Source organism: Chlorocebus sabaeus, chromosome 4 (assembly GCF_047675955.1).
Source record: "Chlorocebus sabaeus isolate Y175 chromosome 4, mChlSab1.0.hap1, whole genome shotgun sequence".
Lineage (NCBI taxonomy): Eukaryota > Metazoa > Chordata > Mammalia > Primates > Cercopithecidae > Chlorocebus > Chlorocebus sabaeus.
The window spans coordinates 26,417,641-26,489,729 of record NC_132907.1 but is presented as its reverse complement, the minus strand read 5'-3'; positions in this window follow the sequence as shown (position 1 = coordinate 26,489,729).

Sequence of the window (72,089 nt, the reverse complement as noted above, 5' to 3'; positions counted from 1 at the left end):
ACTGGCATTTTTGTTTTCTTTCTCTTCAAAGGTAATACATTAAGGTAAGTATGCATATTAAGACTTTAAGGATAAGTATAATGTTTGCTCTTAAATTTTGGTAGCTATCCTTTATCAAATACTCCCACTTTTTTCTGTTTTGCTAAAAGTTTTTTATTATCAAAATAAGTTAAATTTTTCAAGTGCTTTTTACCCTTCTATTGAGATGATTATGATATTTCTTCCTTCGTTAATATACTTAATTACATTAAAAGAGGCCCACTGTTAAATCATCTTTATATTACTTAATAAGCCCTATTTGGTTTACACAACACACGTGCACACACACACATAATGCTCATAAAGATATAACTGGATTCTGACTTGCAAATATTTGATTTATGATTTTTGGTCCCATGTTCATTACTGATTATTGGTCTGCAAGTTTTCTTTTTTATAGCGACGTTTTCTGTTTCTAGCATCAGGTTTATCTGATTTTTTTATACTAGTCCTATAAAATGCATAGAAGAGCATTCACTCTTTTTACTATTTGGAACATTTGTATGTTTAACAGAATTCATCTGTAAATGAGGAATTTGAGATGTGTATATGTGTGTACATAAATGATATGTATAAATTTTTATAAAATATTGATTATTGTTAGTGATTATAACTACTTATCTATTTCCTCGAGTCAGTTTTGGGATATTTTTATTTGCCTATGAAATTGTCTACTTATTCAAAGTTTTTAAGCTTATTGGTATTTGAGGAGTCATGGTATGCTCTTTTGATTTTTTAATATCTGTTGTATCTTACCAACATTTCCTTATTCATTTCTAAAAAGATTTGTGCTTTGCCTCTTTCCTGCCCAAGTTATAAACAAATTGAGAAAACAAAGGAATGTCTTTATTACTGATAAAGTCTAGGTGGAGGTGTTAGCTTAATATGAGAGACAGAATTAGACTGTTTTGCTGACTGATTAAGGAGGATTCCCCAAAAGGGCTGCTCTGGTAAGATCTATGGCATGGAGGAGCAGAGAAGACTGTCCTGACTCTAGGCAGGTTTCCTCTGGAAAAAGAAAAAGGGCAGGCTGAGTTGAGTAACCTCAATTTATTCTTCTCAGATTTACCAATCAGATGCCTTTCTAGAGACAACATGCATAAAGGAGCACAAGGAGGTCAGTTCTTGGATTTTGGTGAACCTTCCTATTTCTGAGCTTTTTATTTTATTGGTTTATGTTCCCAGCCTCATGATTTTCTTCCTTTTAATTCCTGTGGGTTACTATGTTCTTTTACTAGATCTTTAATTCACAAATTTCTAATTTTCTTCATTTTGAATGGAATGTAATTGATAGCTGTAAAGTCTTTCATTGGAAGAGTTTTCTTCATTCTTTGTCTTTCTCTGCTACACATTTAATTTCTATTCTTTTAGTATTTATCCTTAAAGTCTTAATATGCATACTTACCTTAACTAAGTCTAAAGTTAATCAATATCTCTATCTTCCTCCAAAACAATACAAGAACATAGAATACTTTAAATCCAGCCAGTGCCTGTTTTGCATATTGCCTTCATACAGCTTTTAATTATTCCTTGTCTTTTTACCTCTAAATCATGCCATTGTTGAAATTCTTATTTTATAGAGTCAATTCTAACTTAAATTTATCCCATGCTTACTAATTTATTTGTTCATCATTCCTACTTGTATCTCACTCCAAATTTCTGGACTTAATATGTCAATGTAAAATTCTATATTCAGCCAAATTATCATTTAAGAGTGAAAGTAAAATAAACATTTTATCCTGGCATTTTAAAAATATTCTTCTTTTTATTATTGAAATGTTTGTTGTCAGTTCTTATAAGTAATATACTGTTTCTTTGTTATTGTTTCTGAGATTTCCTCTCTGTCTTTTGAGTTCTGAAATTTCCTTTCAGCAAGCCTACTGGTTTTTTTTCTTTTATTTAATCTACTTGGGATGTGTTGTACTTTCTGAATATGAGGACATAGGCCTACCCTAATTCTGGAAAATATTTAATCATTATCTCTTCAAGTATTACCATTCTCCTACTCTCTTTATTCTTTCCTTCTGGAACTATGATTAACATACATAAGCCTTTCAATTTTATTCTACAATGATTTTTACCCATCTTACATATTTCTCACTTTTATCTCTCAATGTTAGTTTCTGGATAATTATTTTAGATCTACTTTTCAGTTTACTACTACTCATCTCAATTTCATCCAATTACATTCCATTTTAGAAGTTCTATGATGTTTTAGTCACTTTCAAATTTACCTTCTTTTTTTTATAATTGCTTGTTTTTTTCCTCATATTTTAAATTCCCAGTTATATGTCTTTAATCATTTAAAACATTATTGTAATAGCTTCTACACAATGGCCCTAATATCTTAAATTTTTGGCAACTATCTAATTCTAAATTGCTTTTTAATATCTCGTAAAGATAGGGCTCATGTTCAGCAGGTATTTATCTGTGAGAATCCTATGAGACCCAAACTAAGGGTTTATCCCACTATATCAGTTTTATGTTTGTTTCTTCCAAGCACCTTGGAAATAGGTCTTTTTATAAAGATTTCTCATCTTGAGAGCTTCCCAATAATGTAGGCACAATAAAATCAAATGTCAGACACAGGTCCATAGCAGATCTTCTTTCTTGTCTTTCCAGCAGTATCTCACTAACACATAGAAAATAAGTGGATCATAGGAATCTGTTTCCATTTTCATTCACGGTGGATAAATTATCCTCTTTCTTACCCCTTTCCCAATCCTCAGGTGCAGTCAAAATAAGTCCCTAAATAGTGGGTTGGGTGGGGTTTTTTTTTTTCTTCTAGTAATCCTCAGAATGTTTTCCACCAAAGGGAACTGTATTAGTATATTTTCACACTGCTGTAAATAAATACCCAAGACTGGGTAATTTATAAAGGAAAGAGGTTTAATTGACTCACACACAGTTCAGCATGCCTGGAGAGGCTTCAGAAAACTTACAATCATGGTGGAAGGCAAAGGGGAAGCAAGGACCTGCTTCATATGGCAGCAGGAGAGAGAAGTGTAACAGGGAAAATGTTAGTGCTTATAAAACCATCAGATCTCATGAGAACTCACTTACTATTATGAGAACAGCATGGGGGAAACTGTCCCCATGATCCATTCACCTCCCACAAGATCCTACCCTCAACATATGGGGATTATGGGGATTATAATTCGAGATGAGATTTGAATGGGGACACAGCCAAACCATACCAGGAACTAACTGGCTAAGGCAGAGTTTCCAGAAAGAGCAGACCCATAGCCTACTTTAAAAACAAAATGTTTTATCAGCTTCAAGGTTGACATCTACTAGTATATTAAAGAGGAAAGTCAACAGGGAAAGAAAAAAGAGAGGAGGAAAATAGAGGGAATCAGAGAATCTATGTTTCTTGGCCACTGATAATACATCAGTCCTTAAAACGACTTTTGTGGCAGATTTTCCCTCAATGTTAAGATGCTGCACAGCCAGGACTAGGATCTCACCAATGTCTCCCTGAATCCCTTCCTCAGAAGGGAAGTCCATGAGCCAGAAAACAGGACCCATGGTAAACATCAAGAAAACAACCTCAAGTAAAGGACTGCTTAAGGTAGGTAAAAGTCCTATTTCTAAGTAGACCAGAGAGCTTGCTCTTTTTGTAAATCCTGCTTTTGCCCATTAGTTCCTTCTGGACATACTGCCCCATTTCAGTTTTTCATTTCCTATCCTCTCTAACCACACCTTCTCCATCCCCAAGTTTCCTATTGTAATTGTGTTGATTCTCTAGGCCAGAAGGCTAAGACCACAATAAGGAGGGAGCAAATACTGCAGGAAAGGCTCCCAATCTCCCAAAGTCAAAATATCTGCAGCATTCCCCCCTGGAGAAGGCCCTCTTTCCTTGAAGGCCAGATATACCGGTGACATACGACTGCAAGATAATGTGATTCCAGGATTCAGGCCTTCTTGTGCTCCAGGACATTTTTAAAAATCATGTAGTCATCAAAAAGCTCTACTCCCAGCTGTGCAGAAAGTGACTCTGCAGCTCTCACTTAATTTTGGTTGCATTACCTCATTCTATACATCATTCACAACAAGCAAGGAACCACAGGGCTCCCTTTGCTGAATCTTCATGTCCTTGACCCAGCTCTAATTTATTTGTCCATTTACTTCATAAATGTGGTAAATCCTGTAGCTAAAAGAAGTTGTGCACAAGTTTAATGCAGTGGGTTCTCGCCTAGTTGTCACAACAAGCAAAAGAAGCCAAGACAAATAGGAATCCTGACCTACTACCATTTTCTCATCCTTCCCATGTGATTCACATTGCCATCACTCTGGCAGCTAGGATGGAAAGGGTGAGAAGAGAGGAGATTTTTTAAAATTGTCTTTGGATGGGCTATTTATGTCTTCCAACCTGGTACTTTTCCTTGAACTCAAAGAGAGCACCAAGACAGACTGCAGCGTGACTCCTCTACCCCACATAAATGAATATATTTACACTTCATCAGCTGTATTGGGAAGGAACTAGGAGTCTCCATGTGCTTCCTGGTCCCATATAGGTTTCTTGCATGTCAAGGCAGAAGCTTAGGAGCACATGGCCTCAGGCCTGAAAGTGAGGCAGACCCAGTCATTCCCAGGAGAATCGTTCTGTAAGGATTTTATCTGGTTTGTAAACACAGCTCTTCTACCAATCTTCATCATCAGGACTCTATAACTCTCTTACAATGAGATAATATGGAAGCAGAGGATTCACTCTGGACCTGCTAGAAGAGTAGCAGTGTTTAGAACTGGAGTCTGCAGATATCTTGAACTGAACCAGGAACTCCAGTCTGTCTCAGGATTCAGACACAATTAGATAAAGGAAACTTCTCAGCCAAAGCCTAGACCCATTACAACCTTCTGTACCCTTTACCCCTACAATAAAACATTGTTAGAACTGAGGGGCTAAAAGACGCTGAATCATCAGAGCAAGATTAGATCATGATCACGTACTGTGCCGAGACCAAAGAGCTAATGTAGACATTTTAGAAAGGGTTTCAACATCAAGAGTCAAAGCAAAAGGGGTTTTATATTTAACTATGAATTAAGCAAAAATTCTATTTCCCCAGAATCCCAATAACAAAGGTTTTATTTCTGAAGTGTTTGGGTACACTGTATAGTCTTTGCTTGAGAGCTGCCACAGGAGGATAAATGGCAATACACAAAGGCACTAAGATTGACTGGAATTTCTCCCAAATTATGCAATGCTCTTTGAAAACCAAAAGAACAGACTAGCAAAAAGATACATATTACTCTGTTTTAAAAGGACTATTTTTACATTTGTTTAAGGAAAAGGGAGCCAGAAGAGACATTCACTCAACTAGATTATCTCTTGAGTCCTCTTCTCATAGAGGCCAGCGAATCTGGTAAATCAGACTTGCTTTCCACCTACCCATGGGTCCTGCTGAGCTCTTTAATTCTTGTATTATGGAGATTTGAAAACCAATCGTTAAAGAATGTATCAAAGAAAGTCTCAAAGTCAGCTTAAGGTTAATTTCCCTCAAGAAATTCTTGGCTTTTCTTCTTTTGGTGCCTCCCTGTCCCCACTTCTTAATTGCCTCTGTCTTCCTCCAGCCTAACCCCAGCTTGATCTTACCACGGTTTGCCCCAGGACTGGCAGAACAGACAGGATAGCTCTTTAAGAATATAGAGTTGACTATTAATAGCAGTGACACAGGCCATTGAGAGCCAAGGCAGCCAAGCAAGGAAATCTGTCAGCCTGGATTAGCTTTCCAGCACCTGGGAGGTAGGACTAATTTATAAGTAAAAATAGACAGCAAAAATGTCTGGCCCTTCATAGGCCCCTGATGTCTGAGAAGGCTTGCATGGATCCAAGTCCAAGGGCTTTTTCCAGCTGTCCTCCAAACCTAGCAGCAAACTTTTTTTAAAAACCTGGAATTAACAAAAAGAAGGCTTGTTTCAGTCTGAATCAAAATCCATGTCTACATGAACAATGTACCTTTTTCCATGGATTTCTAACCATTTAACCAGATCCTCAATAACCTATAAGAGGAGTCATGTATGCCATAGTATCCTGCAGGATTCACTTATCAAGGTTATTAACGAGTTATTTAGTAGAGTATGGTCTTGCCTTCTTCTTTCCTCTCTCGGCCTCTGTGCATCCCCCGTGGGAGGGCTACACTTCCTGTACATGAGGTCTAAGCCTCTACTTCTCTAAGCCGTGGTAGAGTTCCTTTGCTCATCACCGAATGGACTACAAGAATCAAATCAAAATCTTTTGAAAGAAGTTTATATTTTAGAGGAGCATTTTGAGGTTAGTTTACTAAGTCTCTATTTTCTATAAGCCAAAATTCGGGCTGCCAGGTTTAGAGGTTAGGTCACCTCATATAATTTATTTTGATTCAGTAATGAATTTATAAAATGAAATTATAAAATATTCACATAGGCCCTATTCTTAGGGCCCTATAGATTAGGTCACTTTGTGCTATGATAGTCTCTGTCCCAGAGAAATTTATAGTGCCGTTTTACTGAAAATCTTTTTTCAGATATCTCAAGTAATTGGGTACACACACACACACACACACACACGCACACACACACACCAGATACCCCTGAGAAGTGGCAGTCCTGTTGTGTAAGCTAATATAATTGGCCAGAGCATTTTCTTATGCTATCCAGCCTTTCAATTCCCATCCCTTACCTTCTAATTATACCACCTCCTATTATAAATAAGTCTTTTTTTTTTTTTTTTTTTGTAGGGTGTCAGGAACTGGTAGACTCTTGCCAGCCCCGTTAGCCATCCATATTTAGATGCTCTAATCTTTCCTCTAATCCAATTCCCTAAGTCCCCCTCCCCTTCGACTACCCCCTCTCCTTGTCCTCCTCTAAATTCCTTAAGATTCTATGCCCCTAACTCAAGCTTTATGAAATCAAAGTGATATTCCAGATGCTTGCTCACTGAGGAACCGAGAGACCAGCTGTCACCTCTGCTCTCTGTTACTCTGTGACTAAGGGTATGGTCCTAAAATAGGTCTGGCCTTTCATGCCGCCTTCTCTCATTGCAGTCTGGCTTCACGTTACCTGTCCACCATCACCCCAGTTCCCCTTTGGCATTCCTGCTTTCCAGGTTTCTCTTCCCCATGAAGTGTACACGTTTCAGATTATTTCCATTCAAATGTGAATATGCCACTGGTCAGCACTCTCAGAAAGAATGTGTCTTACTTTCATCCTGGTTTGAAATTAGCCCAAAAGTCTCCATGAACATTTCTACCAAAGGAGCTCTTATTTATAAGGCCTTCCAATCTGGAAGGAAAAAGCAAGAAAAAAATTATGATTTTAGACTCCATTAGTACTTCTACCAATTTTCTGGAGAAAGTAACCTAGCATTCCAGGCAAGATCTGCCTCAGAAAAAAATTTGATGGGCTTATGAAGGGTGGCTGTGTACCACCCTGGAGCTAAGGAGAGGAAGTTTTTCCCTACTAAAGTAATTCCCCCGGCCTTACATGGAATGGCCACGGGCTTCATGGTGCTTTGTTGCTTGGGAACCCTGCTTTCTTCTCTCCTCCTCCCCCAGAATCTGTCCTACTCTCCCTTCTGGGAGCTCAGCTACAGCAGGTGGCAGGAAGGGTGTCCATGGGGACTGAGTAGCTCCACCCTCCTCCAGGAAAGTGCAGGGGCCCACGCTGTGCCCTGGGGAAGTCCAAGAGGCCCTCATCTCAGGAACTCCCAAGCCCACAGCACTAATCCCCACAGCTTCAAGAGGAGAGAACATTCCTATTTTAAGAGCTCCTGGGTAACGTTGTGTTCACCGAGGTCTGAGTCACTGCTCTTCTGTAAAGTTTTTGAAAGAAATCTATTTCACAGCCATTAGCTCCGCATTTTTTTTTATTCTGCCTCAATGATGAATTGGTTTACCACAAAATGTAAAGAGTTAGTGAAGCAATGGTAACCAAGGAAGCTATGGTGTCTAGAAGTGCAATAACAGACAAGGGCAGAGTTAAGACTTAAATGAGTTCTAAAAATAAGTCACTAACCATATCCCACTTCCTATAACATACATACACAGGTACCTAGAAGAGAAAATGACTCACAGTTCAAAAGAACCCATAAAGAACACTGCAATTAAACACAGCCCACCCTGGCTCAAGAAGTATCCCTATCCCCTTAATTAACAATCTTGTAAGCAATGAGGATATTTCATTGTAAGCTTATTTGTCATTATGATGCTTGAGAACATAGAACCACCATATCAGCCATTACAGTAATTATAAGAGAAGGTCATATCACAACCATGGCATTTGCTACCCATTGTATAAACCACTGCAAGGGGAATGTGAGTTCTTCCACAGAGTTTGCCTATAAGAAAACCATGTATTTCTTCCTTATAAGCAAGCTACGGTTTAAACAATTTAATGTTTTCACATTACCATCAATAATAAATGAGCTAATATTTATTGTACCTTTATACAATAACCCAGTATTACCTCATTTAATCATTACAACAACCACAAGCAGCATCCCCTTTTTACAAACAGGAAAACAGAGGCATAAAGAGATAAAGTAACTTGACCAAACCACACCCCATTAATAAGTAAAGTTTAATTTCAGATCTTCCTAGCTAGTCACCTCAAGAAATTAATCACATTTTATACTGTTGTTTACAACTCAAAATTGGAATGCCATGGGTTCCAACTTTATTTTAATGGCCAACTTTATCTTTCCCCCAGCTAGTTAAGCTGATTTTTCACATATGTAAATGACTTCTATTAAAACCCAGTTTGTACTCTTTTCTCAGACTTCTATATTTAATATCACATTTTGGGTGTGGCTCAGCAACAAATGAAAGTAACTGGTTCAGAAAATAAACACCCAGTTTCCTCTCCATTCTTTTTCCTTTGAGAAAAAGAGTAGCTGGATCTAAATAGAATGACCCTGGCCCCAAGTTATAAGTTTCCAATTCCTTGGGACTCCCTTGGTGTCTGCATTAGTTTGCTAGGACTGCCATTAATAAAGTACCACCTACTTGGTGGCTTCAACAACAAAAATTTACTTTCTGACTTCTGGAGGCTTAGAAGTTCGACAGTGTTGGTTATTTCTGAGGCCTCCCTCCTTGGTTTGTAGATGGTTTTCTTCTCCCTGTGTCTTCACATGGTCTTCCGTCTATATGTATCTGTCTTAATTTCCTTTTATTTTGAGGACAACAGTCACATTGAATTAGAGCCCACCCATGTGACCTTATTTAATCTTACTTCCCTCTTTAAAGACCCCATCTCCAAATACAGTCATGTTCTGGGATACTGGAGGTTAAAATTTCAACATGTAAATTAGGGGAAGCAACAATTCATCTTACAGCACTATCCTATCAATTCTCCTTTACAAGGTTGTCTACGTAGCATAACATAAATGTCTTTGACCCTGACAACCAGGAGGTTAAATCACTGCTCTTTCTACATGCTTTTGTGTTACCCCCCGTGATGATACACACAAGTTTTCCATGATCAAACCATAGTTTTTATTCAAATACTGTTATCAGCAATACCAACCATATTATAGTTTTCATCTTAAAAGATACCATTAATCTCATGTGTAAAGAAAATGCATAAAAGATGTATTTACTAATTATGAATTACCAATTGCCAATTAATAAACAAATTCTAGATTTAAAAAAAAAAATTTGAGGTAAATAGCATCTTAAATTGCTATTGTTATACACATGGCACTTAAACCTGTATCACCTCTAGTCAAGACAGTGCCGAGAATAACTTACCCTGGGCCTCAGCATATGTCTCAGTTCCTGGTCATCCCTCATGAAGATTCAGAATGACCTGATAAGAGATGATTCAGATGTGTATGTTACATCGGTGTAGAAGCTACCACTTATGGGGTACCTCCTGCTTTCACATGCTGTGCTAGATGTGTTATGTACATTAAATCATTTATCTTCAAAATCTCTGTGGGAGACATATTATTGTGTCTGCTGTACCAGTGAGTAAACAGAACATTAGAGAGATTAAGGAAATTGGCCAAGGTCACACAGTTGGTCAAGACAGGTCTTAAATGTGAGCCTAGTCCCATCTGACTGCAGAATTTTTTTTTTTTTTTTTTTTTTTTTTTTACCACCACACGTTTCTTCTTTGACTTCTTCAGAGATATAGCGGTGGAGTCTACATGGCTCAGTGACTCAGTGATGCAGAACTTTTCCTAGGCCATAAAAATATCAAATCTAGTTTCACCAACTGTTAGTTTGGATAAATAAACTGACAACAGTATCTTTGTTTCTCTGTTTTAGCTGAAAAATAAATCATGAGGTATTCACCATCAGAAATAAAATCTACATCTGTCTTTGGGAGATGATGAATAAGGTTATGTAAAACAATGGATACATCTATTTTTCTAGAAAAAGTTAATTATATTGAGCAAACCCAATTAGTAATCACAAGCTGCTGTGTGGCATCTCTGGGACTGTGGTATTGCATTCCTACAAAACACTTATTTCATTGTTTAATTTTATCTGTTTTGTGTTCTGGCTTCCTAGTCAAAATATGTTGAGGGCAGGCAGGAGCCCTTTCTTCTTTCTTTCTATTGTCTTGCAATGCTGAGCACTGTGCCTTGCACAGAGCAAGTGCTCATTAACATTTCATTATCAGTTTTGAAGTCTCTACTAAGTGACCATCAAGAGAATCACCTGAGGGCTTGGTGATACACCTCAGTCACACAACAAGGTGTGTAAGAATCCCTAAAACTACTCCCCAAACATTTTATTTATAAACCCACAATGTCTGAGGGATGGCTGATGGTGCTGGTGAAGAGTGCTTTTGTAGTAATTGTGCAATTCTATTTATTTATATAAAGTAGCAGCGTCAGAAATCTTAACAGGTCTTAATTGGGGGCCCTGAAGGCAGTTCCAAATAAAGCAAGATTTTGTGTGGGGTGCTCATTAATGCACCTGAGCGATCCCAATTGAGGAGTGAGTCAGGCCAAGCCTACCGGCAGAACTCAAAGTGCCTTCCTCCTTCCCCTGTTGAGCCTGTGTCTTCTTTCTTAGAGGACCTCTTCATCTTGACCAAAAAGTAGGTTATTGAAGTTATGCAAACAGGCAAAAAAGCGGAGTAATTATTTATAAAGTTTTACTCTAAGAACTACATAACTAGCCACATTATACTTCTTTACCTAGCAGTAAAAATTAACAATAACCCAAAGAAACATATAAGTACGCTGAATACTTAACACTGAGCCACAACAGCCTTTGGCAACTGTCATGGAAACCCTGATGCCAGAGATAAAGAGGGCTGTCTCAAAGGAAAGCATTGTCCTCAAAAGACGAACTAACTGTGAGAACATGATTGGATGGATACCAGTAGATCTCGTCCCCAGGAAAAAAGGCATTCTCAGGAAGCCTGCTATGATGAACAGAACCTTTCTTTAGTCTGGCATTTCCTTTCGATTCAGGATACCTGTCTTCAAGTCTGCCTTAGACCCTTATATTTGTCCCAGAGTGACTCTGGGCACCTCTTCTAGAGCTTTCTATACCTCCAAGAACTAAGAAAACTATAAAATTATTCAGCCTATGGAGAGCAGGCTTTGAGAATGGCGAACTGATGGAGATGAGCTTCTGGATTTACTGATCCTTTAAGAGGGCAGTGATATTTTCATATCCCTGGAATTTGAGGCAATTTGAAGCCAAATATGCTCTAGGGATTGAGGTGGCTCCCCTTAAGATTTTCAGTAGTTTGGGATATCTCAAGACCGGTATGAAGCTCCTACTTCTCTGCCTAGGGAGGCTTTCGCTGCATCACAGCCTCAGGTAGGTTAGAAATGGATTGGCATGTAGCAGCAGGAGCAGAGTTGAAGGGCAATTAGCTATTATACCCCACCAAATAGGTCTTTCTGCTAAAACTCCTCTAAATCTGAGTTATCCTTCCTCAGAAGACACAGATGTGCATAAGACACTGATTTAGATTAGGGAAGGAGGCCATGAGTTTGGATAAGCAAAACAAGCATAAATAAGAAGAAAATGAAATCTGAGGTGCAAAGTGTGATAGAAGAAAAAACCTGGACTACCCAAGCCACCACTAGTAATGCTTGTGAATACATTATCTTTGTGTGGACTTATTCTACAGCCTAGTACCAAGCATTCCTCCTAAACGATTCTAGAAATTGAAAGACGACAGTAGGGCCCCAGAAGTGAGTCACATCAAAGCCATCACTACACAGCTAACCCACCCCTTTCATCAAGCAGAAATGATTCCATATTAGCCACAGCTTCCATGATCTCATTAGCAAAGATATTAAAAATCTGCTATTCCTCCAGGAGGGAAGATTGAAGCATTGCCACAAATTATTTCACCCAGAACATTTTGGCTTGATTGGATGAACGGGGATGGGGAAAAAGTCTCTCTCTGCATGGCAGTTTTCCTTAATCCTTTTGGGAGGGTACTTATGTGATGGAAAATGAGATACCTCCTGATGTGTGTGAGTCCAGGGAAAGGCCTAAACTTAGACTTGGGACACATTCATTGCAAGTAAGCAGTTTGGGCAAAAGGCAATTACGGGCTTACACAGACTAAACTTTACTTACACTGAAGTTCAGGGGTGGATCTGGTTTAGTGCATAAATGAACTCAGGACTCAAATAATACGATTAGGACATGGCTTTTTTTCCCTTCAATTAGTCCTGCCTTCCTTGGTCTCAATTCCCATATGGCTGCATGATGACATTGGCACCATGGACCTCTCGGCCTCTCAGGGTACAGACCCTGCACACAGAAACAAGAGTGCTATTCACAGTAAAAGTGTCAGAGCAGACCAGGCCAGGCGCGGTGGCTCTCGCCTGTAATCCCAGCACTTTGGGAGGCCAGGGTGGGCAGATCACCTGAGGTCAGGAGTTTGAGACCAGCCTGGCAAACATGGCAAAACCTCGTTTCTACTAAAAAATACAAAAATTAGCCAGGCATGGTGGTGGGTGCCTGTAATCCCAGCTGCTTGGGAGGTGAGGCAGGAGAATCGCCTGAAACTAGGAGGTGGAGGTTGCAGTGAGCTGAGATCGCACCACTGCACTCCAGTCTGGGTAACACAGTGACATTCCATCTCAGGGAAAAAAAAAAAAAAAAAAAAAAGTCTCAGAGCATTTGATTGGGTCACATGTTCACCTCCAAACCCAGACTGTGACCTGGGTCATATAGCATCAGGGAATGGAATCAGGTATACCCCAAAGTCACATAAACTGAATTAGAAAAGGGGACATCAGGCTACGGTAATCGTAAAAAGAAAGTAGTGCTGAGAAGAATGTATAATCTGTTGATTTGCATTGGAGAGTTCTGTAGATGTCTATTAGGTCCCCTTGCTCCAGAGCTGAGTTCAAGTTCTAAATATCCTTGTTAATTTTCTGTCTCGTTGATCTAATATTGACAGTGGGTTGTTAAAGTCTCCCACTACTATTGTGTGGGAGTCTACGCCCCTTTGTAGGTCTCTAAGAATGTGCTTTATGAATCTGGGTGCTCCTGTATTAGGTGTATATATTTTGGATAGTTAGCTCTTCTTGTTGCATTGATCCCTTTACCATTAGGTAATGCCCTTCTTTGTCTTTTTTGATCTTTGTGTGGGAGTCTACACCTCTTTGTAGGTCTCTAAGAATGTGCTTTATGAATCTGGGTGCTCCTGTATTAGGTGTATATATTATGGATAGTTAGCTCTTCTTATTGCATTGATCCCTTTACCATTATGTAATACCCTTCTTCGTCTTTTTTGATCTTTGTTGGTTTAAAGTCTGTTTTATCAAAGACAAGGATTGCAACCCCTGCCTTTTTTTTCTCTTTTTTTTTTTTTTTTTTTTTTTTTTTTGCTTTTCATTTGCTTGATAAATCTTCCTGCATCCCTTTATTTTGAGCCTATGTGTGTCTTTCCACATGAGATGTGTCTTCCGAATACAGTACACTAATGGGTCTTGACTCTAACCAATTTGCCAGTCTGTGTCTTTTAATTGAGGCATTTAACCCATTTACATTTAAGGTTAATATTGTTATATGTGAATTTGATCCTGTCATTATGATGCTAGTTGGTTATTTTGCCCGTTAGTTGATGTAATTTCTTCATAATGTCAATAGTCTTTACAATTTGGTATGTTTTTGCAGTGGCTGGTACTGGTTTTTCCTTTCCACACTTAGTGCTTCCTTCAGGAGCTCTTGTAAGGTAGGCCTGATGGTGACAAAATCTCTCAGCATTGCTTGTCTGTAAAGGATTTTATTTCTTCTTCACTTATGCACCTTAATTTGACTGCATATGAAACTCTGGGTTGAAAATGCTTTTCTTTAAGAATGTTGAATATTAGCCCCCACTGTTCTGGCTTGTAGGGTTAATGCAGAGAGATCCATCATTAGTCTGATGGGCTTCCCTTTGTGGATAACCCAAAGAGTTTCTTTCTCTCTGGAAGGACCTCCTCAAGGAGAAATACAAACCACTGCTCAAGGAAATAAGAGAGGACACAAACAAATGGAAAAACATTCCATGCTCATGGATAGGAAGAATACCAGGAAAATGGTCATACTGCCTAAAGTAATTTATAGATACAGTGCTATCCCCATCAAGCTACCATTGACTTTCTTCACAGAATTAGGAAAACCTACTTTATATTTCATATGGAACCAAAAAAGAACCCATATAGTCAAGACAATCCTAAGCAAAAAGAACAAAGCTGGAGGCATCATGCTACCTGACTTCAAACTATACAACAAGGCTACAGTAACCAAAACAGCATGGTACTGGTACCAAAACAGATATATAAACCAATGGAACAGAACACAGGCCTCAGAAATAATGCCACACATCTCTGATCTTCGACAAACCTGACAAAAGCAATGGGGAAAGGATTTCCTATTTAATAAATGGTGTTGGGAAAACTGGCTAGCCATATGTAGAAAACTGAAATTGAACCCCTTCCTTATACAAAAATTAACTCAAGATGGATTAAAGACTTAAACATAAGACCTAAAACCTTAAAAACCATAGAAGAAAATCTAGGCAATACCATTCAGGACATAGGCATGGGCAAAGACTTCATGACTAAAACACCAAAAGCAATGGAAACCAAAGCTAAAATTGACAAATGGGATCTAATAAAACTAAAGAGCTTCTCCACAGTGAAAGAAACTATCATCAGAGTGAACAGGCAACCTGTAGAATGGGAGAAAATTTTTGCAATTTGTTCCATCTGACACAGGGCTAATACCCAGAATCTACAAAGAACTTAAACAATTTTACAAAAAAAAGAAAACCACCAAAAAGTGGGCAAAGGACACGAACAGACACTTCTCACAAAGAAGACATTTATGCAGCCAACAAACATGAAAAAAAGCTCGTCATCACTGGTCATTAGAGAAGTGCAAATCAAAACCACAATGAGATACCATCTCACACCAGTTAGAATGCTGGTCATTAAAAAGTCATGAGACAAGAGATGCTGGAGAGGATGTGGAGAAATAGGAACACTTTTACACATTGGTGGGAGCGTAAATTAGTTCAACCATTGTGGAAGACACTGTGGTGATTCCTCAAGGATCTAGAACTAGAAATAACATTTGACCCAGCAATCCCATTACTGGGTATATACCCAAAGGATTATATATCATTCTACTATAAAGACACATGCACACGTATGTTTATTGCAGCACTATTCACAATAGCAAAGAATTGGAACCAACCCTAATGCCCATGAATGATAGACTGGCTAAAGAAAATGTGGCATATATACACCATGGAATACTATGCAGCCGTAAAAAAGGATGAGTTCATGTCCTTCACAGGGACATGGATAAAGCTGGAAAACATCATTCTCAGCAAACTAACACAGGAACAGAAAACCAAACACCGCATGTTCTCACTTATAAGTGGGAGTTGAACAATGAGAACACACGGACACAGGGAGGGGAACATCACACACCAGGGCCTGTTGGGGAGTGGGGGCTAGGGGAGGGATATCATTAGGAGAAATACCTAATGTAGATGACGGGTTGATGGGTGCAGCAAACCACCATGGCACGTGTACACCTATGTAACAAACCTGCACGTTCTGCACATGTACCCCAGAACTTAAAGTATTAAAAAAAAGAAAGTGAATACTGAGTGCCAGAAACAAAAAATGCCCACTGTAATCAGTGAGTAGCCTTACAGCTGGTGTTGCAGAAACTTTTTGTCTTAGCTTAGGTTTTTTCCTAGAAAATAGGACCTGAGATCAAGGCTTGCATGTGAATCATTTATTTATGGAAATGAACCAGGAAATGGCTGAGAACTGGAAAGAATGAAACAAGAAAGAAGGGAAAATCAAAACAAGGTATACTGTGAACATTTATAAAAGAAATCAGAAAGGGAGCATTCATTGACCAGCTATCACCGTGTGTTAGTCAAAGATTGCCCATGGATGTTAGTTCTCATTTCTAGACTTATGCAAGCATGAGAATGAACTAGAGGATGCCTTCAGGTTTCCTACACCGCAAAGTCAGAAAATCCTGGAGACAGAAAGCAGAAGATAAATGGTGTATCTGATTTCCATGGCAATAACCAGGGTAAAAGGTAAGGCAAGAGGATGTGAGGTGGGCACAAGAACTGTCCCATGTACTCTTCCTCCTGAATACTTCATTGTTTTTGCTTTGTTTATTGTTTCTGGTTAATTTTTAACAAAGAATAACTGTAAAGAGAGAACACCACAGGACTGGATTTGGAATTATATGAGGAACAGTAGGAAAAGACTTGGACTTGAGTCCTTACTCAGCTTCCAGCAGTGTCATTTAGTCATTTAGTCAATTAATCTCTCAACATTAGAACATAGATGCAAAAATTGCCTACATTATGTGATTGTTAGGAGTATTATTAGTAGGTAAAGTCATACTGTCACCTTATTAAAAATATTATTTTCATTGCTGTCATTCTTAATAACAAAGAAGCCTCCATAAATTTTAAATTGTGCATGCAAACGCAACAGACTTTTATAAGTGGCCTTTCTAACCACTTCCACTTCCCCTCAGTTTATGAAGTTTGCAATTCATGGTGTTTAAAACAACATCCAGCTCATTGTAGAACCATCACCAACAGAAAATAAAAGCTGCCAAATGTCATTGAAATTGCTGCAGGATACATCACCAAAATTTCCCCCAAATTCTAATCTTACGAAGAAAATGTATCACCCATCATCTTTTAAAACCCACTTAATGTAACACAAGGGAGGGGTTATTTTATACCCCACCATGTGCTAAGGCAGTTTCCAGGAATTTAGAAAAAAATATATACAATACATTTGCTATCATTGACAGCAGCTCGATGTCCAAGAAATTACTTTCTACATTTTATGAGAAATACGCCGGGAAAAAAAAAAATGCTGAACTCAAACAAAATTCCAGATTATTGGCATCATACTACACTGTAGATATAGCCAGGGCATCTAGCCATGCAGTCCACCCTTCAGTCCCTGAGACAACAGTTCCAGCCCCAAGCCTCTATTTAATCCCACATGGTTTGGTCTCCCTGAATCTCCTCAAAGTCTCCTTTCTGTGAGCTCATGGAAGCCCAGGGACTGAGTATTATTAAATCAGTCATGCTGTCCTTTGACTGTGGAAGAGTCTAGCTGCTTAGGAACCAAATGTAGGAAGCCTCTTCTCTCTCTTTAATTTTATTCTTCTATCTGGCTTTAATCCTAAAGTGATTCAAATGTTTTCAGCAGAAAACCAAACCATCCCTGGTTGAGGGTGGGCAGAGATGGCTCCTACCAGACTCCTGTGACAGAAACACATAAATGCTCAATTCTCCTTTAGTTCCCAAATGACCTCAACCTCTACATCAAATTACAGCATTCAAGACAGCTAGAGCCAATTGCCCAAAAGCAACTTGATTACAAATCAATATCAGCAGGTGTTTAGGAAACGTCTAAAATTCCTATTTGAGCTATCCTCATGCATCCCAAAAAGGTAAATTTCATATTTCATGGATTTCACACAGCCTGTATTTTAAGTCAGACCATCTAAATTTACTCTTCGAAAATGCGATGAAAATCCATCCAGCCATTCCTCCATCATGTACTAGTAGATAAACAGACAATTTTTTTTTATAGATGGGAAAGAAACCAACAGGTAGGTCATAGCTGTAAGAATTTCTCAGTTCAAATTTCAGGAAAAGAGAAATGAGAGGGATGATAAAAGTTTGGGCAAAAGCATAATTGAAGTATTAAGGAGCAAACTCTAATGCATGGAAGAGGAGGAAGGTGATTCTCAGACAAGCCACATACATGAGGACAGGGGGGCACTAGAGAGCACATGTCTTTACAATGAGAGCAGCAACCACGCCATTCCTGCTGCTTCTGGCCATATGCATATACTAACCCAGTGTTGCCAGGTCTGTCTCTACAGTCTCAAGCATGTTTAATTCTGAGTCTGGTAGTTCAAATTCTTGAGAAAAAAATATCACTGATCAGCTCAGCCTAAGTACTTGTTCTCCTGGGGGCAGATGTCTACTCCTGTTCCAGTTAGCTGTGGCTAGGGGACCTGAGCCAGGTCACACAATCTACTGCCTACATTGGAGGAACTTGGGAATGGGGAGTCGATTTATGAGAAAGGGGCTGTGGGAGAAACTGGTACAGCAAAGCCTCCCTTTATAGACCTAAAGGGCAAATGTAGACTTATGATAGCCATGTAATGATTTCTACTGGAGAAGATATTCTTTCCCACAATTCCGCAATACACAAACAAGTACTATATTTGCCTCTCTGATCTTGTGTTGCTTATTTGGGCCAAGGTGGGTGTATTAGGCCATTCTTGCATTGCTATAAAGAAATACCTAGGTAGGGCATGGTAACTCACATCTGTAATCCCAACACTTTGGGAGGCCAAGGTAGGTGTATCTCTTGAGCTCAGGAGTTTGAGACCAGCCTGGGCAACATGGCAAAATCTCCTCTCAAAATAATATAAATAAATAAATAGCTGGGCGTGGTGGCTCATGCCTGTGGTCCCAGCTACTCAAGAGGCTAAGGTGGGAGGATTAAGCCTGGGAGACAGAGGTTACAGCGAGCTGAGATCACACCACTGAACTCCAGCCTGAGCAACAGAGCAAGACTCTGTCCCAAAGAGAGAGACAAGAAAGATAGAAAAAAAAGAGACAGAGAGAGAGACCTGAGACTCGGTAATTTATTAAGAAAAGAGGTTTAATAGGCTCATGATTCTGCAGGCTTTATAGGAAGCATGGTGCAAACATCTGCTCAGCTTCTGGAGAGGCCTCAGGAAACTAACAATCATGGCGAATGCAAAGAGGAAGCAGGCATGTCACATGGCCAGAGCAGAAAGAAGAGAAAGAGTGGGTGGGAGGGGGTGCCACACACTTTTAAATGAACAGATATGAGAATTCACCCACTATAGCGAGGACAGCAAGAAGGGGGTTGTGCTAAACCATGCATGAGAAATCCACCCCCATGATCCAATCACCCCCCACCAGCCCCAACCTCCACTGGGGGTTGCATTTCAACATGAGATATGCATGGGGACTAATACCCAAACTGCATCAGTAGGGATGGGGTGTAAATAGCAAGGCTTCACTCCTTGTTTCTCTACACTGTTATTAAAGGCTAAGCATACTTGGCCAAGGAGGAAGCTGCCTAAGAGGTATGATTGAAGATGGCTCCAAATATGCCTGTCATTGAAACACTATTGCCATCTTCAGAATATGACATTTGCATCAGGAGTAATATATTCTTTGAAATATGGCAGCATATATTTAAGAGTGTTTTGCTGCAAAGAGAAAAATCTCCAAGAAAATAACGAAGCTATATGAATACCTAACCTACTGCAGCTTGGGAAGCTGAGGTGGGTAAATTTTGATCTGCAGAAGGATGGAGAAACCTTTGGTGGTGTGCCTCCCAAGACAGTATAATCAGGATCTCACTTCACAGACAAGAAATTGAAGCCCAGAGGGGTTTAGAGTCTGGTGTCTTCAAATAGAATATGAGCCTTACATCCACTCAGGGGTTTTCAAATGTTTGTAGCAGGCTCTGGGTTTGAGGGGGAAGAACCAGAGAGAATATGACACAACTCTAAAAGCTACATTTTTCTGTAGTAAATACCAAACTAAAGACATTTTTCACTTGTCAAAAGTAGACGGTGTCTTGAAATACAATGATTGAAGGGCAAATGCTCCTTGACTTGACAACAGTCTGTTTATAATTACAGCATTAGGATAGACATACTTTAATTAAAAATCATGAAAATCATGAAAATGACCTTAGCTGTACTGTGAAGCCTCCATTCAAATCCTGGCAGAGGAACCACTTTCTGGCCAAGCTTCTATTTTCAGATACCTGCCCTTTATTAAAGGATTTCCTTTAGTCTAAAATTTCTTAGACTTATTCTTTGACTGTTGATGACTTTTTGGCACTATCCAAAAAAGAAGAAACCAAAAAAGTATGTCCCTCAAACCTGAACAGATAACATTATTCTATCCCTAGTCCAAGCAGCTGTGGTTGGGGGGCAGAGTAGTTGAGTCCCAGGACTACTGTCCACCTTGCGGGAACTTGGCAGGGGTGTATAATAAGTGGTCCTACAGGCCATTCAGCCCAGCTCTCTAATTTTATACATGAAGTAACTGAGGCTCAGGGAGGACAAGTGACTGTCCAGGGCCACCACCCAGTGGTGGGAGACCTGGAACATACCAGTATCCAGTCTAGATTATCACTTTCAGGAAGCTGAGCTGCTCAGTCAACTGAAAGAGATAGAATTCTGAAATTTCAAACACCATCACCTATTACTTCCCAGGCTGCACTCCCCAAAACACCAATCCTCTAGATACTTGGTTTAATAAATAGAAAAATAGATGAAGGAAGGAAAGAAGGCCATCCAGGGCCAATAAACCTGGGACATGTTACATACCATATTTCCTTCTTGAAGATTCACATCACACACTAGGAAACCTGAGAAAGAAGCCCAGCAGAAAAAAAATCTGTTTAACTCAAAACTCTTTTTCCAAGTGACATCTATTAACATCCTGCAGACCTGGTGTTCTAGGAAACATACACTGGGATATGCTGGCTTAGTCAGAAGACAAATGAATTTCAAAATAATTGGGCTGGAAAGTAAAGAAATTGAAACAGTCTGGCTCATGTCAAGCAAGAGTTCAGAAATGCTACCATGTCATCTTTATTTTCTTCCCCTGGGTCTTTTTATCCTGGGAACTTGGAAAGAAATGGAGGATACGGATGCCCTTGAATAGCAAAGATAAAGAGAATAAACTTTTTAGTTTGCCATTAAAGGTATGTGTAAAAAAGTACACACACAGACCCTACCTCTGCCACTCTTCTCCATGGGTATTTAAATTCCTACCAGAAATGTAATGCTTAGAATAGTATTCCCACCTATTTATAACTTCTTTTCGGTGAACTACCATGACTCCATGACTGTTCCTCCTCAAAGCTGGTAAGGTTACATTTCTACCTCAGAAACTGTGAGGAAATCAAATTTGGCCTTTAAATAAACTAATTTGAAGGGTTTGAAAAAATATTAGAGATTTTAAAAAAGGAATAGGGGACTTGAATATCCCAAAGTGTGAAAATGCCACATTTTTATACTCAAATGATTCAAAATAGATGAACAGAATGCTTCCAAACTTTCCAAAAATATGTACCTTCAGGCAATAAAAAAATCAATCTAAAGGGTCATTTATTTCCAGAGCCTAAAAGCCCAATTTAGCACCCCAATGAGCCCCCACAGCTGACTGGATATGGGAGACAGGGCTGAAGGAAGGTCATTCACACTCCTCCCTAACTCCTTAATGATATGTTTAGCCAGGCTAATTTTAGACCTGTCGGAAGCTTTTGATTCAGTTAACCATAAGGTGTTGGTAACAAGACTGTGGTCAACAGCAGGCATGGGCTGCACTCCTTTTGAAGTCAGTGGTGAGTTCATTCCTGGAAGGAGGGTGCCGGTAGGTAGTCACAGAGAACTGCTCATGATCCACATGTATCTCCTGGGTGGTCTTTTCTCCCTGCCCTATTTACCCAGCATGGGCAGAAGACTCTGGGACCCATCTGTGGAAGCAACATCTTCTTGATGGCACCCATCTCGTTATCATCTTTTCTATTGATCAGTTCAAAACTATCTTATCCTTTGACCTGACTCATGGTTATTTTGGTTTAGGCAGGAAGTAGTAGGCTTCAAGTCAACCTGAATAGTCTGAGTTTGTGATCTTCAGTTAGAGGAAATGCTTTAAGGATGTCAGAGGTGGAGTTGCATCATAGCTATTCAGAGATGGAGGCTCACTAACGGGTCTTTTAACAGGAGCTTCAGCATGGACAAGAAAAGCCTTTTTCTTTTTTCTTGAATTCAGAGATGCATGTGCCTACATCAACTTCCAGAAAAGGCTACCCCTCCAGTTCCTATGTTTCACCTAATAATAGCCACCCTTTTCTCTACTTTGCTAGATTTTACAGGGGAGTTTTATTACCCTAATTTCTTTAGCCTTGTTACTTTTTGTACCAATAAATTCATATCCTTTCTACCCTCTCAAGGTTTATCACGAATGGATTTTATTTGGTGGCGTGCAATTTTGTTCTATATATGCTCTGTAAAGGTATCTGTAGCAAAGAAAATGTCAATGTTCTACTCAAAAACTCACCAGCCCAAGTAAGGGAAAAAATGCTTTTAGTACTGTCTCTTACTAGATTTCAACAGATTCTTATGCTATAAGGAAAAGTAGGGTTAATCCATCATCACCCTTTCATTTTATAAAATGAGAAAACAAAACTTAAATTTCCTTAACTCACATAATAATTCAGGAGAACAAAAAAAAATTTCCATGGAGCAAGCAATCTAATACTATCTTTCCAAATTCTGTCAATCACTCATGGCCCTCACTATGGGTCAAAAAGTGTGGAGAACAAGAGGAAGGCAAGAGGGGTGGGAAAGAAACACAAAAAAGGTAAAAAAAAAAAAAAAAAAAAAATGATGAGACAAAGCCAATTAGAAACTGGTTTCCTGTCATCCTTTGTAATCACCCTTTTCTTTCCAACTATAAATTATGTTATTTTTGGCCTCCTCAGATAAACCAGATATCCTTGGTCATCCATATCCAAGGGGTAGAAAGAGGCAGAGACAGGAACATCTAAATGAGCCCCATTTTCCAGCTTTGGGACTATAAATGCTTCCATAGTTAATATTGCAACTGAGGATTTTAATGCTCATTTCATTGATTTGACAATCATCCACCGAACATCTGCCATGTGCTAAGAACTATGCTGTATACTCTAAGGGACATAAATATGAAGGAGACATAGTCTTGCCTCTAGAAATGTACCATTTAATAAGGGAGAAGAAAAATATGCCTCCTGGTTGCAAAATTCTAAGACTGTGACATTGCACATCAACAGCTGTGCCATGGGGAGGAGTCAGCTAGGTGCCTAAAGACAGGCTCAGCCTGAGTATTGTGGGGTCCAGAGAGGGAGTCTGTCACTTCCAGTTGGAAGGATACAAGAAATACTTATCAAAGAGGTGGCTTCTTGAATGGGGACTTGAAGGGTGGAAAGGACTTAAACACAGTAAAAGGTCACGGAAGAGTGGGCTTTCTGGAAAAGGAAATTGAAAAAAAGACATAAAAATAAAAAGTCTGCTTAGGAACTAGCAAGTGGAATGGTTTGGCTAATACGTGGGATAGATAAATGAAAGAAGACATAGTTGGAAGCGTGTTTTGGAAGCCAAGTTGCAGAATATCAAGAAGAAGCCAGAAAGCTTGTGGTAAATTCTTTAAGTGACGGGCAGCCACTGACCATTCTTCAGAGGGCCTGTCTTTAGGCAGATTCATTGAGCCTCGATGAATTAGAGCCCAGAGATGAGAGACACTAGAGGAAGGAATCCGCTTATGATCATCAGAGTGAGAGATAAAGAGCACTCCAGTGAGAACGGAGAGGAGACAGCATCACCAGGCACCACTCATACAGGAAGAGCAGGAATAATCTGGTGTCAAGGCTGGAGGAGCAGTTCCTAGGGTGTTTGTGATGAAAATAAAATTCCACCATGTCAAGAAGACACTTGAAAGTGTGAGATTTTGAACTTACCAATATTGATTGATGAATGATTTTGTTATAGGTTAAGGATGTTTCATTTGCTATGAGTTTTTTAACTGTATTGTCTCTTCCATACATTTTCAGAGGGTGGAAGGATAGAATAAGCAAGTAGACATTAGATATCACAGATATGCTGAAAAAGAGCACAGGAGGTCTCAATCTCTTTTCTGTTGTGTACCCATTTTGCACATAATCATATAGTGGTGGGCCCATAGCTGTTGAATGTAAAAAAGATAATATATTACAAACTGCCCAAATCAATTATTCTGCTATACTATATTCTTTCTGTCTGTCAAATATGTGCTCCTGTCCCCATTCATTTTTATTATGTACTTATTTATTTATTTATTTTGTAGAGATGGGATCTCATTATGTTGCCCAGACTGGACTCAAATTCCTGGGCTCAAGTGATCCTCTTGCCTCAGCCTCCTGAGTATCTGGGACTACATGCATGCACCACTGCACCCAGTTCCCCATTCCTTTTTATATCAGTGATTTTGTTTAAAATTGACATTACTGAATTAGCAAGAACCTATCCATGAATGGTCCTTATTAATAAAGAATTCAATCTTCACGTATCTCTAACACCTATTCACTGAGCAGCCTTAATCACCTAGTCAGATGCTAAAGAATTTGGAAACAAAAAGCAATAGCCCTTTCATCTTATTTAGCTGTGAATGCAGACACATTGTTGATCATCTTCCTCGGGTAGTCTTCTCTGATAAACTAGAAGCAACCTGACTCCATGTCATTCTCACTGAGCTCTCTATTTGATTTAGACTTTATTTCTTTGTGCACTTGTTCTCTGCCTCTTTCTCCCTCTCCTCCTCCTCTAATATTCAGCAAACATTTAGTGAGTACTTGGTACATACCCAACAGGGGCCTAGTGATGCAATACAAAGATAAAAGGCAAAAATCCTTTGCTTTATGCAAATATTAACGTGACAAATTCATTTGCCCCATGGAATACCTGGCTTAAAGACAGGGATCATCTCTACCTAAACCTTGTGGCATCTGAAAACTAGTGCTCCATGGTGGTTATGCCAAGAATGCTAGTGCCAGCTGGGCCACGTACTAGGTGTGCAAACATAACAAGTTATTTAAACCTTCTGAGCCTCAGTTTTCCTCTTCTGTAAAATGGAAAGGATCATACTAGTACCTATCTCAGAGGGTCCTGGTAAAAATTAAATGAGACAATTAATACAAAGACCTTAGGATAACACCTGCTACCCACTAAAAAACACTGGCTAAAAATTATCATCATCGTTAATAGTATTAGTAGTATCAATATTTGACCCATGATTACTCTGCAAATGACCACCAGTGGCTCTGATGGTGACCATCCTTTTAGCGGGTAAGAATAAAAGACTGGCTGGCACTTCACAGAAAGGTCTAGAAAGCAATGCCATTTCAGTTTGCATGTCATAGAAGCAACTTCTCTTCAGCCTGTATGACATGTTTTCTGTTTCATTTCTCTCGTTTTCTTATACCAGAAAATTTTCATCTGCTCCTGATGTTTATCCCCTCTTTAAAGACACAGTAGCAGTTTGTGAAGCCAGCAGTTCTCTGTCAATGCTGTCGCACACACTCCCGCTCCCCCCCGGTCTGTGGCTCTGAAGGCCTGATCTTCAGCAAGCAGTGACACAAAACCACTACTATTCCATCCAGAGGGAGTTGCTGCTATGTAGGGCGTGTTACAGGATCAAGCCCCAAGTGAGGAACATAAGAGAAATCATAGAAGGCAAGTAAAATAGAAATGTGTTCCTCATGCAAACACTCCAAGCAATTAAAAATAAAATGAAAGAAAGCATGAACTAAAATAGAAAGCTGTAGTGAGGATGGAACACTTCTGAAATCAAAGATCGTGCTTCTTTCCTTATTCTCTGGAACTCTAGATCTTTATTTAGGTGAATTTATATCTGTTTTCAACATTTCTGTTAAACAGGACAAAGACCTGGACCCTAGTTGCTGGTTGCCAGGCAAGCTACACCCCAGGAGGTCAGAATGCATAATTAATCCACGGGAGGCTACAGGAGATTTGTTATCTGGGAGCCTTTAGGTTCCCCATGCACAGACTTCTGCATGCCAGAGCAAGTTGCACCTAATAAAGTTTTCAAGGTGATTCTGACTTTCTTCACCACTCCTCACCCCCAGCTTCCTCCTAAGCATTTCCAGCCTACTTATCCCAACATTTCAGGAAAGGCACGATCTCCTTCAAACACCACACCCTCTCCTCAAACATTATCTGCAGAAACAAATTTGAAATTACATTATAAATTACATCACCACTTTGTGCAGATTACAGACCCAGACAACAATTTCCCACATGGGCCAAGGTGATCCAGGGAGCCTGGAGTACCAGCCTGTCCAAACTGGAAGGGGGCAAGGCCTCTTGGTGAGCAGATGCTCTTGCGCCCAGCAAATCTAGGAATTCTGTTTCATTTTTAATTTTTTTGCCTTTAAAAATGCAAATAGGAATATCAGACCTAGAAGTTTTCCGTGCTGCACAATTTATGCTAGCTCATTACCTCCTGCTAGACTCCAAGGCTTTGTAACGGAAATTGGCTCTGATTTCTGAGATGGGCATTACATCATAGTCTTCTTTTAGCACATTATGTCATCCCTGCTGAGACGCATTATCTAGGGTTGGCTCAGCAGTAGCGATTTTTGTGGGCCGACTGCAGTGTTCCCAAAGAACTGCTGGGAACCACAGATTGAAATCTGAAACATTTATCTTCTAAAAAGCTGAAAAGGGGGGAAAGATGTTCACACTGGACCCCATTTATTTTCCTTAACCCTCTCCTGTCTCAGCTCCCTTTATATTACATTGCAGCAAATGCCCATAAACAATATGCTGAGTCTGTGCAGGAATGATCATTTTGAGGTAACCACCATTAAGGATGCCTGAAATATTGCTCCCGGCAAAGGCTGATATACCTGACACTTGCCATGGTTGTATCTTAGGGCATGTAACAAAATGCTTAAAAGAAATCACCTGGCACTCATATTGATAACATAGAACTGCTTAAATCGTGGGTAAAGAAAAGAACTTCTTTTCATGATCAGTCTATAAATGCATGTGAATGAAAACTGTATGTACACATATATACAAGGTTATCCTTCTGACAGTGTTGCAGCGACAAAGACAAACTTCTAGAAGGTTTCTATGAGAAATAATTTTTATGCAGGGAACTGAGATGATATTATCTCTTCTCACTTCAACCATGAAATTAGAAGCCCATTTTGTATCTCTCCATCCTAGGCAGGATTAGAAACCATTGCACCGAGGGAATAGACAGGTGCTTTTAGGATAAAGCAAAGATATTCCCAAACCCCAGAGAATCCCAATACCTCTCTCATCACAAAAGCATAATTATATATTTTTTTAAAAAGTCTCAAAATACCGAAAGAAAATGGGATACATTCAACCATGACTAAAGTACAATTCATCCCTTATGCACCAACTAATGAGATTCATTGGGTGGGGAATAAGTGCTGGGGGAGGGGCTAGAATAAAGAGCATGATATTCCTTTCCTCCACCCATCTATGTGCAACTTTTTCACTCATTTTTAAATACTGAGTATTTTTATGCTCTTTTTGTAGCTCCAGTAGCCACATCCAAGCAAACAACCTCATAAATTAGAGGCAAGTAAAGTTATCATTTGACCCAGCCCAAGAACCTAGCCTTGTTCTTAATCCAATTTAAATGATATTTCATCATGTTGAATTCTAGTGTACCCCTGCCATGGGTCATAAAGCAAGATGGCGGGCTTCATTCTTTTACTCAGTCCATGGCAAGGCCCTGTGAGCAGTCCCTGCATTCAAAAAGGAATTGGGACCACCGGCCCCACGCTCATGGTAAAAAGCTACTTGAGTGACATTTGGCATCCTACTGACTCCCCATCTTCTTTCATATTTCATACCTATAGCCAGCTGCCTTTATTCCTGCAAGGGGACAGTGTGAGGATTGAGGGTACGACCCACAGAGCGCTCCAAGACTTTCAGATGGACAGTGCTGTATAAAATAATGTTAGCAGCTGAGGGTATTTGCAAGGATCCTCTTACCCTTCTTCCTTTCCTTTGTCCCTTCATCTCCACCCCTTCCCCCTGGCTCTAGGAATTTTATGATCTCAAGGCCAAAATGCTTTAAATCTTAATAACTACATGTGCCACTGGGGATAGTGAAAGGACACTATATAGACTCTTTACTTGACTCATTCCAAGCTTTTACAGCAGCCAAAGTAATTGCTCCACCATTTAAAAATTCCACTGAAAAAGCAAGCAGCCTTCAACACGTTAAGCTGATTTTCATGTAAGTTGTAAAATATTAAATGATCAGAACTTCTATCCAATACTAAAATTACCTGACCCAATCACCCCTTTTCCCCTTGTAGGAAGAAAGAAGGTGGATTCACAAGCCCCAAAGGATATACACCTGCCCCTGGATGTTGGCTGCCTGGCCACCAGCTTCTGAAGATGCACTGGGGCAGAGGACTGAGCAACGACTTCATCTTCCTCCAGTGACCTGTGTGTTCCAGTAGGCCATGTCCAATCCTACAAAAAAGGCCTTCAGGATGCCATCAGCCCTCAGTCCACTCCCCAAGTAGGACAACTGTGGAACAGAGCTGCTGTGTTCCTGGACCTGTGAAAAAACAGCTGGCTATGAGAGCCTATGGGAGGAGCTCTTCCTGCCACCCTCCTACAGGGAAGAAGAAACCATGCCCAGTATCTGTACGTACTTTCTAAGAGTAAGTATATAATGGGGGGACTAGACTGTACGGTGAGAAATCAATTATTCCCTGATGGATAGGTGGAGGGCAGGGGCAGCCAAATCAGAATGGAAGATCATGCACCCTACTTACTGGCTCTTGACATTACAATAAAACCAGGGCTTGGAGTGCAGAGGGAATTCTGGGCCTGGCTCCATCCTCCTTCACTAGTTGCCTTAGCACCAGTCACTACACTTACGAGATTGACAAGAGGAGAACAAGACACTGGTCCTTTCAGGCTGTACTGTGCCGAGGGTACATGGAGAATTGGGATAGCCTCCCTTGCCCCACCTTCCTGCCCAGTGTCACTATCAAGACCATCTAATGCATTAAAAAATTGTTCTATCAATGAAGGCCTCTATCCTGTCTACTAGGTAATGCCAGGATACCAGCTGCCCTCACCACTTGTTTCTCTGGGTGTCACCCCAGAGTCTCATTGCCAATCCTCTGGGGACTGTGGCATTTCCTGGGCTACAGAGACATTCCCGCTTCTCGGAGTAAGTCCTCAACAGTGTACTTTCAGGCCTGTCTTCACAAGAGTAACAGAATACTTCTTTTCTACAAACGTAAGCATGTCATGAAGATACAGACCAAAAATACATCAAGGATTGTAAACCAGAACATCAAGGCTTATAGAGAGGTAAGCTTTATCTGGTTTATGGGGGTAAAAAAACAATCACACAGGTTCCCTAACAATGCAAGTCCAGACTGTTTCTGGTCAGCATCCTCTTAACGTCTAGGATGTTTACATTCCCTTTACCTCTATTTCTAGTCCAGGCTTGGTACCCTGCCTTCCCCCTAAGAAGGTTTTGCCTTCTCAGACATCAAGTTCCTACTCCATTTTTCCTCCATGACCTGAGTGGTGGCTCTTTCTATCCCGAACAAAACTACTAGATCCTCACTAGTCCTGAACAGTAGAACTAGGTAGGGTTCATTCATTCATTATCTATTGAGCAGTGGCAACTATGTCACAATATTACAATACGTTTTGTGGGGATGGGTCAGACATGGATTCAGCCTTTCGGGAACAGAAAGGATCTTAGAAAAAGCGACGCAGTCGGCCATTCACATCCATGGGTTCCGCATCTATGACTTCAACCGACCATGGATCAAAAGTTTTTGGGAAAAAAAAATTGCATCTGTCCTGAACACGTACAGACTTTATGTTTCTCACCATTGTTCCCTAAACAACAAAATATAGCACATAGTTTACATTTTATTAGGTATGATAAGCAATCTAGAGCTGATTTAAAGTATTTAGAAGGAGGTGCATAGGTTACATGCAAATACAGTATCATTTTGTATCAGAGACTTGAGCATCTATGGATTTTGGTATCCAAGGGCGGTCCTAGAACCAATTCCCCTTAGATATCAAGAGATGACTGTATCAATAATATGTGGCAGAAACTCCTAGTTTTTCACTCACTTTTTCTTTTCTTTTTTTTTTTCTCAAGATGGAGATTTCCTCTTGGTGCCCAGGCTGGAGTGCAGTGCGTAATCTTGGCTCACTGCAACCTCTACCTCCTGGGTTCAAGGGATTCTCCTGCCTCAGCCTCCATAGTAGCTGGGCTTACAGGCACCCACCACCACACCCAGCTAATTTTTTGTATTTTTTGTAGAGATGGGGTTTCACCATGTTGGCCAGGTTGGCCTCAAACTACTGACCTCAGGTGATCCACCCACCTCAGCTTCCCAAAGTGCTGGGATTACAGGTGTGAGCCACTGTGCCCAGTCCAAATTCTTTTTCTTATTCCTGTGTCTAATACACAGCTAGACACACTTCCCAACTTCCTCTACAGTTAGGCCATGCACCTGAGTCCCACCCAATAAAACTGGATGGAAATGGCACACACCACTTCCCGGCCCAGCCTGTGAGATCCTACATGCACTTTCCCTCTTCAGGCTAGCTGGGACAGGTGTGATCACTGACATTTGGAAGCCACATGTTGAACAGATTAGCCTCAGATGACCTGAGCCCCTGAATACCCACTTGGAGAAAAGCTGCCCTTCTGGCTATGCATGTTCAGGATTGGTACAAGGGCAAGAAATAAACTTCTGTGTGGGTTCATCACAGATTGAGTTTATTTATAATAGCAGCCAGGTTACTCTAATTAATACAAACTATAAGGCAGCTCAAATTGTTGAAATGATTATTTATTAAAATGGAAAGCTATTCACTGAATAGTAGAGAAGAACAGATTGAAAAACTTATAGTGTGATCCTATTTTTTAAAAGAGTATATATGCATATGTATACATACACACAAAGAGAAAGTTCTAGTATAGAACAAAGTATAGGTGTTTATCTCTGGATAGTGGTAATATGGGTAGGGCTTATCTACATTTTCTGATATGTCAAGCATGAATGTATTCTGATATTATAATGAAAAAGTAAAAGCTATGTTTAACATTAAAAAGGAAAAAATATCTTAAAACATATATATATATAAAAGCATAGCATCTCAAAGTGAGTAGATTTCCTGAGGGAAATTAGAAAAGGTTTCTCAAACTAAACATCTATTAAAGACTCTTCCAACACTGAAAATCTGTAAATTAGCTACAGCCTGAAAAATAGATCAGTTCAATTATACAACACACCTGGCTCCCAGCCTTTACATATCAATTCCTCATCAATGGAAATCAATCCACCAGAAAACAATGAGAGAGATACATTTTTCATATTTAAAAAGAAAGTGCCAAGAAGCTAGTCTCAGTAGTTGTTTGCAGTGGAGTTGTTTATAGAAATAAAGAGAAAGGGATGTTTTGGGGGTTGGAGGCAGGAAAAGTAGCACAGTTAGACTCTTTTTTATCTTCTGAATATTGCTATATGCATTTAATGCCTATTCAAAACATTCTTAGTTCTAAAACCTTTGTAAATAATAAGTCAGAGATTCTCGTTGAATCGGTTAAGAGCAGAGACAAATGCAAAGCAAACAATTCATAATTTCCAGGTGGAATTTTACTGACCCGTAAATCTAACTGGTCATTGCAGCAAAGTTTCCCCTTTTCTTTGGGAAGAGCCTAAATCTATTCTTCCCATATACTGAAGGACAAGGGACAATTAGTGAAGACACCTCCACCCTCCTCCACACAATCTTCAAAAGTGTCTGGAGATGGATTTTGTTGTACCATAAGAATCAGAAACTGCAAAACATGGTGTGTCGAAGTCTCAACCCCCGTTCCACTGTCATGAAGGCTTGGAGGAATAGAGTTGACCTGAGAGAGGTGGGACAGGCCTCCAACTCTCTGGATTGAGGAAGAGTGTTGTAGGTTGAGGTTCCTGTGAAACAGACTCTGAGACGGTGATTTGGCTATAGGTGGCTTAATAGGGAGGACTCTTGGGTATAACATAAGCGAGGGAGTAAAGGAAGCAGAATGAGGGAAAAGGAGGAGTTGAGTTGTGAAGCAGTCACGACAAAGGTGTCAGGGGATGCCACAGGGCACACCGGGGCTGGGAGAACCCTTCAGAGTAGTTCCAAGTTGGGGCAAGGGCACCAAGCCTTTACATGCCCTCATGGTCTTGGAAAAGCAGCTCTCTTCAGCCAATTTTCTAAGAGGGACTCAGTTGTGAGACGTCAGGAAGCAATATTCACAGCATCTGAAAGGACAAGTGCCCAGGATTGGGGTCACACCATAGCTCCACTACAGAGCAGCAGGAGGGGCTCACCTCTTCTCCTGATCACTTCATATCCAGTTGTCAAACAGATCACACCAAAATTTACTCCTGCCAGTGCTCTTTGAAATTCCTCAGCAGCTTTCCATTATCCCTGGAAGCAAATAAACCCTCATAAGCCAGCCCATCAGCCCCTCTCAGGCCCAGCGGCCCAGCCTCATGGGGCAGTTCCCCCATGGAGCCGAGACTCCAGCCACACGAGGCTATTCATCAGTCCCAGGAGTTACCATTCTCTTTCATGGCTCTGAGCCTTCATGTATGCTGCTAGAATGCTTTCTCCACTCTTATCTTTCTCGAAAATCCCTAATTATCTGTCAACCCCCACGGTAGTTTCCACTGAGAAACTTCCCTGGCTCTCCTGGACCACTCGGACTCACTCTCCTTCACATTCCCACCCACACTATGTGTGTCTACACTACCACCCACACCAGCCGCTGTAGGACACAGCAATTTTGCATACCCCATCTTCACTGGAACAGGGGTTCTTGAAAAGAGAGCCAGGCCTTTCATCTTGATTCCCCTGATACATAGGAACTGCTGGATTAAATGTGCATTGAATGGATAAACAACTCAATGTGAAAGACATGTTGCTGGCAAGGAAAAGAGGATGAATTCTGATCAACTGGTAGGAGAGGGATAGTAACTAGAAACTGGGGTAGAAGGTGTTTATAATGAGCCATGCGCCAGAAAAATGTGGCCGTTTGCCATCTTTGGTCCTTGATATCTACCACCAAAGCTTCAGTTTCACAGAATGCAGAGTATATCAGGGCCTTTTAGGTGAACAGCAAAATCACTGTAAGGGTGCAAACACCAGAAAGTCTCCCAAAGGTAACCTTAAGAAAGGAGGATTGAGCTGCATAGATCCCTGGCTGAGGCTATTTATAAATGAAATGGTGGGATGAGCAAGCAGCCCCCTCTCTGTGTTCTCTATAGAATCTCTGCCAAGAACAAGAGGATCCACTACACGTGCATAGCACACTACACTCATCACTATTCTATGTGATGCTGACCAGCTATTCCTAACAAGGTAGTGAGCACTGCGGCTGTATGAACCAAGACTGTTTAGGACAAAGATCCCAGGTAACAGAGAGAAGGAAAGAAGGAACTTGGGTCGTCCTGGAGCTCCCTTGGAAGGGGAAAGTGAAAATGCAGGCTCCCATTTTTCTTTGCCTCTTATCTCATACCTATCCTCATCTCATACTTCTATTCTCAGGAGGAACAGAACTAGCCCAAACCTTGATGAAAAGTGATCATATCTCAGTCATATATTAAGCAAGTAACATCGTTTTAGAACCCCTGATGCAAACATTAATACTCTGAGTAATGAATCAAAATTATCCAAGGTCACTGTAAGCAGGCATCAAACCAAGTGTGGCTTCAATTGAGATGAATTTTAGGTATATAGGTTTTTATTTTCAAATCTTACTGTCTCATTATAGAACCGGGGAACTGTCTGGGAGGGAAGAAAAAAAAATCCTATTTCTTCAGAAAATGCCAAGGGGCCACAAGTCTTAATCTGCTGCAGCCAGACTGGAGGCCAGGGACTTATTCAAGCATACAAAGTGTACCTTCTCAAGTTTCCTTCTGCTGACACCCAAGGTCCTCCTTGACCAAAGTTCAGAAGGAGATGTTCCCATATCCAAAAGGAAGACTGCCTGGCCGAGCAACTGCTCCACCCACCTGAAAGCCTGATTATGATTCCATTGGAACGTGGGAGTCAATCTCTAAATATAGCCCCGAGAGCGGCCTCCGCCATCATCCTTGTGCTGTAGCTTCTCTCCTTCCAAAATAATAAAAGGGGGTGGGTGGGCCCCAGGCTTTTTTCCTGGGAGGGCAGCTTGGGGTAAGAAGACAAAGGGACCAGCCCTGTGCTTATGGCAGCCTTCTACCCCAGAGTTGCCCCAAACCCCACCCCTTTCCACTTCCCCACTGGGTCCCTCTCCAAGTAGCTGTACCCTGAGATTGGTCAGCTGCCCCAGGGCACTGATTAACCTCACGTAAATCCTTGGAGGTGTGCCTCCTCCCGTCCCTGGCCCAAGGCCCCTGCTGTAAAATTCTGAATCTCATTACCTTGAGTGCCGCTCCTCCATGCTTCAACACACTCCGTTCCTAGCTATGATCATGCTTATCTCACTGGATGGCATTCTCATAACCAATCAATACCTGCTCCACCATTAGTCTTTCTCACTCACCCTGAGATCCCCGAAGGCAGTACCGCGTCTTTCCTCATCCATGGACCTTCAGCCCCCATCACAGTGCCAGACACATAATAGATGTCCAATAAATGCTGAATGAATGAGGAATCGCCCCAGCATCGCACTTGGTACATACAATGAATGATAGGAACACAGTGCAGGAAGCTTGACTGCAGCTCTGCATTGCAACTCAGGCCATGATACTTGAACCCCACGGGGAGCTCTGGGGGCTCTGAGTCCAGCCCAATGGTGCCACGTCTCCCACACTCTGGGTCATCCTGCCCAAAACTAAATCCAGCTGGGGATGAAGGTAGGCGCTCCCTAGCAGGCCTAGAAAGGAATCCAGTTGGAATCACCTGTGGAACACAGGGACCCTAACAAAACCCCAGGCAGGCTTTCCTTTTCTTCGCCTGCTGCTCCCCTCTGGAGGAGCGAGGGGTGGAGGCACAGTTCCTTCCCTGGTCCCCAGCCTGCTGAGAGCGAGCGGGCAGGAGCTCATGGCAGCCCCTACTGCCTCACCGACAGCTCATCCCAGATATGGCTGAGGCGGGCCTGCAGCCAGGTGCAGCCCATGGGTTGTGAGGGGCTACAAATATCTCCTTGCTGCAGGTGACCTCTCTCCCCCTGGGTGAAGCCTAAAGGGCCATAAGGCTTTGTGTGGATGGTAGTTGGTTTTGTGGCAATGCCATTTCACTGTCTGACTTGTTTCCCAGGAAAGGAGGGCCTTATGATCAAATCAAGACTGCTGAGCTCCTCAAGCGTTGGCAGGTCTGCTGTGACCAGGAAGAAAGAGGCACCAGCACCAGGGTACCCTGAGGTGCAGAGGGATGAAATTAAGCAAAGGAAAAATCAGGCTGGTGCCAACTACTACTCACGGCCAGAAGTCTGCTTTCATTAAGACCCATCTTCTGAGAAGAAAGGGGCCGCCACTTCTTTACCCACCCTGGACCACCCTTCCCACTGAGCCCTCCCTGGCAGGTAAGGATCTAACCAGCCCTACCCATCTAACAGAGAGTGTCTCTGTCCCGCCGCGGTTTCTCTTCTGGCTTCTGCTTGGGGAAATGAACAGTTAAGAGCCTAATAGAAACCAAAGAAACCACCCTTCACAGAGGCTGAGGCCTGAGGCTTCCTGGCAACACCTGCCACTCTGTTTTGCTTTAATGACTAATTTTGATTAAAGCCAAAGCCAGAGGTTTTGGTCTCTTTGTTTTTGAGTCTTTTAATTGACTGTGAGATAAAGAACTACATTTCTATCATGATTTTATAGAAAATTATCCTGGTTCCACATAAGTAGAAAATGTTTCTACAACAGTAAAGTCAAGAAGAGCAGGCTCTTGACATCTTTTGAATAAATCTTAGGTGCCTGCTATAAGGTGTTTCATTTTATTTAATTTCACTTGATCTTCCCAGCAACCGCATGAGGTAAGTATTAACCTTCTTCAATGTATGAGGAAAATACAGTTCATAGAAGCTGACCGACGCACCCACAGCAAACAAGTGGGGAATCTTCCCTTTCTGCTCTGCCTGTGGGTTCCAGCCCTGGACGCAGAATAGAATCCCCTAGGGAGCTTTAAAAACAACAGGTGCCCAAGTCCCATGCCCAGAGCATCTGATTTAATTCATTAGGAATGGGTCCCAAATCTTATTTGTGGGCTACACCATATTCAAACAGAGGGCACCTAGATCCTGGAAGAAAGAAAATACCTTAGAGTTTTCATTTCATCTTTACTCCAACTCTGGGAAGTCAAGCCATGTGACTGTCACTTGGCTATGTAAGTGATGCCAGTAACTCTCAGCTAGGGTGGAAAAATCAGGCTGACAACTGAGCATTTTCATAGCTCATAAGTGCTTTTAGCCTATCTACGAAGTTATACCAAGTCTCCTAGGTAACTGGGACTATTTTCATTAAACTAGGAAATATTGAGCAGAGTGGATGGTGAAACTTGCATTGAGACTTTCATCTCCTGGCAGCTCCTTTGTTGGGGGGTTGGAGGTAACTTACCTCTCTGTGACTCAGCATGCTTCCCCAGTCACCAAAGGAGGAGGAAAGAAGAGAGCACTGAGTGGCCTTACAGGGAAAATTGGGAGGCATTAGTCCATTAGTCCATGTTGATAAAGTACATCGTGCTCCTTGAGTGTCAGGGCCTGATATTATTAGTTTTCATACAAGTCTCAAGATTAATTGCTCCTCTCAACCTCACTCCCCAACTCACGAGTTCTGCTTTGTGTCCATCCTAAGTTACTTTCCTGGCAGAAAGCAACATCGGGGCTGGAACTTTCCCTGTGGAGAGGCGAGAGGGCCTCGTGTATCCTAAAGCAACCCTTCTACTCAAGGTGGACTCCTCTGAGCTGGAATTCACCTGCTGCTAACTCCTTGGCATTTGTTTAACACAGGCCAAGTAACCAGATCAAAAACTGATGCTGCTGTCGGGTCCATGCTGTTTATAACTAGGCAGATTCTTTTTATAAAGCACAAATAATTTCAAAACATTAGGCAATCAAGGCCTCAACTTAACAGGTGGGAAGGGTCTGCACTTTACAACCGCATGCCTCTTTAGTATCATCTTCCCTTGCTCTATTTCAGCACAAAATCAACACAGAATCAGTTGCTTTTCATAAGTGAAGCCATTCCTTTCTTGAAGTGCCATTTCCTGAACAAAGAATGTAGCAATAATCAGCTTCTCACAATCAAGTGAGTCTTGAATATACCTGGCCTTATGACAGATTGCTGTTTTGTTGAGGAAACCATTGTTGAATGTGTTTGACTTTGACAATATATAGTTTTAAATTCAAATCCAGATGATTTATGGGTTTGCCCTTGTTTCTATTATAGAATCTAAGGATATTAAGGTGAGAGGGAAGCTTAGGGACCTAATCAAAGTCCCTCATTTTAAGAGAAAACTGAAATTCAGGAAAACGAAGTGACCCCTCCAAGGTCAGTCTGAGTGTCCTTGGTTCTCCTCTTTTCCTTATTCTACTTTCTCTCTATATAAATTTCATCTGGTCCCAAGTTTAAATGACTCTCACCTATTACTAAGTCCCAGACCTCTCCACGGAACTGTTGGTTTTCTTTCCCAAGCTTTCTCCATCCCAATATTTTGCATCACTACTTCATACTTTCTCAGGTCCAAAGACTTTCCATTATTCTTTAATGTTCCATTTTTCATAAACCCTATATCTAGGTTGGCGTTTGTCCTAAATTAATTTAGGATGTGGGGTGTATGAGGAATGGAACCTCTACTCCCAAAATAAATTACAAATTCAACCCTTTTCTTTATCCCTCTGCTACAACCCTAGTTCATACTACAGTCAGCTCCTGCCTATTTTAATAGTTCTGAAAGGGTCTCCCTCTTTTCACTCTTTCCCTTTCCAGTACATCTACCATGTGGTAATAAGAGTGGTCTTTCTAAAGCATCGATGCATTGTCTCACACCCCTGCTTAAAACCCCTAACACTTCAAATGCAACTTGAACTCCTTTTTTTTTTCTTTCTTTTTTTTTTTTTTTTTTGACTGAAACTTAGTCATGGCAGAAGGCACCCCTTCTCAGGGTGACAGGAGAGAGAATGAGTGTTGAGTAAAGGAGGAAGCCCCTTATAAAACCATCAGATCTCATGAGAACTCACTCACTATCATGAGAACAGCATGGTGGAAATCATCCTCATGATTCAATTATTTCCACCTGGTCCTACCCTTGACACATGGGGATTATTACAATTCAAGGCGAGATTTGGGTGGGGACACAGAACCAAACCACATCACTGGGAGAGACCACAACAAGCAAAAAATGCACTGTAGCATCAGCTGCACACGTGAGTACATCCTATATACAAGGTCCTTTACTGAGGCCCTTCTGTGTGTCAAGCATCATACTAAACATAGTATATTTAAGCCTTGAAAAAACCTGTAAGATGTACATACTCTTATATAGAGTATATAGATGAGGAAACTTCAGGCCAGAGAACTAAACAACTTTCTGAAGATCATACAACCAGGAATTGCCAAACCAGGATTCAAGTTCAGATCTTAAAGTCTCAAAGTCTCCCACAAATCTAGGTCCTGGGGGGACACTGAGCACTCAGAAACTTCCACTGAAGTTAGTGAGATAGGCAGAAATATGCTCATTGACAAGAAGAGGAAAATCAGTAGGGAAGTTGGTTTCGAGGAGGAAGCGTTGTGTTTAGCCCAGCACATGCTGGGTTTGAGGTGAGGATGGAGTGTCCAGGTGGCGATAGCCGTGAACCAGAGAGAAATAAGGATATTTATGATAAAGGGAATAAAGAGGGGGAGGAATTTGCTGAAGAGAGTGCAGTCAGAAAGGTTGACGTAACCAATGCATGCTGGGCTCTTCTTGCTGTGAGTTTGGGGCTGGGAATTCAGGTAGAAGGCATTGAAAGAAGTCTCCATCAGAGATGGCTGTGAGGAAAGTAGAACCATCAGATAAAACCTGGATTTCCATTAGAGCCAGGCAGGGAAAGGAACTTTGTGGAAAGATGAAAGACAGAACAATTGGAAGATACCAATAGTTACACCCACAAGAAGGCCTGGGACTAGACAGGAGCTGGGCTGAGTGGGAAGGAGATTGCAGGAAGGCTTGCTTTTCTAACTAGGGAGAAGGGCGGATCGCAATGGCATGGAGGAAGGAGCCAGGCTTGGACCCTTGGCCTTGAATTTTGTCCCCTTCACTCAATAGCTGCATAATTCTGGGCAAATACTTTCCCCTCTCTGAGATTCAATATCTTCTACTGTAAAACAGAGATAATAATATCCACGACCTTGCAATCCTAGAAATAGGATTGCAATTAGGTCTAGGTAGCAGTTAGTGATAATGTACAAAACAGGCTGTCAATAAAAGGTTTCATTGCTAGGTTATCAAAATTTTTTTTTAACTAATATTGAGAAATTTGTCAGGGGCAACATATAAACATCAGAAGAAATTAACTAGGCAGAATTCTGTTGTTGGAGTTTCAGGCTTCGTGTTTCTGCTTAAATATCACCAGGCTGACTGTGATGGAACCGTGAGGCACCCGGCTGATCATTTCTCAGAAGCTCAGTGTAAGGGCAGATGGCAAGACAGGTCTAACTTTCAATGTCAAATGATCTCATCATTAGAGTTAAACAGTCTGGATATGCTTGGGGAGGTTAACTCCACTTCCTATACTCTGCACACCCTAGAGCTAAGTGCCTAGAGCTGAAAGTGCTACCAGCAAAGTGAAGCTGCTCTCGAGGGGAATACACTTGGCAAAAGGGGCGCTCATCAGGAGCAGGTGGTGAAAACTCCACTAAGTTAGTGAGAACATCTCAGAGCCCAGAATCTAGGCTTTAAATATTAATCTGACTTCAGTAAGAAAGAGCTAGTTTTTACCCATTAGCTGAGAAGCACTTCAGCTCCGACTTGTTATTTTTAAGCAGTAATGTTTTTTTAAAGAGTCCAATTCTGTTCCCCATAAGGGAGAGGACTAGCTTGAGCAAAGCCCAGTGGTCTTTGTTTCTTCAGAGTGTGGTAACAGAGAAGCAGTCGGCTATCATTCAGCTTGTGCCTTCCCGAGGTCACCAAGCCTGACGCTGGTTTAGAGATGAGATTAAGCACAGTTTAAGAACAAACTCTCTCCACAACGCGGGCTGGAATGGCTCCACGAGCCAAACCACTTGACCGAATTTTAAGAAACAGAAATCGATTGCTGTTTCCTTTCTATACTGGAAATATACAAGATATTGAGGCTACTCACCCCACCAGGCCACCAAAAATACGTGTATGTTCTGTGGCCATCTGATGCCATCCTACCCCATATGCACAATGCCAGTGTGGGGGCTACAAAGTACCTCGGTGCCTATTTTAGTCCATTTAGGCCGCTCTAACAAAAATATCATAGACAGGGTGGCTTACAAGCAACAGAAATTTATTTCTCACAGTTCTGGAGACTGGGAAGTCCAAAGTCAAGGCACTAATCTTGGTTTCTGGGGACAGCCCACTTCCTGGTTCATAAGGCAGCAGTCCCTTTGCTATGTTCTCACATGGCAGAATGGGTGAGCGACCTCTCTAGGGGCTCTTTTCTAAGGGCATTAATCTTATTCCTGAGGGCTTCACCCTCATGACCTAATCACCTCCCAAAGGCCCCACCTACAAATACCCTTACATTGAGGATTAGGTTTCAGCATCTGATTTGAAGGAGACATAAACATTCAGTCTATAGCAGTGCCCCAATTCTGAATTTTTTTCCTCTCACTTTCAGAGCAGAACTCATCTGAGTGAGAATGATTACCTTTTCAACTAGATGTTAGTTTCATTCTAATCAGGGCTTTGGAAGAAAATCAGGGAGAGTCTTCTCAGAAAAGGAGTCTGAAGGAAGAAGTTGGCAGAATTCCAGCAAACATAGGAGTTTAAAAAAAATCTAACATCATGAATCTGTTCCCTAGCAGGAAAGAAAATATATTGTATTTTCAAGGCAGGGTAACAATGTTGCATAACTTAGGGTTGGGGGGGTTGCCATTCACTTTACAGTCTATGTGAAGGGTGCCCCCTAGAGTTGTACAGTGCACAGCCTGTGCACCCAAATTTGAAAAGCCCTGGTTCAGGGTATCCAAGTCAGAAAACTACCTACAATCATTCCACACAGGCATGAAAGCTTTAGTCTATGGAAAAATTTAAGTTGTGATAGACTATTCTGTGGAAAATTCTTAATGCACACAGTGGAACCCAAATTTCCCACCAAAGAGTGTCCTAAATTATAACCCTGGGCGGGAGGGCTTGGAGGTCATTTAGACCATCACTTCATTTTGTAGATGAGGCAACTGAAGCCCAGAGACATATGTCTTGCCCAAGGCCAGCAATGCTATGCTAAAAAAGTGAAACAGACTTCCCCTGCTTTCTATAGATGGCAAAATAGGCCACTTTGCTGGAAATGACATTCAGTCACCCAGACCCCAAACTGAGTCTAATTCATCATTATCATCACTCAGCACTTATGGAGCACCTTCTAAATACTAAGCCTTTCTTGAGAATACTCAAAGAGTCTCTCCAAAGGTGCCAGCCCATGAGGCAACAGTAGGGCAGAGCTGTACATCAATCACACATCCTTTGGCCCAGGAAATGAAGACTCTGATAGAAACGTTTCCAGGCACAAAAGTAGTATACCCTTCTTTGAGCCATGAATGGTTATGGTCTGTTGAACAAATCCCTATTTAGGCTTTTCTTTCTGAAGAATGTCCCCGTTGGAGCTGACTGACTTCTTTGAAGCTGCCTTGGTTTATTGGTTAAATATTTACTCATCAATATATTTAAAAGCCATATTATTTACACAATAGATTTGGAACCATTCTGGACTATTGGGTAATTATTACCTATTTAAAATCAGGCTATACAAAGCAAGAAAACCAATGGTCATTTGTAGGGAGAATGGGGAAATTTACAGGTTACTGAGGTTGACCTTTAATTTAAATTTTATTTTTAACCCAGTCTCTATTCTTTCTGGCGGGAGTTTTATGCGTGTTTGAATGTGTGTGGTGAAAGTGAGGTGGGAGGAAAGAGAAGCCCTTTTACCAAAACCCAGCGCAATTAAACTGCTTTATGGACAAGTTCTCTGCCAAATTTCTTGTTGAAATCAAAGACACCTTTGAATTTGTTATCCAAGAGCAGGGCAAAAAGCACCTGCAGTCACGTCTGTTTCTCATTTTGTACTCGTGTAACTCAGATGCCCTGTGGATTAAGTGGAATCTGCTCCTGAGTCGAAATCGTGTACACCACGTGTCAGCTCAGCTTGAATTTGGAAACAGGAGCTCAGAAGGTGCCATTCAAACATGTGGCTCTGGTTTTCCCCGAGTGTAACTTGAACACGGGAGTCATATTATGGGGCCCCTGCCCCCAGCTTCTCTCTAAGTAAGAGATACAGCAGCACCTTGTTTCCATTTGATAGAGCTGCTCCCCACCCCTCACCCCTATATGAGTGCCCATTTACGCTTTCATGAGAGAAGGTGGAACACGAGTGCTGTGAATGTGCGTGTTGACAGTTCATGACCTGTGCATGAATTTACAACCATGTCCTGACACAGAGAAAGGAAGACAACCACAATGCGTGACCAAACGTCCCCAGGTAGCCAACATAGGTCGCTTCTCTGTGCAGATACTGTTTGTGCCCTACTTAAATGTAAAAAGGATTCTCTGGGTCTAGAGAGGTTGTGTTAGGGTATAATAAGTACTCAGCTTTTATGTTAAGACTCCAACCAAATTCTTTCCAGTTTTAACCCAAAGAGGCCTCTTTTAAATATCACACTGATAAGGAATTCTGGATCTTGTCTCTTTGATCACATTTCAAAATATTAGCTTCTTGTCTGCCTCTTCATTCGCTCCATGGATTCGACAAATATTTAATGAGTACCTGCTGTGTGCTGTCGCGTATCAGCAGCTCATAAAACACCAAGGACTTTGCTTTCATGGAGTTTCCTTTCTATCTGGGGAGGGGAAGTATTGGCTTTGAACTAGCTTGGTGAATATGTGTTCCAGTTAAAGTCAAGTCTCCATGTGGCATTCCAGATTTACACAGGATAAATTGGGATGTGATAATTTGCTTCAAAAAAAGATTCAATATTTTACTAAAAAAAAAAAATCACAGAAGGATTCCCTTTAAATCTAAAACTCCTGTAGCGCCCCCTCCCAAGCCAGTCATTTTATTTATTCTGCATTTTTGAGGACTCCGTGTATTATTAAATCGAGTGCCCTGTGCTGTTCTGAAGTACATCCCCTAATCACCACCACAGGTAGACAGTCCCTTCCCCCGGAGGATTTGACTGCATAAAAGAAGTGCCGTATGAAAGCACTACTTATTCCAAAATAAAAACCCAACCTATTCGGCAACAGGCTACCGGCAGGCCCAGAGAGGAAAAACTCTTAGGGACTTCACTGTCGGTGGTTTCCCCAGAGCCTCTGTGCACCCTCAGTATTTAAGAACCGAGTCAAGGGGGAAAAAAAATCTAGAGTCAAGTGGAGGTGTTCCTTTAAGTTTTTCCAGATTTTTCTCATTAACAAAAATGAGGTAAAAGAAAAACAAGCTTAACCAATACAGTTTAAAAAATGAACCCGGCAAGGTGAATACATCACTTTTCTCTCCTGACACTTTCAACCACTTGGATACTTCATTATCTGTCACCAGCATCTCTCCTTGTAAGCACCAGCAATTTGGCCCATTAGCAGTTAGTAAGAACAGTGACTCCACTAAGCTTTTGTGTGAGAAAATAGAGAGCTGCCACACACAAACACACAGACTTAGAAGAAATGAGAAAGTGAAATGAACGCTCCTGATATTACAGTGGTCCCCTGTTATTTTCCCCATGTTGGGATTTTACTGATCAGTGACCACATTGCTCCTCGGGACCATCACACTGCCAGGAAGCTTCCCAGTCCAGCTGCACGGTGGTTAGTTGGCATTTTAAAAATAAAAAATTAAAAATTAAAAAACAGGGTTTTTATTGCTTTTTTTTTTTTTTAGAAAAGTGAATGCCGTATTATAAATTTCAGTCTTATGAGTTGGAAGCCCATCCCACTTAAATCAGGGAAGGAAAGTGAAGCCAACCTTGGGCAGTGGTGATCACCTGTTCAAAAAGGATTCATACTAAAAAGGCATCATATTAATTAGATAAGTTTAGCGGATATGGGTACAAAAAGGTATGCAGAAGTCAAATGAGCCATTCTTCAATTTAAGAGCTTTGCTTTAGAATAATCATGCTCAGTGCAGTCATTGTCACTTCAGTTAGCCCAGGAGGAAAAGTTTTCTTACGGAAGAGAGGAACATATGTACAAATAAAATGAGATCAAGGTAGGAAGAAATTGAGTGTTTTTTCTGTCCCAAGGTTAGATCCATCTAAACAGACTATAGCAAAAGCCAAGCCTCATACACGTGCCACAACCATCATTCTTCGAGGTCCCTCCTGGCCTGAGCGTTTGGGTCTTCACTGTCCCAGAAGCCAGGTCCAACACCCACTCTGTTACTTTTCCAGTTAGACTTTCTGATTCCTCCAGGAGAGCCTGTGATAGCTGCCATCTGACACATTGCAGAGTGATACTTGACTTTCTGAAGAGAACCCGATTCTTTTTGCTGCTGCTTCGACACAGCACTTAGAGTTTGTCTTTGGCTGAGATTTGAACTAAATAGCAACTATGCAGCTTCCTAGGCAGAATGGGAGGTGTGGAATCAGTGTGCAGGTGAAGCAGAGAAACTCAGTTTTCCTTTGTCTATCACAGGCCGCCCATCCTGGTGGAAGCACTGAGCAAAAGTATGCCCGGACTTCTCATTACAAGTCACTTGTCCAGGCACATCCTTCATTCATGCCACCATTTTCCTCTACAGATTTATTTAAATGAAAAGAACTGAGGAATATTTTCGTGGACAAAGAAAATGTTTCCTCAAGCGTACCCAAGTTACTGACAACTCCCAACATGAAAGTCAAGCCTGGAACTCTTGGTATCCAGGCTTTAGACCACATGGAAACAGATACAAATCTTTGAAAAATCACTCACAAAAGTCATCAACATCTTGAAGCCTATACATTAAAATGCAATTCCTTCTAAGGCATTTACCACACAACAAGAAGTTAAACCAATGGATTTATAATGACACCATGGCTATTAAGAACTCCCTGCCAAGTGGCTGGTGTGATACCCAGCACTGTGTTGCAACACCCTCTATTCCAAGTAACCACTTAGATCTTAGAGTAAGATAAAACCTCAAAACAGACACATCGAAAGGGAGAAGGTAGACATTTGGCTTCAGCTCCATTTTCCAATTAAAACCTGTCAAATGAATGGTGGAGAAGAGTACAGAAAGACCAACTGCACTCAGTGGTAACAGTCATCTGAAATTCTTAAGAGAAGTACAAGAAGATAATGAGAAGATTGAGGTTTAGAGTAGAATACATAGTTGTGTGCTTCAGAAATGTGGCTTATTTATTTACTTTTTCTGTGTCTCAGTCTCTTCTGTGTGGACTAGTGGAAGCTGTTGATTCAAATTTCCTGGAGATCATTTTTAAGACCTTGGGCTTACTGCCCCTATTCATGGTTCCATGTTCCTCTATTGCTTCAGCACAGTTTTTCAGTTCCTGCTTTTCCAAGACATCAGCATCAATTAATTCACTCTGAAATGCAAAGGTTATTGAAGAGCTATAGTTGGGTTTCTTCTGTAATAAAGGTGTATCAGGGCTTTTTTATTTCATGAACCATCCCAGTGGAATATAACTATAGAACCCTGTTCCGAAAATCCTTAGAGGTTTAGGATACACTGCTCAGAGATTCTTGAGAATAAAATTCTGCCATCTAATTGATTCTAATTACCAAATATTTTTGAAAGTTTATCAACTCTATTATCCATATATATACTAATCCAAATCTAAAGTATTCCTAGCTCTAGAATTCCATGATTCTGTAATTCTGGTCATAAGTTATTTCCTCCCTCTATGCTTTTAAGAAGATCATATCAGTCAGGAGCTTCATTTACTATCTCCATCTCTAATTCCTTCTCTTTAGTCTTCTGTGTGTCCATTAGAAATAAGGACCAACACATTCTTTTTTATGGTCATTTTCACTTTCATGGAAAACTCCATTTACAGAAAACTCCATTTTCACAGCGGACATTATTTTTAACAACTGTGAAGTAGTTGCCATCAGTACATCTGATCACCTCATTAAAGAGCTACTGCTTCAAAAGCAGGTCTATCAGAAGGGACTCCTGGCTTAACCTAGAGACAACCTAAGGAAACAGTTACCTGTCCACTCTACAAACATCCTGATGTTCACTAAATATTATTAATGCCTACTTCAGAATTTTATTGGTATTAATGTCAATAATTTTAGACCAACTTCACATGTTTGTTAGTGTTGCTTAAAGATTTTGGCAGATTATAAAGATAGCACGAATTCTGAGGTGTACTTGCTTGACAATTTTGCTGCTTTTGTCCTAGAATGCCGAATGTGATATGATTTTTCATGAATAATTCCGAAAGATTTAAACCTGCAGAAATTCCACACACAGTGCTAAAAGGCTCATAACAGTCTTGGATTCAATTTAGCCAAATCACAATCAGATTTGACATTCGTTGACTGACAGACCGACAAACCAATATTCAGAAGCTTCTTTCTTTTTCATAGTTCATTAACAGCAGGGGAGTTTTCATTCCTTTGTCTCAGTCATGGAAACATTTGGTGAATTTAACTGATGCAGAGAATCGCACTAAAAATCCAAGTCTCAAAGGTAATGTGCTCATATTTATGGGTTTCTGTGAGAAAAATGGCCACTTGCATGGAGCAGCCTACGAAGCACAATACTTAAGTTATTGGTGCATGGCGTGGGATCTCCAGGCCCTGGTTCCGGGGTCAGCCTTCCTACCAGCGATCTATACAACCTTGCTACAGAGGATCACACCTATCATTACCCCATACATCAGTTTACTCATTTGGTCAATGACAATGAAAACATCAACTGTTATTTCTTTTGCAACTCTGGTGATTTCTTTATATAAATAACAATCATTGGTTTGTCTCTGGACATGTGCTAGGCATTGGGATCCTTTATGTACATGACTAGCTCTAACGTAGTGAATGGGAATCAGAGAAAGAAGAGAGGAGGGGGGTAGTTAGTGCACCGTGTGGGCTGGAAATATAATTAACCAGCTTGAGATTTCCACTGTGCCATAATGCAAATGCAACCCACCAGATTCTGTCAATCTCCAGTTACACCCTTATTTAGAGAGAAAAAAGATCTGATTGAATAGGGGACAAATGCTGACATAGCTCGTTGATTTGTAAATGTAGAAATGACAGTCATAGTGATGAAAACTATATACATTTATATACAGATTATGAAGCAAAAATTTTCCCCTGAAATATCCTATTTAATCAAGGAAAAGAGCTCTTACACCATTTTATACTTTCCTGCCCACCACTTCTCTCAAAATTCTTTTAAGCCTAAATATTCTCATCCTTTCAGTTCACCAATGTCTAGGATACAGCTAAGATAGCTCAACAGTAATAATGCATCCAAAATTCAACTTAATAGGCATTTATAGCAAGACACTATATGCCAATATTCTTACCTAAGTTTAATAGCTTCAATTTCAGATGGCAGTCTAACTTGGAAGGATTTTATTAGTTTATATAAAGTTTCAGGGATATTCCCTCCTTATTGGGAAAGCATATGAGAACATTTATTTTTGAGAGTCTTTCATTTTTACACTAAATAAAAGACCATTTAGATAAGGAAACAATATTCCTGGTCATAATAAAATTGTAAATATTTAATTATGCTGAAACCAAAAAGCTTAAGGTTAAGGAAAATATATTCAATAAATTCTTAAATGAAAATTATATATCCCCAAAGACAATTGTTAGTTTGGATTCTTTCATCCCATTGAATGTAAGTCAAATAGATACTGATTAAATACCTACTATGTGCAAGGCACATAATTACTAGAAGAAAAAAGAAATGAATTCTCCCTTACAGAATAACATTTAACAACCAAGTTAACCAGCTGAACTTTCAAGCAGAGTGCTATTCATGCTTTTGAATAAATGAGTCTGAATATTACCATAAGAATGAAAAAAGAATTTGACTTCGCTATTTCCCAATGGAGCAGAGACTTGTTGTATCATATACTAAATGCCAAGTCAAAACATGAATCCCAGGAAACATATATCCTACATGATAGATTAGCCTGCATATGGAAAGATACATTCAAAATGGAACTTTTACTTCAATTACATTGATCACTATCTAATAAAAGGTCTTAGAATATGATTACACTTTCATTTTCATAAGCAGATATCCATAATGATAGAACAAATCAAAAAGGAAAACAATTGCATAAGTGATTGAGCTAATTAAAATTACTGCCAAAAAAAGAGTTCAGTCACTGTGGAACAAATCAATCAATATCAAGTCTAAACCAGAAAACTATGCCAAGAAATGGTATAACATTTCGCCTTTCCATCTTGAATTTTGAAGGGAATGATGTGCATTTGAAGAAATTTTCAAGTGAGTAATATCAAAAATACAAAGAAAGAGGGGAAGAACAAAGAGATTCCTGCAACTATCATTTCTAAAATAACAGTGTACAATCTGTTTTGTATAGGAAATATTTAATGAAGTTTTCTAGTGGTGATTTCAATAAAATTAGAGTATTTTTGAATTTAGACTGATGTCACCCAGTGCTTAAGTATATCTGAGGCTTGTTCATTATTATTAGGCTACATTATAGACTCTATAAATAAGTATCTAATATTTTAGGAGGCTGAAAATCAACTATGTAATATGTTCCTAACTACATATGAAAATGCTATTAAATGAAAATATTTCTCTAAGAAAAATGCTCTGACAGTTTAACTAATAGAATATTAAGTACAAAAAAAAATTCAGCAGGCTTACATTATGTTCGTGGTTCAAAGTTACTTAACCAGCACTATGTATACTGTTCCCATGTTTTGAATCTATTAAGATAGTTCAAATCCCATCATAGCCAACTCCACAAGATTGCCCCAGTTCTTTTGTTAGACTGACAATTTTCCATGTCAAATATAACTTGAAATAAATGAGCCATTATACCACCCTTGGAATTAACTTTATTATAAAGAGATAATTATAATAATTCCTGGAATTGACTTTGCTGTTTTGAATATGAAGATATAAGAAGATTTTAACTACTTAGACTTCTAAGAAGGGTCCAGAAAAGGTGCATGTTTAGTTTGAACACCACAGTCAGATTTAAGCTGACATATGTGTTGATGGTGAACAAAAAAGTCCTCTATTTTATTCACTTAGGGAGGAGTAGTGTACAGTAACTAAGTCAAAGAATAACTGACCAGTGGTGCAGCTATAGAGTTGGAAAAGGAGTGTTCCCTTTCAGAGCCCTACTTCTTCCAATTTTATCAAAGGCTCAAAAATAATCCAAATGGCCCAAAAAGCTCCCAACAGTCTAAGTCTCTGACAGGTAACAACTATAAATTCTGGATGAAAACAAAAACAAAAAAACCAGTTCCTTGAAGACACAGAGCAGGCAGATTCTGGAAGTTGACACTGACAGAAGAAAACAGCACTGGGTGGAGTTCCTATTTTCATGGCTTCTAGCATGAGGGCAGAATCCCAAGATGTGGAGATCCAGAAATGGGAAGCTCTAAATTCCATGTACAAACTCTTCCCAAATCTCTGGCTGACCACCGAACCACACATGTGAGGGCAAGCTTCCAAGAAGCCTCGATAAGAATAAGACAACCACACTGAGGTTAGAGCTGCTGCCCAAGAGGCAGCAGTCACAGTTTTTGTCTAGTTAAGTTAATTGCCTATTGTAACAAAAGAAATCAACTCTATTCAAAGAAATATGCAATATCCGGAGGTTCCACAACACATCAATCATCATCTTCAGGAAATGATCCAGAAGTTTTCAGCATACAGAAAATGTCAACTATTCTCAAGAGAAAAAGAACCCTGAGAGGCCAACCACAGGATGGCCAAGATGACGGAATTATCAGAAAAGGACGGTAAAGCAGCTATTGTAACTGTGCTCAATGGCATAAAGAAAAATGTGTTTTTCATAAATTTAAGATAGGAAATATCAACACACAGCCAGATATTCTTAAAAAGAACCAAATGGAAATTTTAGAATGGAAAAATAAAATGTCTGAAAAAAATTTAGGGACAGGGTTAACAAAACAGAGGTGACAGAGAGAGCAGAGTCAGTGAATTTGAAGACAGCAATAGAAATTTTCTAATCTTAAAGGAAAAAGAGAAGACAGATTGGAAAACAATGAACAGGGACATACGGGACAATATCAAAAGGGCAAACACACAGGTAACTGGAGTTCTAGAGGAAAAAGAAAATGGAACAGAAAAAATTTTTGAAAAATTAAAAGCCAAACATTTTATAAATTCAGTGAAAGACATAAATTCACAAGTTCAAGAACCTTAATGATCCCCAAGCAGACTTAATACAAATAACACCATGGCTAAACATCATAGTTAAACTGCTAAAAACCAAAGATAAAGAAAAAATCTGGAAAACGCATTACAGAGAGGGAAACAAAGATTCAAATGATAATTAACGTCTCATCACAAACAAGTCAGAAAATAGGAGAACAACATATTCAAAATTCTGAAAAAAAACTGTAAACACAGAATTCCAGGTTCAGTGAAAATATCCTTCAAGAATGAAGATTAAATAAAGACATTTTCAGATCAAAGGAACAGAGAGAATTTATCATAGTAGACCTACCTGTACTATAAGAAATGGTAAAGAAAGTTCTTCAGGCAGACAAAAACTTCAATCTTTAGGAAGGAATGAAGAACATCAGAAATGGTTTGGAGCTGTTCGTGATTAAATGATGGACAAAAAATAAGTAAAACATATGTCCCTGAAACTTTACAAATCTCAACATTCTAGTCTAAAAGTCAGAATAATAAAGCTATGAGAATTAAAAGATAAATGAACACACTTTGTTAAATAGTTAATTATTATTAAAAATATATGGTATGCTTATACACATGCCCAGAACCAGCGAAAAGTCACAAGACTTTAGTGTTCAGCTTGGCATTTATGCAACCGGCATTTATTGAATGGCCATTATTTGCAACATAATATGCTATGTATGTCAGATTTTCTGCTTTTAAAAAAAGTGGTTTTAATTTCCAAACTAATTTGATAAAAATTCTGGCCAAACAAGGATTTTAGGGGAGTTAGGAACAAAATGTAAAATAGCCAAAAATGTTGAATAATCTGCACCTTTATTCTAAAAGCCATCTCCAAAAAACCCAGTTTTAAAGAATGAATCTATGTTTGTATAATACCTACCTTAAAATTTTACTTAATTTTTCCTTGCAAAACAATGCAAACAATGTTAAGTCACCAAATTTCCATTTTGCCAACCTGGTTTCCCTTCAAGGTACCCAAAGGTTACATATCTCATTATAACCTAAATTACACAGCGAGTAAGATCAAAGAAATCAAAGTGTTTTATTTCTGGCACCTAGAAATTTGCATCGCCTGCAAACCCATGGAAAGGCAAATGGCTACCCAATGACCTATCTTTCTGATATTACAAATAAAGAGAAGATTTATATGTACATAAACGTAATGTAGAGAAATATTATAAGCATGAAGTTCTGAGTATCTTCAGAAATGCTGATTCTGGGGAAAACTTTCAACGTCATGTTCCTTAACTAGTTCTAAAAATCCCTAACTTTTAGAGATTTCCCTTTTCCTTCTTATTCAGCGTCACAAGCTATTTCTACTTTACTTGACTCCACACCCTGACAGATTAGGGTCAGAAATTGCACATGTTCCATCGGAGATTTCTCTATCACACATCACTGCAATGTCACTTAAAGAAAAAAATCATAAACGAATGTCAGAGTTTTATCCTAAAGTCCTCTTTTGCTTCCCCATATTTCTGTTCTTCATTCTGTTTCTGCACCTTCTTCCAAACCACCTTCTGAGACAGAAACAAATTTTTGCCTCAGATTTGCAGAGATATCTTGCTGTCCTAATTGAAAGAGGAATTGGGGACCCGTTTGGTGTGTGTGATGATCTGGCTAACCAGCTATTATCTTTTCACTTGAGTCTGCTGTGTGGAATGATGCCTTTTTCATTTGTAGGTGGAAGTTCATATGTTACAAGAGGAAGGAAAAGGAGAATTCAGTATAAACACCGGTGCCCCTGTCAAGATTAGATTGTCATTCTCACTTATTCATATCCTTGGCAAGCAGAAAAAGGATATTTATGGGTCATGTGGTCGTTGAGTGAACTAATTTTGCAAAGCAGTGATTAGGACCCATTCAAGACAGGGCAAACTATCTGTCTTAGGATTCTATTTTGCCTACAAATTCAGTGAAAATCTGACCCGCCCAAATCTTTTGTACCTTTTATATAAATGATTTTCATACAGTACTATTCTATGAATGCACTCTACTTTCCCAAGGCAACCCTTTTGGATTTCTTAACTTTAGAAAATTCAATCTTTCTATAATATATTTCATTTTTGCATTTTAAAGAGCCAGCAAAGCTGACTGTTCATCATCCAAGGGGCAGTCCGCTTTGCTTGCTGTTACACTCAACTAGAAGTATATTAGTGGTGGTAATTGCCCAATGGATTGGGACTGAAAGGATGGATTGCAGTGGGGGAACCTGCTTAACAAACATTGCAATTAATGCCACCTAAGTGTTGGAGGGTGAGCAAGGTAATAAACAAAAGAGTAAATTGATATGCATGTTCATTCTCCAAAGATAGCCAGATGGCTGGCTGCAACATCAGATGTTTCCTCTTTGCCTTTGCAGAGAGAATCACTCCTTTGTGCAGTGAGAGGTACAGTTGACATTTTCTGTGAGCATGGGCATCTGATGGTGGATGACAGGAGCTGTGAAGCAGCCTAGCTGGGATGCCCTGAGGACCTTGAGCTCAAAGCCATGCCAGGTGTCCCCAGGGACCAGGAAACACAAGGAACAGCAGTCATAAATTGAATAAAGAGCAAATTTCACAAGCATAGTGCTGACCCTGTCACTACAGACTCACACTGCCCAGGGAAGAAAAGAGGGAATAGAAGAGTTGGAGAACTAGAAAGGTTTATTTTCTCTCTGCCTCAGAAGCTCAGAGTGTCCAAAGTTTCCCATTCTGTGTGGTCAGGCTGTGACTAAAGCCACGTACGTAAAGTCCTTCTGTTCCCACTTCACTGTTAGAAAACAAACGGTCCCTTATTTTTCTCTAATGTAAGCAACCATGTCCACAGCTTTTGTCATATTCCAAAACCAAAAAGTGGTCACCTAAACAAAGCCCTGGGGTGGTCTCAGTGCTCAAGACTGGGCCCACTGGACACAAGTGCCACCAAAAAAGCCTTCCCAATGCCCCCCTCACTTTTTCCTTCTGCTTATTTTGTCCTTCAGTCTTTCCAACTGCTCCATTTGTGTTTTCCCAAATTTTTCCAAGTAACAAATAACTAAGCAGCCCAAAACAAAAAGTCCAGGGAACAGCACATGGTATCATAACAGAAGGGAGTGTCTCTATTGCTCTCTCCCCTCTCCCCAAGGATTGGAAGACAAATAAACAGCACACTGCCCTGTTGACTACCAAGGCTACCCACACCTCCATTCCACACCTTGTACTTGATGCCTTTCTGTGGGCTTGGGAGGAATGCTGTCCTCATTCTGCAGAATTCCTCAAGAGGCCTTCTTAGGCAATGGAGGCAAAACACATTGGAGCTTGAAAAACTAAAACACCGTGGGTGTTCTTGGTTGACTCAGTAAGCATGGACCTTTCCAGTTTTGAATAAATCTTGATTTTGTAAATCAAATTCTATCTTAAAACCCTAGAAGAACTCAAAACTTAGAGTAACACTGTGGTATATTAATTTGCTAACCCCTGTTCTATAAAGGAGTTCTTAACTGGAGTCCATGACTCCCAAGGCATGTGTAGATAGATTTTACAGAATACATTAATTTGGATGGGAATAAAACATTCATCTTTATTTTCAATAATTACTCAAACTTTGTACTTTATTTCATTATGATTGTGGGTACCAAACCATAGTATTAGCAGTCCTAGTCAGTAATTGTACCACCACTTGAGATCTTAGATATTTTCATATTATATTACTGTTATTGCAGATATCTCAAAATATCACTTAAGCTCATCAACTTGGAGATTATAGTCATGATTAGATTGCCACTAGACCTCGTTGTTTATTCTAGTACTAACAAAATACTTATATTATTAGATCATAAATTTGTGTATTTTATCGATGACTTTATTTCAGTACAATTGCTTTCTCCTGCAATCCTATTATTTTGATTTATGCACTAAAATATTATACTAGGGATTCTATAGGCTTCACCAGACTGTCAGACAGGGCCACAGCACGACAAAAGGTTCAGAACCCCCTGCTGTAAACTCAATGGACCTCTCACTCTTTCCCCAAACACATTCTACACTTTAAGCCAAGGCAACTTCTACTTTCAGAATATCTCACTGACTTCTTTCATTACCACAAATTAAAACTTTACCTTACCTGCCCCTCAATGTATAGGCCAAATGCCACTTCTTTTAGAAAGCTTCCCCTGATTCCCTTCAACTGGTCAGATGGCATTTTCAATCTCTCTTTTCCCGTTATCACATTCTACCTTTTAACTATTTGTGTACACATTTTATTTGACTTGATTAAAATTTCCTGGTGGGCAGGCACCTGGTGTTCTTCATTGCTGAGTGGCCAAAGACAGTAACCTTTGCACAGGTCTGCTGCCCTTGCTGCCCCGTTCTCTACACCGCCCTCATTTCTCGGCCGCAGTTCTCTTCATGACACTCCCCTTTTATTTTACAGGATAAAATCAAATTCCTTGGTCTGGCATTCAAGGCCCTTCCCAATGCCACCTACAGTTTAGGTCTTCATCCCTTCAATCTCTGAGCCCTACGTTCTAGTCATTCCTCAAATACCCACACTGTTTCATACTTCCACACTTTCATGTCTGATAATCTGTCTTCCCAGAATATTCTATCTTTTTTCACAGAGAAGAGAAAATGACAGCCCCATTTCCAAAAGAGCATTTATTTTCATGGGGTTCCTACTCAGATGCGCACAGACAGACACTTTGCAAAGCTGGCTGTAGCAATAGCACTCCATTACCTGAGTACCATTACTGAAAAACTTGGTCACAAAATTCCATTCTAAAGTGCCATATTTATGATTTATCACTTTATGACAGAGCTCCAAATGTTCCAGAACCATGGGACAGGTTGAAACTACTAGTACATCCCTCTCACCTGTTGCCACCTGAACTTCAAAGCCGTTGTCAAACCCTCACCCTCTTTTGCTCTGGGCCTGCCGCATGACAGCCTAGCCTCCAAAGCTGACCAACCACCCCGTTCTTTCCTTATCCCTATAGAATTTCCTTAGCTAACAGATGGCTCCATTACCATGGAACCACATCGTGGAATGTTAACCCTAGATCCCTTACAGTCATCTCTGGGAGATACTGTGAAGGCAGATAGTAATGTAGGCATTCTCCCAGCTCACCACTGATCCTTCCTGCATTTGATGAAGCTCATGCCATTTAGCTTTCCCACCTTCTACCTTTGCCTTATTTCAGCCCCCATCTGCCTCCAATGGATATTTAATGATGCCTGGTAAGGATGAAGGCACCTGCTTCACAGACTCCACCACAACTTATGCCATCTTCTGGGATGACTTGGGTCTCCCATCCCCTGGTCTTACAGTTCCTAAACCTTCTAGACTCCATTGGTCACTTGATCTGCACATCAGCAATTATTCACATGGTTCACACAGGACCTTATCTCCACCTCCTAAATCATTAAGCCTGATGTCCCATTCTCTGAGCATCACCATCCATCCTACCCATACTAACAGTTAGTCATTCCATCTAAATATTCTCTCCTATCTCATAGAATCCTCTTGGACCTTTATTTATTTACTTTCTTTGAATCTAGAAAACAAACAAAAACAACACACTTTTTTAAGATTCATTCTTCCCTCCAGAACATAATTTTGTGCTCCCATCCCTCTCCCTGAATCTCACATAAATCATAAGACTCTTTGACCACATAGATTTCTCACTGTACAAGGAGGACTAACACAGGGCTTTGAAAGGCAAGGCCCAGGGCAGGAAACCCAATCCTAGGGTCTAGGGGTGATGTTGCCACTCTGCCTGGAGTAGAGGCATTGTACCCTTGCCTATGTTCCCAATAGATTGTCAGCTCCCTGAGGTATAGGAATTTTCTATCCTACTTCCCAGAAAATGAGAGAAAGGGTGCTCTTATTAGGCTTCTAACCACACAAAAGTACTGACTTCACCCAGGAGACCTTGCTCATAAGAAATGCTGAATAAATAGTTGTTTTGTGAATGAATTAACAAAGACTCCTTTTATACTTGGAACAATTAACAATTCTATCATTTGGGTTATTTATTATTAACTCTTACATTGTTATTCAACCTTATGGTCCTTCATGCCTTGTCTCCCCTAAAAGATTTTAAGTTCTTAACAGGTTTTCTGTCTCCCATAAAAATCCCAGTGTCCTAAACAAAACCTGCACTCAATAAATATTTGTTGGATTTTTCACAAGTCCTTTTCATTAACATATTGAGGTTTTATTTTTCCCAGCATCTCAGTAGTTATACTGTGAGTCATCATAGCCCAAATGGTAATAGTATTATAACAGAAAGCTTCTGAGAGTCACTTCAACTGGTTGTTAGTAATAATTTATTTTTAATTTTAAAAATAAACTGTAGCTGTAGCTATTTTACTAGTAAAACACAGTAACTGCCGTTAATCATGCTCAGGCAATTGCAAACTAACAATTGAACCTGTGCTAATGAGTCAGAGAAAAAAGTGAAAGAAAAAATGATAGGTTTAGAAGACAGAATTTGAGAAATTGAATTTGTGTGGAATTGTTGCCAAAAAATTGGCTGAAGAAAGAATTAATGATGATCCCCAGAGCCAGGACTTTTCACAACTCTAGGAGCAATTTGGCAACTCCATCAAAATTAAAGCAGCCTCTGATTCATAAATGAGTCTCTTCAGAAGATCATTTTAAGGAAGCAGGAAGACCTGTATAAAGCTTCTTGAATGTGACATTCTATAGCCACAGAAAAATGAACTCCTCAGGGGCGTTCATTCCATTGATACTATCTTACAAGTTTCCTTGAACTTTAATCAATCTAAGGGACCTGACCAGAATGAGTGTTTTTGCCCAGGAGAATCAGGAACAATCTAGGCAGAAGAGTGAACAAGCCCCTTCTGTTCATTAATAAGAGGTTTTTTAAATAACAACTTTATTGTGACAAAATTTACACACTATAAAATTCACCCTCTTAAAGTGCATTTCAATGGATTGTACTAGATTCACCGGGTTGTGCACATCATCTAATTCTAGAACACTTTGTTTCTGCAAAAGAAACCCCATACCCATTTGTAGTCACTCCCTAATCCTCCTGTCCCCTTACCCCTAGGCAAACATTAATCCACTTTCTGTCTCTATGGATTTATCTGTTCTGGACATTTCAGATAAGTGGAATCACACAATATATGGTCTTTTATGACTGGATACTTTTAGCATAATGTTTTCAAGGTTCAACTATGCGGTAGCATGTATCAGTACTGCATTCCTTTTTATAGACAAATAACATTTCATTGTAAGGATGGACTACATTGAAATTATGTTTAGAAAACAACAATTCTGTGTCTGTTGGTGCTTCTACCTAAACCCACCTTATAAGATCTCTAGTTTCTAAATACAAGGATACATGATCAAATAAGTTCTAGCAGTGTATGAACTTCACAGGTTACTTCTCTAAGCTTCAATTTCCTTACTTGTAAAGTAGAAATAATACTAGTACCACTTTGTAGAGTTATCAGAATTATTATAATTTATTAAAGACCGGTCCAGTGATTTCCCATGGGAATAACTTAATAATCATTAGATGTCATAAGAACATAAAAATGTTAACATCTTTCTTTTAAATTTGATTGGATTTTTAATTACAAAAGGAAATACATATTGATTATAACCAATAAAAAACACAGAGATGAGTTTTGAGGTTCGTAATCTTTCTCTCAGCTCTCTATCCAACCGCAGACACTGCCAGTGTAAAGTGTGGTATGTATCTTTTCACACCACTCTCTGTGCTCGTACAAACTCACAAAATCAAAATGCACATGCAGAGAGGGTTTTCCCTTTTGCTTTAATATATACTATACACATTACTTGGCAATTGACCTTTTTTAAAACTAAAAAATCTGATTCTTTTTTCCAGGCCAATATGTGTCTATCTTTTTCTCTTTAAAAGCCATGCCATATTCTCAAAATATATTCAACTCATCTACTACTGATGCACATTCAAATCACTTTCACTTGCCATTACAAAAATTCTGTGATAAACATTCTTTTAATGAACTATCATAACCACAATTTTGATGTCATCATTATATCCATATCTTCGCATTCTCAAGGCCAATCTAGGCCCATTCTCTACCTCACGAACACCATGGAACAGGACTTTTATGAACTAACAATGGAGAACCAAATTATCTATAATAAGGAATTTCAAACAGAAGGAATTTCAGGAAAAAGAAACTAATTCAGCCAATGGACAACTACAGAGACCTAGATCTGCACAGAAGATACTACAGGGCATTCTGAACAAGAGAAGAAGAAGAACCGAGGAGAAGGCAGAAGAAAAGATGATCAAACCAGAAGAGGCAGGACCAGTAAGCTTCCTAAGAAAACTCTGCTCCTCCCTCTGGGCAGAAAGTGAATTTCTGGCCCTCTCCTCAACCTAGTTATTTTCCTTAGTATTAGAGATAGCATCCTCCTTTAGATTACTGCTTTCTGGAAATGATTTTCTAAATTTTAATTAAAACTAAAACATTTACAATGAAACCTTGCTACTATATTCTAAATTAAATAAATAAAAACATATCCAAACATATTTAAAATGGGGCAATGGAAGGATATGGTAAAGCTATGTTACATGCTGAATGAATTTTAATGTCATCCAGGAACTTGACTGTATGTAGTGCTTTTGTCCATTTCATGGGAGAACCTGCCATTGGGCATATATGCTTATAAAGCCTCTTGATGAACTTCCTTCAATGGGTTTTAGTCACTAATGTACTAAAATAAGATCTGAAAAGGATTAAATTGCAAGGTATTTCAACCATGGTTTTCTCATGACACAGGCTCTGTTTTACCTTACAGCTGGTTCCAGTGTCCATGAATGAATTTACTATGAACCTCACATATGTTACCCGCTTCCCAAGAGCCAAACCAATTTAGAGAGAACACAGGGAAAATGATCTTTTTCTTTATTTCTGGAAATACATGCTACGTGGAAAAAGTTTCTATCCAGAGGGAAAACTTCTGGATTTTACTGGCTCACTGAAATATAAACCATTTAGTGGCTTTTTTTTTAACCCAAGATTAAGCTTTCTTTCATCTGTTTGCACATGTCAACCAAAAATAGCAGAGTATATATAAGAAAAACACTGTTTGTATAAAAATAAAAATTTATACCCCAAAAGCCATGATCTCCTTTTGCTGAAGTGTTGTTTCACGATTTTTTTTTTATTCAGGTGGTTTATTAGATTTCTGTAATAACATGAAAGAGAATAGTGATTGCCTATCAACCCTAAAAATTCTCACAAAATTTGCAAGGGGATCACTAAAGATAAGTGACTGCTGACAGCTCAGGGCTAGCAATTGCACAGAAACCCAGCCAGGTAAACAAATATGTTCACTGAGATTTAATATTCTGTTACAATACAGAAAAATTAATAACTCTTTTAATTGATGGATTCTTTATTTCCTTTTACCACGGTATAGATGGCCCCTTAAATAACCTCTAGATGTATTAAATCTTGGCAGCATACAGCTATTTCCTCTGTGGTCTTCAAGGTCCTGACACCCTTCATCTTACACAAGGCAGCATATTTAAATCTTTCAAGGGGCCTTTTATAACTGGGCCACCCTGTTTCTCTTCACAGGAGATACTGAAAGCCTATTTGCCAGGAGCAATAAGGGACTTATCAAGGCCTGCTGTCAGGCCAAGAGGAGGCCCACCTGCTCAACTCCTAACGCAAGGATTATGTTTCTGTTGGTTGTGGTCTTTCCAACAATTGTGGAGTCAACATTTCACACCTTATCCTTGATAATCTATTTCAGCCATAAGTAGGTAGCCATTTAGCATGAAGAAGTTGTCGATTTGATACAAATTCACATTTCACACATGATATCTAATACAGCCCCTGTCATTAGCTGAATACCATTGCATTATTCGTACAAGTCAGGAGTTCAAGGCAGTGTACCTTTACATTGATCTAGCTCTCTGGGTCCCTAAGACTTAAAGCAGTACACCCAGAAAAAAGTTATTCTCTCTACCTCATCTCCTGCTCTCTCAATCCCTCCCAATCAGCCCTGCCTATTCGAGTTCCCTTCCTGACTTCACTATTCTTCTTACATCCACACCTACAAACCTGATGTTTCCCTTACTGATTAGGATCTCCCAGAATGAATCCACACACAACCTACCCGAGCTGGGTAATTTTCCCAAATAAAGGCTCTTGAATACCTTTTTTCCATAGGTCACGAACTCTTTGATGGCAGGGACTGGATTTAATTTATCTAGGGCCTGGCACTAGTATATATTAAGTGCTTAATTTTAAAAAATTGTTAACAGTAGCAGTATTAATAATAAAGATAGATAGCAAACATTTCTTGAGCACTTATTTTGCACCAAGAACTCTGTTGACCTTATTTGCATTGTCTCATTCAGTCTTCACAACTGCAGTGTAAGAGAAGCATGATTATCCCCACCTCACAGATAAATAAACAGGTTTGGATAAGTACTTTGCTCAAGATCACACACATAAGTGGGAGAAAAGAGGTTGAAATCCGGGTTCATCTGACCCCAGAGCCCAGCCTCTTTAACCCAACCATTATTGCATTTTGATAAATGAATGTAATTATATGTCCAGCTACATTAACCTTTAGATGCTGTTAACAGGGATCCTGCAGGCAAAAAGAAGCAGTCAAGTCCTTAGAAACTTTTTGAGCTGTTAAGATTTCTCTTTATCACTGATAATTTGTGGTACCAAAGAACTATGCTACCAGGAGATAATGTTTATGAGATCAGCACTTATCTATTTTAGGGCCATGTAGGAGTGTACCAAACAGCGCACATGTAATTTTATACTTTGCTCTTCTTATGGTGGGCTCCAAATTAACCAATGCTTGACAAAGGAGAACTGAACAGGATCCAGGCAAGGAACATGAAGCTGCAACTCGGTTCTAATTCATCCAATAATCAGGACACCTTTCACGCGGTGTTTATTCTGCTCCCATTTACCTCTCTTGCATAATCACCACCAATTTAGTTTCCAGCGGTTCTGCATGCTGAGCAGGTGATGAACAACTTCCAGGCACTAACTTCAACCTGCAAATGGTCCCATCATCACTTCCCCACACAAGTCTCTTATGTCCCCAGGTGTTATGCAAGTTCAGTTACGAAGCTTTCTGGTCTGTGAGCTGCTTGTCTTCCTGGAACTACATAAGCAGGTGGAGAGAACTATAAGCCATTAGCTTGCTTCTCAGATTTGGAGACGTAAGGTTTACTTAACTGAGGTTTACTGGCAACTAGGTTTGTCTTTATTCCAGACCCTTCCAGCTCTGGCCCCTGTTAAGTTCTTTGAGCACACTCGCTTCTTTTCCCATTTCCCAATCCACTGAAATTTCATTTCTGGGACAGAATCATAAATTACAAGGTGTAATCTAAAGGAAAACATTTATTTTGGAGTCTCATTAACAACTCAGAGGAGAGTAATAGTGTTTATTCCCAGCATGATGGCGTAGACTCCTGCAGATGCAAAAAAAAGCCCAAGCCCTCTTCCTAATCCTTACACTCACACACACACACACAGGGTCAATATTCACAATAGTGAAAGTACCACAGATAGGCAGAGGTAAGAAACACTCCCCCAGAGACAGTCTCTTAATATTCTGTTCAAACATCAAGTTTGAAGCTCCTTTTAGTGAGTGATTTACTGGCAACACTACATCATTATTCACCCTACCTGCCAGTTTTTATGATATTGTCTCTCAACCCCAAAACTCAGCCTTCTACACTCTGTGATTCTAAGGCCAAGGCTCTACAAACCACATCTCCCCTTTGCCAGGTGACTCTATATATGACTGCCAATGAGGCACACCAGGGGGAAACTGCAAGGTAGAAGCCGGAGAAGCCACGTGGTCCTTCCTGCTTGCTCCCTACTCCTGTCAGCATCACTGAAACACTGGCCCTTCATTCTGGAAGTGACCACTGATTTTAGTCTTCTACTTCTTTCTGCCCCTTCAAAACCACCCTCATCACACCTCACTCCCATTGACCTCTCCCCCAAGCTGCTGAGGTATCTGCACCAGCTGGGTGGTGCCCTTCCCTCGGAGGTCTGAGTCTTAGCTCTGTGAGACCCTCCTCTGAGCTTCCCAACCTCTTCCTTGGGTTCCTCGGCCAGCTCTGTGGTTGGTAGCTGTGTCACGTAATTATTACCTCCATGTTACCTCAGTGTTCCCTTTTTGCTCTATCTGAAACATGTTTAACCAATTCCCTGTGTTCAATCTTCTCTGTTGGAAGACCTGCAGTGGCTTCTCTTCTGACTACCAACGAGGGGTACTCCCTGTTTTAGCCATACCTCGTTTTAACCCTACCTGCCTGGCCCCCAATCCTAATCATTTTGCTCCTGCAAAACTTTTCTAACTATAATATTTTCTGGTTTTCACACTCTAATACCTGGGTAGTAATTGACGTTAGTGGATGGCATGGAGGAGAGGGCAAGGCATCAGGAATCCTATAACTCAAGAACTGGAAGCAATCTCAGAGCATAAACTATTAATGGGTCACTTATGGGATGGGGCTTAGGGAGGTCAAATGAAAGCAAACCACCCTGCCAGCTTGCTTCAAAGTGGCAGCAGTAAAGATTTCTTACTAAAATACTTGGAAAAGAGGCTCAGAAACTAATGAACAATACTCACATTTGAATAATTCCAGGAATTTGAAATGACACAATAAATAGGCAAGTTACATGTATCACCACTGAGTGATTAAAAGAATACCAGAAATAAATTACTGACCAATGTTACCCTCTACTCTACCCATTCTTTTCTGCAGTCAATGAAATCCCACTTTCTGAGATTCACTTTCTTGGTTTGCTTCTCTTAGCATTCTCTGGGATTCTCTTCCAGAATTGCAGGAAAAGGGGTGACTTAGTAGGAGATTTTCAGTCTCTACCTTTCTACTGAGAATTGGCCTATGAGCTATCCTTCACTCAGGATTGCTAGCTGAGATAAGAGCTTTGGGAAAGTTGGAAGTGTTCATGAAAACAAATGAAGAAAGTTCTGTAGCACCAGGGCAAAACGCATTATACATGTTACATCAGACACTCATGAGTACAAATCCTGGATTTACCACTTTCTAGCCTGAGACTAGGTCAAGTAACTCAGTTTCTGACCCTGAGCCTCAGTTTCTCCAGCTGCGAAGTGAGGGTAATGACCTTTCGGTACCTTTATAAGGATAAGATCTAAGATATAGAACACCTTTGGTGTAATGTGCTGGCAGGGCATCACTTGGCAGTGGAAGTTTGTGATTAAGCCTGTCTGGAGGGGGGTCACATGTTGTCTCAGACTCTAGCAAGCTCTCATCTTTTCTTTTACTCCTTGAAACAAACCCAAAGCCTCAGCCTCAGCTTTTCATTTGCTCTCAAAGGCCTCTACTGCTTACCCTGCTTCTAAGGGCTTTTCTCCCCCTTCTCCAAGATGTAAAGGGAAGAATTCACCCCAGCTCTTTTACTTTCTTGTAGCCTCAGAAAATGTTGACGTGGTATTTGTTTTCCTTGTAGAAGTGTACCGCTAAGCACCACTGGGATGGGAGGAAACAAAATTAACAAGATGGATAAGGCTCAAAGACCACAGAATCCTCACTGTGGTGGTTTGTAGTTTCTAACTCATCTGGGAAGGTGACCCTGGGCTTCTGCCCTCCTGTCATATCTGCGGGTGAAGAATGGAATAACCGATGCTTTATCTTCAGTGCCTCTCCTCTCAGACTGAAGAGAAGGAGAAACATACATGTCTTTGGTCTCCAGAATACAGTTGGCATCTCCAAGGCTCTGCTCCAGGATGACCAAAAAAAAAAAAAAAAAAAAAAAGTCACTCTCCAGGCCTCTGTCCTGCCCAGGCCAGAACCCCTAGGGCCATTACTTTCTGGTGGTACCACATGTGTGCCTCTGGGTAGCCTGAACAAGAGGAATTTGCATTTGGGAGAGGAAAATAAAAGTGTGGCCATCAATGGAGAGAGAGAGAGAGACCCTTAAAAGATGCTTTTGAGTTACTTCCCAATTCACCTTCAGGCTGCCACCTGCAAAAGGTCAGATCCCTCCCTCCTTCCCCTGCCACCTTCTCATTTATGATTCTGTTTTAACAACCACAAAACCAAGAAAAAGTCCAACACTTACTATGTTCCAGGTACTGTTCTAAATGCTTACTTACATTCATTCCCACAACAACCCATAAAGTAGTTGTTATTGCCCATTTTACAGGTAAAGGAATTTAGGCCACAAGAAGACAACTCATCTGCCATCCCACCCTGAGGAAAGGGCAGAGCTGGGATTTGAACCAAGGCCTGTCTGACTCCAGACCTTGAGTCTTTATAATATTATGCTTTTCCAATAAATCCCTCTCCCCATCTCCCTTAGCAAGGCGCTTCCTAATCCTTTACAGGATCTCCTAATCCTTGGCAGAATACTCCTAGAATGTTTGCCGTGCAGTGAGAAAAGAGTGAGCACTACCAAACAAATTCCCCAGATTTCTTCTTCTCACTGTAGCTGGAGCAAGATTTCAATAGATATGCCTAGGTTTTAAATGTAGCATTTGGATCTCAACAATGGAATATGACACGCAAAGACCCATGTACTTTGGAACAGGAATTAAAACTGGCCTAGGGAGATGTAGGCAGAAGGCAAGCCGAGGGTGAGGTCATTGACTCAAGTACTCTCAGCCCTTTATTTGATGCCTGGTGGGCTCAGACCTTGGGACTAATCTCCCTTCTCCCCTAAGCTGATGAGCTTTGTGGGAATCTGTGCATTGCCTTGGAAAGAGGAGTGGTAATAGGAGGTTGGGATGAAGGGGGCTGAAATTTTTTGGAAATTTTATTTTTTCTTCCTTTGTCCACACACCTTTTAATTAGTTTGCTGTCTTTGGGGGCTTGATATTTTTAACGGACAACCATTTTATTTGGCTTTAATTCCCTTTGAGTTTGGGTCACCTCTGAGCAAATGGATCAGAGGCTTCTTGAACGCCTTGCAATCTGTTATTTTGGGAAAGAAAATGGTTTTTCTGTATTAGTCGGTGTCTTGTCTTTCTCCCATGCTAAAATAACACTGGAGAGAAGGATGTTTTAACAGACTGGGCTGCAGTGGTCCTGGCTACCAGGCTCTTGCTTCCCAGCCCCATTTTAACCTGCCTTTGTTTTCAGCATCTACCTGCACCCAAGCAGGGACAGGCCCCCAGTTGCAGTTGATGGGGAAACTCTTGCCAGCCACTCCTGTGGAAATAAGCGGCCCTGCTGAGACCATTTTGGCACCACAGTCAGGTCAGAAACAATGCTCTACTCCTGGCTTCATCTCACCTCATGTCCCTTCTCTCCCAGCTGGCTGCTTGGACAGGTCACCTCTCAGCTCACTGTTTACCCAATTCCACTTCAAAGAGAAAATACCTGTTCCTTCTGGTCTAATAAAATTTCATCTACTTTTCCAGGCCCCAAGACAGGACAAACTTTGGTAAAATTTGCCCAACAGCACGAATCTAAAGCAAAAGAAAAAGAAATTAACATTCTGAATTTTTTAAGCATTTCCTCACCTTATTCAATTAATACTATCAGCACTTCTTTTCTCTTCTTAATTCTAGAAATATTTACTGAGCCACGACAACAAATTGAGTACCATGCTAGGCACTGAAAGGGCGCCCATGAATACGGCACAGACCCTAGCCTGAGTGAAGAAATCAACTCAAAGTGGGGGAAAAAAATGCATGGCTAAATAATCTTCACCATATGTAGCTTGCCTGTCATCAGTAATAGTCACCAGACGTTTTCTGCTAAAACACTAAAATAGTCCTACAGTAAGGCATTAATCTCATCTCATAGGCCATATTCAGTCAGCCCTGATCTTGGCTGTTGATTTTCTCACATATCCAGAATCAGAGTAGAGCGGATAATAGTGTCTATTAAGATATAGCACGGCAAAGTGCCTCTTCTAGCAGGCAAGTGTGGAAGAGTTTCCATTACCCTTTGCATGCACTGACAGTTTTTCTGATCCAAAGCAGCTGGGGCCCTGAAAAGACTGAGGGCTGTGTTTCGATTCTTCTTCAATGCCAATGAAGAGCCTTGCCTTTGTGATGCCAGTGCTGGCACCTTCTTCTGTGTCCCTCATTGGCACCTTCTCACGTGCCCTTTTTCTGTTTATGTACATCCTCCTGACAGCAGAAGGGGCTTGAAGACAAAAGTCAAATCCACATGGTCTGGGGAAGCAAATATTAGCACAGAGGCCCTCCAGCCCCTGGTCTTCATTGCAGTGGGTGTCCCACAGTGGCTTCAGAGCAATCCTCCATCATGTATGCACAGATAATTAATAAGATTTTTTGGAAGGGGTGGGTGTCTCAACAACTGTCAAGGAACTCAGTGAAACAGAGGGAAGGCAGAGCCCCAGCACCTCAAGGAACTTATGGATGTACAGCTGAAGGACCTGCATGCATGAATGCATTCAAGCTCTAAGGCAGACAGAGAGCGAAGGAGGAGATGAAGGAAGATGCTTTGAGGAGATGAAGGGAAATTATACTTTGGGAATAATGATCACTTACCCACCCCTACCTAATGAGGTAAATACACAGCAGTGCACACAAATTATGTTGGAAAAGATAGAGTAGAATTTAAAAAAAAAAGGACTATAGAGATTTGCCACATGCTCTCACCTGCACTGTATTTAATTCTCCTAGCTACCATATGCAGTAGGCCTTTCTATCACTACCATTGTTATGGATGAGAAAACAGAGAGTCAGAAATAGTAACTAATTCACCTGAGAGGCCACAGTGCACAGGGTGAGCATTGCGGCCTGGCATGCACAGCCTCCCGCTGTGCCTGCTGCCTGGGGAGCACAGGCCTGGAGGGTCTGCAGAAGAGGACTTTGTGCCCTGAAAGTCACATGGAAGACCCTGGCGAGACGGTCAATGAAACGTACATGGACTGGCAGAGGGAGGATTTACTTGACCCAGATGGAAGAAGACAAGGAAAAGGGCAAGAAAAAGAATGTAGAGAAAAGATAGCCAAGGGGTGATCAAAGAACATCTGGTTTTATTTCAGACTTGGTTGCACTTGTGACTGAGACTCTTACCTTTGTTCTCTTGTCCTCATTCATCCTCTCTCCCTCCTTTCTCCTCCCCCCACCCCATCTCTTTGTCTCTCTCTCTCTCTCTCTCTCTCTCTCTCTCTCTCTCTCTTCCCTAGAGCTACCTCTGACCTCTCTAGCACCATATACTCACATAGCAGGGCGTATAATTATAGTCAGATTTAAATGTAAATCTTCATTTTTTCCTATGGTCTCAGACTTTTAGTAGAGGACCTCAAAAAATTAAAGCCATAGTTCTAAAGATGCTGGACCATCCTTGCAAAACTTACAAGGAAGTGGGGATGTGGATAGGGCCCTAAACCTACCTCTAGTCCATTAAAAAAAAAAAAGCTCAAGTTGAGGGGTTAGGAGACAGGATGTCTTTGGAGAGAGTTATCAGTGCCCTGTGCATTTCCCACACCCACCCATCCTAACAGAAGAGGCTTGAAGGGGAACCATGTGAGAGCTTGACCTGTGTTCTCTGGAGTTTGAAGGGCATAGAGACTGGTCTGTGGTTCACACTTTCTCTGTTAGAATACACTCCATGCATATATTAAAAGTCTAGTAAATATTTATTGAATGATGGACTAGATGATGAAAGAATGAGTAAGTGAATGAATGAATACTGAAAAGAGTAAAAGTGAGAAGCTGTGACTAGAACTAAAGAGAAGAGATAGGTTTATTAGCTACACAACAGTGACAGAAAGTATATTCGCACACATTGTACTCAAGTTTATGGAATGAATGAATACAATGAAGAAACCAAGACTATGTTGGCTAAATATACCTTTCATCATATTAGACATCCTGGCTAGCAGAAAAGCCCACCATGGCCCAGGACTTATCCATATTCTCCTTCAAGGGCCCTGGCCTCAAGTCAGTCCCTAAAAATGAGACTAGAAAAAATACAGGCAATATCCCATATGAAAGAAATCTCTAGAGTTAAAAGTTATTTGGGTTCTATATCTGGCTGATAAGAGATTCTGATTCCTGAGTCTATTTCTTTGCTTCTGTCCTTCATGTCATTCTTTCTTCTCCTCTAAATTCTTCCTGTTAACCTTAGTCCAGTCTTTGCTTGATAACAACATTTGACAATAGAAGGGAAAGGAAATACTGTCCCACTCATTTCTCTAATCAGCACAGTGAGTGCTTTCTCCATGTGCTGATCTCAGTGTCTCAGCCCGGAGACCCAGGTAAAGTGCCCACTGCTATTCCAGTGATAAGCATCACTTGCCTGTACACTTCAGGACTTCTAACATGGTAAAAATCCTCCGTGTAATTAGGTGGTAAAACTGCATTTATGGTCTATCCTAATGCTCCAGCACAAGTTCCTGAATTACAGACCCTGTATCTGTGCTCCACTACTCCCCATAAAAGACAGCATGTGATATGATTTGGCTGTGTCCCCACCCAAATCTTATCTTGAATTGTAGCTCCCATAATGCCTGCATTGTGAGAGGGACCCAGTGGGAGATAACTGAATCACAGCAGCAGTTTCCCCCATACTGTTCTCATGGTAGTGAATAAGTCTCATGAGATATGATGGTTTTATAAGGGGAAAACCCTTTTGCTTGGCTCTCATTCTCTCTTGTCTGCCGCCATGTAAGACGTGCCTTTCACCTTCCACCATGATTATGAGGCCTCCCCAGCCACGTGGAGCTGTGAGTCCATTAAATCTCTTTTTCTTTGTAAATTACCCCGTTTCAGATATGTCTTTATCAGCAGCGTGAAAACGGACTAATAGAGCTTACTTCTGGAAACACACTTAACACAGCCACAGCAATGAGAGAGAAGTATGGATGTTCAAATGAACACATACATTTGAAAGACCAGATGCAAAGCAGAATCATCACAGCGGACCTTGAATGCCCTTCCCCAGGATGGATTCCCTAAGCCTCCTGATGCTCTTGTGAAGGAGGAAGATCAAGTCAGGTTCTGAGCAGTGACCAAAACAAAATCCCACCATACTTCCAAGATCCAGGTTATCAAATGAAAGCAGCCAGGGTCACCAAGCATGACAGTGTGATATGCCGGATCTATTTATCCTGTCCTCTTTGGAATAGGGTGGGATTCCAGGGCAAGGAAATTCCAGAAGGCTCTATATGAGAAGCCAAGCCTTTGATACAAATCTGTCACTCCTTGCTTCCCAATGCAAATCTCTCATTACTCCATGCAAATAACTTTCAAAACCACACAGCTTCCTCTGTGTCTTGCCATAAGAAAATCTGTGAACAGGTACTGGGATAAGCAGTGTACTGAGTACCTTCTCTCTATCATTTGGAGAGAAGGAGGCTTGAGCTCATCAGTGGCTCAGTTCCATGTGTCCCTGAATAGGAAAGGGAGGATTAAAGGGCCAGAAATATTCATTTATGAGGGAAAAGTAGAAGAATTAAATGTGTAGAATATGCCAAATGATGCCTGAAGGGGGATAGACATACATATAAGCATTTAAGGGTATAATTAAACACCACAAGAAGGGACTTTTGTTTTTTTTCAGACAGACTCTTACTCTGTTGCCAGGCTGGAGTGCGGTGGCACGATCTTGGCTCACTGCAACCTCCACCTCCTGGGTCCAAGCGCTTCTGTTGCCTCAGCCTCCTGAGTAGCTGGGACTACAGGTGGCTAATTTTTGTACTTTTAGTAGAGATGGGGTTTCAACATGTTGGCCAGGATGGTCTCGATCTCTTGACCTTGTGAGCCACCTGCCTCAGTCTCCCAAAGTACTGGGATTACAGGTGTGAGCCACCGTGCCTGGCCGGCTTTTTGTTTTAAAGGTGGTTCAGCTGGCTTAACTGGGAGAGACTGAAGGAAACCAAAGGAAAATCTGAACCAGGTGTTATGAAGATTCTGCCCTCGACAAGGGCTACTATACAGAGGGAACAGGCAACAACACAACCTCTAGATAGAAACTTCTATTCTCTAGAATTTGTGTCATGTCTCATTTCCAATCCATTTCTCAGATGCTTTTGTTTGGACTTAGAAATATATGCAGTCCCAGTGTCTATATTTTCTACGTACGTTGTTGCCTTTCATGTCTTTGTTCTCTATGTACTTTTTGGCATGTACTCTCCACCGCACAATCTGTAAATGCCCTGGTCTTGCGGTCCTATAGGGCAGCAGGTATGCATCATTTAACAGATCAAACAATCTTATTTGGTGATTTCAGCAATAAAATGCCAAACAAAGAATCTCTCCATTTTAGTGACTTCAGTGCCTCAAATAGATTTGAAGTTCTGGAACAGGCCTAAGTGCTTCTCAGTCTTCTCCAAGTACTCTGGAGGGAAGAGGGATCAAGTCAGCTGAATATAGTCAGAAAATATATGTTGACAGTTTTCTCCGGAGATGCACTATATGGCAAGTCCTTCTGGAATTTCTAGATGGAAAGAAATATGTATGGTGAGAACAGCTTTTCTGAGAGTCTTTCGACACATTTATTCCCAGATGGGTTCAGTGCAGAAGTGAAAATCATTTTTTTAAGGAGTGAAGAAATTTCAACAAAGGTTTGGTTTGAATTTAAACTAGAGAGTTAGGCCTCTCCATCATGCGAGTGGTTTATGAGTGGCTCTAATCTTCATTTACAGCTCTTACTAGGCTCATGTTCTACCAGAGAAGGGGCCCTGACCTGGTGGTCTGTAGAGTTTATATCCTTCCCTTACCATTTAAATATCTAGATGACTTTGGATAAATCAACTTTCTACTCTGGATCAGCTTCCTGACATATAAAAGAGGGAATTGGACTAAACTGGTGGGTTTTTTTTTTTTTTTTAATCTTTTTTTTAGGCAGCAGAGGCCCTTTTTAAATATAATATTACATAAAAATCCAATAATAGAAGCAAGATAAAAATATAACCTTTCTGATTAAGGCAAATGGAATACCCAGAGCTTTGACCCCCACCCCCATACCCCCCACTGTAGATCCTAACCCTCAGTCCCCTCTCAGGAACCCCTGGGGCACCTCCAGGGGACAGTATCCCTCTCCAAAGAGAATATTTTGGAAGCCACTGGATTCCATGCCCCCTCAGATCTTTTTCAACTCTAGTTCCTTATGAGTTTAAGTGACAGCAAGCAAAGAAACAAGCCAGGCAAGAGTGACACAGCTGATCATAAGGCAACAAATTAAAATGACTGCAAAGTTGGTGGTTCAAAATCTCCTTGAAGATTCAAAATCTAAGGAAAACAAACCCAGAAGAGCACTGTGTGAGCGTGAACAGAAACAAGGAAGTCAGCATCCTCAGTCTCTGTCTCTGTCTCTCTCTCTCTCTCTCTCTCTCTCTCTCTCTCCCCCCCCCGTTCCCTTCCCATCCCCTGCTTCCCCTTCTCTCTTCCTCCTTCCTACTTTCTCCCTCCTCCTCCCCTCAGCCCAGTGAGACTCCAAAGGCCTGAAGTCATATCTCATGAGAAGTAACCAAACGAAATATACATTC